Source organism: Hakea prostrata, chromosome 2, assembly GCF_041222555.1.
Source record: "Hakea prostrata isolate BN-2017 chromosome 2, UWA_Hpros_2, whole genome shotgun sequence".
Lineage (NCBI taxonomy): Eukaryota > Viridiplantae > Streptophyta > Magnoliopsida > Proteales > Proteaceae > Hakea > Hakea prostrata.
This window is the reverse complement of record NC_142601.1, coordinates 36,352,463-36,424,551: the sequence shown is the minus strand read 5'-3', so window position 1 is coordinate 36,424,551 and position 72,089 is coordinate 36,352,463. Positions and strand designations below refer to the sequence as shown.

The following is a 72,089-nucleotide window of genomic DNA, read 5'->3' as shown; positions in this document are numbered from 1 at the left end:
GATCACCCCTTTGTCGGACAAGCACTAATGCCTTTTCACCACACATATTGTGTGGACCCATGTGGGTCCCACCTCTAAATTATTTTATCATATTTTGACTTGCGGCCCACATTAAAAATTTAGATAAATTAATAAGAGGACTAAAATATATATAACACAATTATAAGTAGATTATTAAAAATATATTGAAATAATGCATAGGGGCTAACATTTTACGATTAGATTTGTTACCATTTAAACTTTAAAAATCATGAAAGAAATAAGGTAGGGAAGAAATATGGGATAAATTGTACGAAAAAGGATAGATTTGAAGTCTATTAACTAAATATGGGGAAAACAGTCAATTTCCATAAATTTAAGTAGAAAAAAAATTCAACAACTATGATTAGATTTGATAGAATCAAGAGAAATCAAACAACCAACAAAAAAAACAAAAATAAAATGCTCTTGGAGTAGGATCGAATTTTAAGAGAAAGTTTAGGGATTAAAAAAAAAAACTAAATGATTATGATTAGATGTGATAAATCAAAGGCTGAAACTCTAAACGTCCAACTAATAAAACTTGAGATTTAAAATGTTATAATAGGAATTGAAATTTAGAGCAAAGTCAGGGCATTCTTGGAATTGGGGGGGGGGAAAAAAAAATAAAACCATACAAAGAGAAAATCAAAGGAAAAATAAAAGGAATATGGATTTATTTTGAAATTTGAGGGGGGCCATGCCCCCCCCCCCCCTCAACCCCTTAATAGCTCCGCCTCTGCAACCAAAGGAGCCAAAGACAACTCAAATGCATCAAGAGTTTTTGTAAATTGCAATTGACTCAAAATTTGTTGATGCACTTCTATCTGAGAATTCCACAGACTTGGACCAAGTAATCTCCAAACTAGACTGTTATAAAAGGAATATGGGATTTTTTTAAAAAATTGAGTGGGGCCGTGACCCTCCCTCGGCCCCTTAATAGCTCTGCCTCTGCAACCAGAGGAGCCAAAGACAACTCGAATGCATCAAGAGATTTTGGGAAGATTCTATTGAGGTGTTTGTAAACTACAATTGACTCAGAATTTGTTGATGCACTTCTATCTGAGAATTCAACAAACTTGGATTAAGTAATCTCCAAACTTGACCACTATAAGAGCATTTTAGGAAGATATGATTTACATCACATATCTCATGACCACAAATTATGCATTGAATTGGTATGTTGCATCCCATTCTTCTCAACTGATCTAGTGTTGACAATCTTCGATGCAATAACTTCCATGTGAAGAAAGTAATCTTTAGAGCTAATTTTAAATGCTAAAGTTTGAGCCATATTTTATCTGAGATTTGATTTGGACTTACTCGATGCTTTCTATAAGTCGAAGCCATTGTGAATATGCCATTTGAGGTTGGAGTCCAGATGATTGAATCCTTTGTTTTTTGCAGGGTATTGGTAACGCTAAAATTTTGCTTACTAGGTTGTAAGGCCACCACTTCTAAACTTTTTCAACATCCCATGTTTAGGTCTGTCTTGATAAATTGTGCTACTATTGTTGGCACTTCGCTTGAAGAAGGGGGGGGGGTAGGTAAGGAATGGTACAAGCCAGGAATCCAAGGATCATTCCATGGGTTAATGGATTCTCTATCAGGTATCTAATAGAGCAAAAAGATTTCATGAAATCTCTTGCCATAATTAAAGATTTCCATCCCTTGAAGAGTTTTACTTTGCTGTGGCGTGAAGAAAGTTGTCTTCTTTGAAGTATTTTTGCTTCAAAATTCTTCCCCAAAGAGATTTAATGGGATTGAGGAGTTCCCATGCCTTCCGAAACAAAATAGCAAGATTCATTGTTTCCAATTTTCTGATATTTAGACCACCTTCACGTTGAGGCCTAGAAATTGTTGTCCAGTTCAATGTATGCACCAACTCACCTTCGCCACTAGATTAAAAGAACTTTCTCTTAGCTTTCTCTAACTCTCCAACAGTTAACTGTGGGAGCCTGAAGCAAGCCATATAGTGACTTGGCATTGTTGCACTAGAGGCTCGTATAAGAATTGTTCTCCCTGCCAACATTTAGATTTTTTGCTTTCTACCCTTGTAATTTCCTATTGACATTTTGAACTAGAGTTTCACAATGTTTCCTCTTCAATTTACCACTAATGAGTGATAGGCCAAGATATATATATATATCCAAATCAGAAGTAGGAGCGACATGGAAATGGGTGGAGAGTGATCTCTTCAAAGCATTGGTCGTACAAGGGCTGTAGTGAGATCTCATTTTGTTGATATTTAAGCGTTGTCCTAACCGAGGCTTTAAAATATTCATTTAATAGTTATTTGCAATGTTATAGCTTCTATGTGAGTGGTATCCAAACACTATAGAAAAACTAAATCACCGATAAGGAATTGTTTGTTTGCTAGATAAAAAGGAGTGGAACAAATAAACATTTAAGTCCCACATATAGTGGGGTAAGGGAGTAGAAAGGGAAAGAAGATGACTTTGTGGAGAAGTTGCAAACGTAGGGTCAGCTTTTATATATCCCTCACTTTCCCTCAATGTCCCATTAAATATGTGGGATTTTAAATGGGGTGGGGTGGAAAAGTAATATGTCATGCTAGCAAACAAGTTGTCTGCCCACTTTCCCACCCTATTGAACTAAACAAAACATGCTTTGGGATTTCATGAAAAATTTTATTTTTTTTCACCCCACTTGTTATTTAGCAAACAAATGATACCTAAGAAAAAGCTTCAAAATGAATTAAAATATGAAAAGCAAGTTTGCTTTAGGAACGGAATTGATGGGTAGAGATTCATCTAGCCTAAGCACTAAGATGTAAAAAGATAAATAGAAATATATAAGAAAGAGTAGAATATGAAAGGTGATTTGTCATTAACAAATGGTGGCTATACATGTGGTAGATGAGTTACATTATAGTAATGGTGGCTACAATGTTGCATTGGTGGCTAAACATGTGGTAGAATGAGTTAATACGAAACAATGGTGGCTATACGTGTGTTAGTCTTTGAAATCATATTTGTCACAATTTTAAATGTGGTAAATGTGTGAGTTAAATCAAGTCTTTAAAGATTATAAGGTTGTATGGTAACGCCCTGGCACACATGTTCTATGCCATTTGTCCATTTTGGCATAGAAGTTACCAAAATCTTGTATGGTAAATTGGATTATAAAATTTGTGTTGGTTCAACAAAAGTGTGTTGAACTGGGTGTTTTGCACACAATTTGGTTGTGCCCAAGAGGCTCCAATTTGGAGTTTCTTGGGCACGTGCACACTTCCATGTGAAAATGTGGGCACAAAGGAGCAGCTAATGGTGAATGGAGGTATCGATGTAATTTTATATTCTATTATCAAAATGCCTAATCTTGCTTCCTAAATCAATTTCGTCTCGCTTGACTCTCACTCTCCTCTACAACTGAAGCCGTAAGCCCTAAAGCAAATGACTCTCTCGTCTCTTTCCTTCACTGTCATTGTCTATCTCTCTGCAATCGAAGCCTTAAGCTCCCTCTTTCGTTGTGTATGAATTTGACAGAGAAGTATTTACCAATTTCAGGGTCGTTATCCACACTAAAGCCGTAAGCATCCTATTTCATCAAGTATGAATTTGACAGAGAAGTATTTACCAATTTCAAGTTCGTTATCCACTCGTTTGAGTTCCATTTTAATTTTCTTTGGGTGCTTGTTGGAGAAATTAGATCATGGACTTAAATCTGGTGAATATTTTTATGTTCTGGACTTGAATCGATTGTTTTTATTAACTGTGGTTTCCACTTCTTCATCTTCGTTTAGCTGCAACTTGAGGTATTTATCTCAGTATCCCATTTCTTAACTTGATGAATTGGCAGTTAATCTTGTGAAAATGATTCCTTTTTTTATTTTGAAACTCTTGTGGGTTTGTTCATTGATACTCTATCAAGACTAGGGGTTTTCAAATGATTGGTGGTTGATGGTATTGCTTAAATTAATCAGTTTGAAAATGCTTTACTTGTTTAGATTCTCCTTTTGGTATGGGTTATACTATTGAAACAAGAAAATAGAGACTGGTTTTGTATCTTCATGTCATGAAAAAACAGTTTGTTTGTTGTTTACATTTTTCGTAAAATCTCTTTCTTTTTGCAATCTTTACCAAGCTATGGTTGCAAGTTTTGGCATTGTTTACTAGTGTGAATTTATTATAGTGACATTAAGTGAAACACTTCTCTACTGACTTTGTCAAAAGCCATATGAAAAATGAAGTAGATAAGCCGACACTTCAGAATTCAGGTGGGAGAAAATGCTTTGCTATTTTTTTTTTGTTAAGGATATGGTGCAAGTAAATCTGGCCATGATTTGTGGTTGGGGTGTTATGGGGAGTTATTTGTAAAGGAAAATAACATAGAAGAGGGAGATTTGTGATTTTGATCTTATTGATAAGAAGAACAATGTTTTGAAGGTCTCCATCTTCAAAATTAAATCACTAAATATGTGGTGAAACTATAACATTTGGTAATTGAAATGAAAATTTTCTCTCAATTTTTTCTTATCCAAAGAAGAATTTTGTATGGGGGGAAGCTGCTAAGACTTTTCGTTCCATTTTTTTTTTTTTTTTTTTGCTTCCTTAAGAATCAAGTAAATTTAATTTCATCGATGACAATAGAATCCCAATCCATCCCCTTGGTTTGCCTTACTTCTACTACCTAGGTTTGCAATGTAGCTACAGGTTTCCCTTGGATGGATTGTTTAATCTGCATATCATAGATTGGTTTATATTGGTTGGATGATTTTCTTTGCTACATCGAGTAGTTCCCCTCCATTTTCTCATAGAAGCTACAATCCCCCCCCCCCCATATTCTCATAGAAGTTATGTTCTTGGTTTGAAGAGCTTTTGGAATTCTATTGTAAGTCTACTTCTCAGTTTCTAAATTTATGGAATTTGGTTTCTTATCATGTTCATTCTTAGACCAGATCATCATTGTCATTATTTTGAAAGTGTCTTACGTATAGGATCCTAGTAGTCTTCATTGTTCAGAATAATATTTCTTTGGGGAAGTTCATGCATTTGCAGGAGTCTACTTTAATAGTACCAAGAAGCAACTAAAAGCCACTATTAAAGTGGTTCCATCTATTGTCTTCTTTCATGGTTTTTATATAGTATTTGGCATCTCTGATGGTAGTTACTTCAGTTGATGAAAAGGTAAATGAATAAAAGGAGTGACATTTTTGACAAAATTTTTATTGTTAGTTGGACACACTAGGATACATGCAGCTCATTGAATCTTTAAATGATTGCTTCTTTGTTAGCCTACAACTAATGATCACAAATCTAGTGCACAAGCTCCAACTTATGTTTTTGTAAATCTTATTTCATTTTGTTTTATATTTGTAGGTATTTTTGTTTCCCCCAAATTTGTTTTCTTTTTTTATTGTCATGTATTTCTCTTGGGAAACTCTAAATTTATTTCCATAACTTGTTATGCTTGTAATTATTCAATTGAAATAGAATTGATTTATGAAGGAAAAGTCCATTGCATTTGAATGGCATTTCATTTTCCTATCTTGTGTATTTATAATTTCAACTTTTTGGAAGGACTGATTTCCTGCCTTTTACTAAATTAAACAATTTGCTACTCTCGTAATGCTAGACCATAAATCTACAAGATTGATTTTGCAAACCCACTTTATAATTTAAATATCCACTCTGCCCCTCCGTATTAGGATGTCAACATTCAATGTGAATGATGAGAAGTTCTTACTTGAAGAACTGCAGCACAATTTGCAACTATGGGAACTTGGCAGTAATTATCAGTGTTAGCCCAATATCCTAATATGTTATATCAAGGATGTGAGTTATTTTTAAGAGAATGTAGTTTCTTTCAATAGTGTGAACCAATAGAAGAAGTGACCAGACCCATTCCTTCATGTGAGATGGAACCAAGACAATAGGACCCACCAATTAAGGAAGTGTTGAAGTCCCAAAGAAAGGAAATGAAATGTAGAACTTGGCGAAAGATGTAGCATTAATTAAACATGTAGTGATAGATGTATTTGTATTATGTGGTGTAATTATGTTGGATAGGTCTTAGTTGTATTTTGCAATATTGTTATGGAATGTTAACTGATATCATAGATGCTTTCATTAATTACTTGAATGTTTTTGTTATTTGTGAGCACCTTTGTACTTGTATTTTTATTATTATATTGTTAGTAACTGATATGATACATCATCATTATTTGTATGAATTAGTAGTTTCCCAAAAATGTCTTCATCAAACACTCAAACTGCCACTTGGAACAAAAAGTGTACCAAAATCTTTGTGAAAATCATGGTTGAAGAAGTTAAGGCTATGAAAAGAACCATATCCACATTCAATAGGGTAGGGTGGAAGAACATTTTGAAGAAATTTAGAAGCAAATCAAAGATGAATTATGAAATGAAGCAATTGACAAACAAGTTCAACAAGCTAAGGCAGTAGTATGCTAGTTTCAAAAAATTACTTGAAAATTTTGCATTTGGGTGGAACAGTATCACCAAAGTTGCCACTGTTGACTGATGAGTCATTATGGGAAATTCATATCAAGGTAACTTCAACTCTTTTCTTTTTGTGTGTTGGTTGTGTATGTGTTTGTGTGTTAGTGATTTATTTGAAATAGCATAATATGGATCGTAGACTTATGTACTCATTTGTGCAATGTTTATAATAGGATAATCTAGGTTGGGCAAAGTTTAGGGGGCAAGGCCTTCCTAAGTGGGAAGATTTGTATAAAACTTTTGGAGGTACATATGCTACCGATGAAGAAGCAATGACTACGATACTGTAACTGCAGCCTATAGTGGACTTGAGTAGAGATAATGACAAGTCTGTGAGTGATTGTAGTTTAGATAGAGATGACATTAACATCATTTCTAATGTGGATCCTGAGGTGACCCCTACCACTCACATTCATACACCCAGTTGACCCGTCCTTCCTATTGAAAAGCATGACAAGACTCCAAATGTAAAGAGAAAGAAGAGAAAGAGCACAGACCCAAAGTTCAGTAATGCAAGTGCAATTCACTCCTTATCAAAAATGTGCTTAGCAAAACATGATAAACATTTAAAGGACACTGTTGATTCAAGTGACAACAATGACTTCAACATTGCCAAGGGTATAAATGTTCTTGCGACAATGTCATTGGATAGCCCCATGTTAAGTAAGGTAATCTTAAGTGTCAGGTCGGACCGAGCATAGAGAGAGGTGTTGATATCCCCCCCCCCCCCATATCAGGGAGGTTGCTCTTAATACAATGCTTGTAGTTGTCCAACCGCCTAGTTGAATTCTCGATTTGAACAACTTTCTTGATGATGGGTTTTTTTTCTTTCTTTTTTCCCCAAATGTATTCTATTTGCTTTGTGGATGATATTAACAACAAATGGAGTCGACTTTTTTTTATATATTAAAAAAAAAAAAACTTATGTTATGGATTGTATGGATGATATGTGCTTTCTTAAAACTTATGTTATGAATTATATGGATGATACTCATGTTATGTGTCTTATACCTTGTTTGTTAAGGTGAGCACGTTATCTCTTCTTTTTTTTATTTATTTTAATAGGGTATGTATATCTTTAGGGATTAGTGTCATAATATGGGATACATCTAGTGATTCAATTGAAGAGATTTTCATAGAATATGAATGTGCATAGAGTGGTACCAGTTGAGTGAAAAATATTACATCGTGGAAAAAAAGAATTACCGCATAGAATGTCATGTGTGCTTGTTCCTTCGACATGAATCACATTTGTCTATTCTCACTGGGAGGGTTCTACAAATGATTGTAGAATTTTTAGACAAGCAATTATGGACCTGGATTTAAATTTCATCTTCCTTCTCCTGGTAAATTTAATACAATGATCTCGTTAATTCTTTTTAACCCTTCATCGGATCTAAATTGATGGGACTGACTTGTACTATTTTCTATTGCCATAGATAAGTATTATATGGTTGATTTTGGATACCCGATTATGACTAGATTCATGATACAATTCAAGAGTACTAGGTATCATTTGCGAGATTTTAGGAGCGGTCAAAGGTTAAGGGCTACAATTGAACTTTTCAAACACATGCACTCTTCGATAAAGAACATTATAGAATTGTGTTTTGGGTGCATAAAGAGTAGGTTTTCAATTTTGTCTAAAATGCATCACAGGTTTATATAACGTATAAGCCAAAATTGACATTTCTTCGTGTGCTATTCATAACTACATCCGCAACAAGTAATTTGCTGACAAAATATTTCAAGAGTATAGAGACCCAAATTGGATATATGAAAAAGTCATATCAGATCCTTATGTTTCCTTTAAAAATATCAACACTCAAAATGAAGCAAGACAAATTAAGGAACAAAAGAAGGCAATTGCAAATTAGTTGGCAACAACAACAAGATTACCACTAATCACTTGAAGCATTATACCCCTAAGTTTATTGTGATCAATTATGTATTAATTACTTGTATTTACCTTTTTTTATATATTATTTTATTAAAAAAAAAGTGCCCATTTTGTAGATACCATATAAGATTTTGTCCCATTTGGCCAAAGAAATGTGCACATTTGTGCCCAACCATACAAGATTTCAGTACCTATTACATGCTGAATAAACCATGACCAAAAGTCTCTAAAACCATAAAAGTTCATTCTGTGCCAATTTGGCATAAAACCATTGACATACAACCCCTACTTGATCATAACAACTCATATGCCAAATGTGATACTTACTTTAGCTTCTGTATTTTTTTTTTTGGTTCAATAGCTTATGTGGTCGTCAATGTATCCTATAAATAGATTGTATAAATTGCTCATTCGTGAAAAGCATGAACAAGTGTAGTGAAGTTAGTATATAAGTTTGTGTGATGTAATGAAGTTTATCATCTTTCCCTTTAATCTCAAAATCTTTTGTTTTCAAAGTTAATCCATCAAATAAATTAACAAATATATTACTTGGTTACTACAAAGAAATTGATCAAAACAGGTAAAAATTCAAGTCTATCAATCTCATCGTGCTTTGAGAAAACAAAGTGTTGTATGGCAACATTCCTTTTATTTTTTGGTTTCTTATGTGGTTTCTTATTCTTTTGTATTTTGTATTTTCAAAATAAACAACAAAAATCATTTATGTTTAATTCCCTTGGTTTATCATGTTCTTTTGTTCTTTCATTTTTTTTAAAAGAACCGGTACTTTGGCACAATTTTGAGCCCACTTTGAGAGATTTTCTTAAAAAAATGGCTTCTCTTAAAAGGCAGAGGGATGTTCTTGTCTTCTTGTCATCAAATAAGCTCCTCTTTTGAAACCCTAAAAATACTCAAAAGTTTCTTTTCAATTTCATTCATTTAAAAAAATAATAATTTTATAAAAACATTTTTTTTTTGGCTAGCCAATTATACGTGATTAGCATCCAGAAATGGTGAGAAACAATGAAAACATAAAGAACATGAAAAATTGTTTCTTACCTAAAAACAAGGAAATGGAATGAAAATATGGCCATACAAACCCTTTCTTTGTCTCACAGTAGAACCTTTAATACGTTATTTGATTCTACACCATGTGAAAAAATTATTTCCATTTGTTGCTTGCACAATCTGTTCGTCCCTTTAGCCGGATGAACCTGCAAGAATGAGCTCGACCGTGGAGGTCGAGTTTTCACCTCTGACGATCTAGTTAGGAATTCGATTGAGGAAGACAAGAAAGTAATGAACAATAATAATTCGAATAGTGATAGTTCTATTCAGCGTACCTTTATCTTGTAAGCCCCTACCTTTATATAGGTTTTTTCAGTATGAGTTTGATTGGGATTCAAACATTAGTCAGTCTGCAATCTGAATCCTAGTAATTGAATCCTACTCAAGTATGAGTGGTTGAATCCCAACTGAATACTGTTTCTTCAGCTATTAGATTCATCTTGAATATTTTGCAGACCTTACTTTGATCGGTTCATCTTGGTCCATCCTGTTCGGTTTTTTCCGAACTGGTTCGGGTTGGTTTATTTCTCCTTCATCATAAGCCCCTCAGTCTCTGAAGTCCGAACTTCACATTGTTCGGAATTTAGAGATTTGATGATCGAACACATCTGTATTTCCGACCAGCATAACTTGAGATATTTTGGGAATTGATTTGGGAGGTGTTGTTGATGATGTCACCTGACAGGACAGTGCGCCGTAATAAGGGAAACAACGGCGCACGACTTTTGGCATGTTCTTCTTTATTGACACGTGTCTTCTCATTTATGGCATATCATAATTGGTTTTTGAATTTTGAAAGACACGAATACCAACCGTTCCTCTCTCTTCATCTCGTCCATTAGATTTGAATCTTTTAAAGACAAAGATTTTTCAGATCGTTGGATGAGAACTAGTCATGGAGACGTTGGATTGGGATTCTTTTCTAGAAGTTTGACAGCCTTCTTTTTTGGTCCTTTAGATTAGGATTTTCTGAAGAGCATAAGTACCCCTCCTCCTTTTCCCTCTTTCATTTCTGCTGTTTGAGCTTTTGTTCGTGAAGAAGGTGAACAGTGCTGCTTGCATTTTTTGCTCTTTCCATCTTCGTTGAAGCTTCTCTTGTTGATTCCTTTCACCAGTAAGTTTGTTTTTCCCTTCTGATGTTTTTTATGGTTTTCATTTTTGATTCCGTGCTGTATTCGAGGTTGCTTTGCATTTCTTTTTGTCTCTGCTTCTCTGTTTTCTGCAACTATCTCCTTAGCTGAATTTTTTGTCTGTGATGGATGTCAAGAAAATGGCCTCTAAGCCTTCTAGGGTTCCCTCTAGCCAACCCTCTTCTGAAAGCGAGATTGTTCATTCTGAGAACAGTGGGGCTTCTTCTTCTGGGTATAGTGACTCTGAGAGTGACACCTCTGTTAATCCGACCTTATCACCTGGTGCTTGTCCAAACATGTTTAATGATGAGGAGTTTAGGACTTTAAGTATTCGTGCTCGGTTTAGTACAAATAGGAGAAAATGGTTAAAAAGTCTTTCTCCATCCGAGCTTGCATTTGAGAGAAGTCGTCCTAGGACTTCCGAACACATAGACTTTTATTAGTGGCTTTAGGCTTCCTGTACACCCAGTCTTCATAGACAATTTTAATCATTTTTGGATGTGTCTGGGGATGTTAGCGCCAAATAGTTGGCGTAGCATAATTTGTTTTTGGGGCTTCTGTAAGCAAAATGAGGTCGGTGTAATTCTGACCTTAAATTTATTCCTTCAATTCTTCATGCACAAGAAGCAAGAGCAAAATCGTTGGTTTTACTTTTCCAAACAAACTGCTCTCCAATCTGGATGGGAGGGTAATTTCGTTGGAACGGGCACCCTTCCTTCAAATACCAAGGGTTGGAGATCCAAGTATTTCTTCATTCGTCCTTCCTCTCCTCCGTCCTTTCCGACTTCTTGGCCCAAAAATCCTAGGGAGGATTCAAATGCCATCCCTCCCCTTTCTCGTTCCGAACAGGAAACAAGGGATTGTATTCGGATGATCCCCATTGAAGATCGGAATTTGTTTGCTGTGAATGGATATTGTCCTAAATATCCGAATATTGATAAGCATGCATTTACCATTATTTATTTGATTTAATTTCCCATACTTATTTAATTAAAGAGAGCTAATTGAGTATTTTTGTGTATTTTTAGGAATAAGGTGATTTTGGATATTAGAGATAATATGGAGTAAAGTTGGCAAATATATTAGATATTGGTGGATTTTGAATCATGGCATTCAATCTTGCTGCTCAAGAAATCATGAAAAGTGAGATCTTAGTCAAATTGGAAACATGTGGAGGTCTAAGGAACAAAATTGGTAATAAACCTGAAAATCGGGTAAACAGACATACCTTCAGTATTTTGGGCATATCTCTCTCGTATGAGCTTGGATTTCGATGATTAAAGATGCTATGGAACGATATTGAAAATATCTACAACTTTCCAGTTTTGAGTTTTTCCAAATTCCGAAATAATAAAGGTCAAATCGATGGGTAAAGAGAGGGGATTCATTGTGTGCGGGAGACATAAAAGAGAAGCCAACCACAAAGAAAGAAGACGGCAAATGCGGCTCTGATTTCTCTCATTGCTGAAGAAGAAGACCACATCTCTCTCTCTCCCCCTATTTTTCATCTTTATTTTTCTTATGAACATTGTGATAATGAGTAGCTAGTTCCTTTTCTTTGGGATTTCGAATCCCTAATGCTTTTCCCTAACCGATATAACTCTACACTTCAAAACAAATTAGGGATGGTCTTCCTAGGTATGCCCTATTTTCGCAAGACTATCGTCCTTTGCGGAAGCTTGGCATGCTTAGTTCGCTGAGTTATAGAACATCGCACACCCCCGCGGACCCAGCACCCGAGAGGGACCACAACCCGAAGACGGACGAGTAATCAACCTCCCACATAAACAATAATATAATCCGGAACAATCATAATAAAAGTGCGGAAGATAAACCATAGATCCAATAAGGAAAGAATGAATCATAAATGAGTCAAATACTAAATAAAACGAGTGTCAGATAAGAAAGGAGGCAAAACCCACCACAACCGCGGAAAAGTAGCTCAAAGATAATAAACTAGACAAAATCTAATCCCGCAGACATTGGGAACAAATTGTTCTCCACTATAGACAACACCATAAGTGTAAACTCATAAATGGCACAAGGACGCCCACTCAAGGCGGACAAGCACGACGGAGCATAACCACCGCGGGATCTTAGAATTGTGGTAACCGCAATCACCTCCGGAGATATGCCTCTCGCCTGCGCTTCTTCATAGGAACCGCATAGTACCGACCAGGATAGTCTAACAAACATTGACAATAAAAGAATGAGTTTCAAAGAAACCAAAGGCGTAAATCCATAATATCATAAATGGCAGGATTTGAACAAACATAAATGCAATATGATATGAGACAAGCAATGAATGAATGAATCTAACTCATGTATGCTGGTCCTATGGCGGACATGCTTTAAGTCATAGCACCGACTCTAGGAAGGTCTCAATCACTCATCATCAGTTGGTAATGAGTCCGGCATCCCTCGGGACATCCATGGTGGGGTTAAGTCACCACTCTCTCACATCACCATTGGTCTAAGTACCGGCGCATGTCGGGTAAAACCTAGCCAAATGCAAGTCTTCTACTTAGTTACATCAAGTCAAATCCGAACGCCATTCCTCATCCCCGACGATCCTTTCCGGTATCCTTCACACAGAGTCCTCATAGTCCCGACTACGGACTCATCAACCCTATTGATCATCCACATATGGTAAACGGGAAGCTCTCACATCCTCTCACGGGTTGGCTACCGGCTTAAGCGCCCGTGAGCCCAAGTCTAACCACATGCAACCCTACCAATAAATGGCCCCCACAATGTGATTCCGCCTCTCACGGGTTGGTACCGGCTTGAGCGCCCATGAATCCCCATTGCTACCACGGGTCGTCGGTCTCAATACCCCTCCGATTAGGGTCGACATAACGGGACATCCTAGCCAAACACTACAGACAATCCTAGATATGTCATCCAACAATTTAGGAAGGTGTCCATAGGGCATCTCCGGAAACATCCCATAATATTCCCGTAGTAGTCCAAGGACGAAGTGTCAAAAGGACACCTCTCCTTTCCAAACCATACTTAAGCATACACATGCATCAATTCATATCATCACATATATGGTAACTTCATATATGGAAAGAAATCAATAATTACAATCACTTGTATATAATTGGTAAGTAAATCATACATGAATCAATTTAAGCAATGCTACGTAATCAAGGTTATGCAAGAGTAGTATATCATTGTAAGAATCTAATTTAGGAAACATATCAATGATATTCAAATATAGAAACTAGATTCATGCTATCTATGTAATTAAGGAAATAACCATCCTTACCTTTTATAACTCGCAAAGGAATCCTAAGAAATCAAGTAAGATCTTGGCAAACTTGAGAAGAAGGTCCTAAACAAGTGTATACAACATATTAGGAAAGATCCCTAACAGAAAAGATACCAAAACATCCAACACGGACCAATCGGAGTTCGACTCATTGGTCGAGTGGATTGGTCGACGGTCCAGTCGACCAATCATCGACCAATGCAGACGATAGCCTAAAAAACAGAGTTTTAAGATATGAAATCTGAATTTGGTGGTTCAAAAGGGTACTAATCAAGGGGTAAACACATCAGTAGTATTCTAACATATAGGGGACCTCAAAACACTAATCCAATCAAGACATCAAGATCCAAATTAGGAAACAAAAAGTTACCATAATTAGATCAACCATGGATCTTGATGAATTGAAATAGAAATCAAAGACAAGAACAATAGGAGGATGGATCATTGCTTCAGGTAAAGGTATCATGAAAACATACTTAGATCTTCAAGGAAATAGGCTTAAAAGCATAAATCTAAATAAGGAAACAAAACCTACCATATATGTAACACCATGATTCATGAAGAACACATAGTATGGTAGAAGAGAACAACAGAGATTGATAGATCATGGATCATGAAAAGAAAACACAGCCATTAACTACTAACATGATCAATATAGAAGATCCAAGGAGATCGAATTCAAATCGAAGTTTAACAAAGATTAGATCATCGTTGATCATGATTCCTTCAAAAGCTTGCAATGATCATGGTTAAGATAATTGTTCTAGCCTTTAATCCTTAGGATGATCATGAGAGACAAGTCCAGAGATGTTTGCAACGAGAGAATGCAGCATCTCCTCTCTGTCTCAACTCAAAAGGAAAGAAAATAAGAGATAGAGGAGAAGAAGAGAGTGTAGACATACCTTTTGAGCAAAAGGAAGAGAGAAGAGAAGAAAAACAAGGAGAAGAGAGAGAGGAGGGGCGAAAGAGGGAGGAGAAAAGAAGAGACGAGAGGACAAAAGAGCAAGAAAAAAAAAAAAACAGGGAGGGAGGAGAAAGAACCAAAAAGAAAAACACAAACCAACAAAGGGGTTTGACACAGAAGGACACCTAATAAGTAGAAAGCTAAACCAAAAGAGAGCCCAAGTCAAAAACCGATTCATAAGAGCATAAAGCCATAATTCAGGATCAAAGCGACAAGCCCCGGGATGGCCAAGGATCTATTACTGGTCGGACTACAAATAACAAGGTTTCCGGGTCAAGGTTAGGGCTGGGTTTCACAACATCTTTGGCCAAACTCAAACACAATCAACTAGAAGAGATAGAACAATCAAATTAATGAACTAAGCATGGTTCATCTACATCCCAAAGAAAAGGAACTAGATACTCATTATCACAAAGTTCATAAGAAAAATAAAGATGAAACATAGGGGGAGAAAGAGAGAGAGAGATGTGGTCTTCTTCTTCAGCAATGAGAGAGATCAGAGCCGCATTCGCCGTCTTCTTTCTCTGTGGTTGACTTCTCTTTTATGTCTCCCGCACACAATGAATCCCCTCTCTTTACCCGTCGATTTGACCTTTATTCTTTCGGAATTTTGAAAAACTCAAAACTGGAAAGTTGTCCTTCATCATTGGGGGTTCTTGACTGGTAAGATGTGTGCCTTTTCTTTTGTCCCATCCATTTTTGTTTTTATTTTTTATTATTATTATTTTTTTGCCAAGTCATCTTACTCGGAATATGGTGCAGTGTTGCTCGGTGAGGAGGATTTTGAAGATGTTGCTTCCACTATATTGCAAGTAGAGGAAAAACATCCGACCAAGCCAGATAAAGCACTGGCTGGTATAGTCTCCTCTTCGAAGGGGAAAGCCTCTCGTGTTAGGAAGGAGAAACCTTCCGAATTACCACCCCGACCATTGAAGAAGGTGGCCAGTTTGGGTGTTAGCTCAGAGAGGGCTTCACATTCTGAACCTCATCTTTCTTTAGGTGAGGAAATTTCTTTTAAAGACACCCTGGACTTAGAAGAGAGGGTTCCAAGGTTGACCAACATTCTCCGACCAGATTGGTCGCTGGATGCTAGTTTGTCGGTGTTCAGGGGCGAACCTCGCTCTATGTTTAGAGTTGCCAATGAATGGTTGGGTGGAGCTATTCTTCCATCCGACTTAACATACCTTGAAAGGGTTTGGTCGTTTGCAAGCTCATAACATTACTGTGAGGTATGTATTTGCTTCCTTCTTTTCTTTTTTTAATTTTTTTCCTGAAGTTTATTTTTCTTTACTTCATTTGTAAACCCTTTATTTCTTGGTTTACAGGATGGCTTGTGCTTTGGTCCAATATCTAGGTCAAAGCATTAATTCTGCTAGGCAAGATTTCTTTTCCCTTCAACAGGTTGAGCAACGCAACAAGGAATTAAAGACTGAGTTGTCAACTCTAAAGTCAAATAATACATCTTTAGTTGCTCGGGAGACCGACCTTCTTAGTGAGTTGGCTGCTGTGAAGGGGGCCAACGAGGCACTGATGCAAGAAAAGTCTTCTCTTTAATCTAGTTTGGAAGAGGCTGAAGGCTCCTTGGTCGGCAAGGATGCTAAGATTTCTAGCCTTCTAGCAAAGTTGGAGAGCTCGGATAGTGCCGTTGCTTGTCTGACCAAGCTGCTCAAGGAGAAAGCTCCTTGTGTTTTTGAAGATCTTTCTAACGAGCTCCGCCATGAAGTTATCAAGAGATGGGTCAAGACAACTGGATGTAGAAAGTTCATGGCTAAGGTCGTTGCTCCTAGCTATCTCTATGATAGGATTCAATCCGCATCCCTTCCCATATATGATCTCCACCAAATATACCCGCTTCATGCACATCCCGCTCAACCTACATGTAAGATTGGTAATTTCAAGTCATTTTATGTAACAAAGAAGGTGAGTCAGATATATATTCCACCATTTTTTTTGTCCAAAAAAAAATGACAAATATATTAAATGAAAGAGTTTAGTTCATAGGACCTATACAAATGAGAGGAATCCACAATAAACAAAGGTGGTATACCCACCAGGATCTATCTAGAGATAAACCTGCAAGCACCCTTAGCAAGGAAATCAGCAAAGCCATTGCCAACTCTAGGAATACAACTAAAAGAAACCCTAGGAAAGAAAGAACAACACTTCAAAATATCTACAACTAAACTGAGACACATCCAATCTAAAGATGATTGGAGACCTTGGAGAGCACAGTCCGAAGTTGGAGAGCACTAATAACAGGTAAACAGTCCGAATGAATATGCAAATCTACAGCTCCTAAAGAAGAGCCCAGAATAATGCCATCTCTAATGGCTTCAAGTTCAACTAAGGTTGCTGAAGCACTATGTCCACATCTGCTTTGAGCCGCTACAAAACCACCATTATAATCCCACATGGTGCACCCTCTACCTCCTTTGTTTGAAGTACTATCCCAAGATCCATCAACAAATATTTGAAAAAGAGCAAGTTCTTCAGAAATGTTATGACTAGGCCTTGGAAAAGGTTCCCCATGAGCCCTTTGGAATTCCATAATATGAGATTGTATATCTACACATATAAAAGAGAAAATAGTCATTGTATGCATAATAGAGGCATCAATCCCTCTAAAGAGTGCTGCATTCCTAGTATTCCACCATTAATGTTAAGTGAAGGTAACTCACAAATCTTTCAAGGATGTTGCATCCTATGTGGTGCTGCACCTGCTGCCCATTGTTTGGATTACACCAGCTGGCAGTCAACAATCTTGGCTGTTAAAATAAGCATGTGTAGATTGACTTCATTTAAAGTGAAAAGAACCATGCTTAACTCGAGTTGGACGGAACCAATCCGGTACCATTCTTGAGCCAAAACACAAAATGTACAAAACCAATCTTCACCCTTTACTCATTCATTTTGTAGGGAAAAAAAAATGAGAATGGAAGAATGAAACAATCTCCTCCAAACCTCATCTGTTGCAACTCTTCATCATTGTTGAACCTGCAAGGAGCCATAAAACCCCTGCAACTCCATCAACTTGAACCCTAGCTGCTGCAACTCTTCAACATTGCAGGTTATCTCCTTTTCATTTTCAAGTTTCTAATTTAATCTACCTTTTTTTTGTTCTTTTCCCCAAGTCTATGGCCATTGATCTTTAAATCCTGCTACAACTAGGTTTCTTTAATCATGGGGTTTCTTTCTCTATTGTCTACATTAAATTGATTTTTCTTCAACCTTATCAATTAGATTTTCTTGAAGATCAGAGTAGGGTCTACAAAAGGAAGACAAAATTAATCTTAGATTCTCGATATCCAAAAGTTGTCAAAGACATGTGAAAGTAGCTCTTTTCATGGTCCCCTGAGAAGCTAAAGGACAATACTCTTAGGCCCCTTCTTTTATTATTACTGATGAACACATTTATGTGTGAAATCTTAGGGCATAAAGCATGTATTTTATACACTTTAAGTGGAGCTACCTTGGGTTTTATGTTGTTTTTGCAGATTTTATGAATTTTAGGGGACTTGAGCTAATATTTGGAGTTTTGGGTATTAAACATGTGATTTTACACGTCAAGAGGTCCATTCAAATTCTCAAATGCGAAAATGGGCCTGACTTGGAGCATGATGGGCCAGAGATGTGATTATGGGCCAACTCCAAAGTATTTTAGAGATAAAGAAGCAAATTTTGATCTACAGCTGAGATTAGAAATTATTAATCAAATCTACAGAAATATTATTGAGAGAGTCCTAATGGAGAAAAAGAGTCCTTGCACACCTCAATATCTTATTTCCTATTTGGGACTTGGTCAAAGAAAGAAAAAGAGGAAAAAGAATTATATTCAAAAAGAATAAGAGGAAAAATCCCATTTTTGAATGTCTCTGTCCAGTTTCGATCAAGCCCTTCATCGAACGGTAATTCGGTGTCCGATCAAGCTGATTTTTGGAGGAGAGCTTTACGACTTCTTAACCCTTCCAACGGTGGAATTATGTATTTGATATCTCTAAGTCCGTCCGATTGGTACGCCAAAAACCCTAATTGGTTGAGTTAGATAATAACTTTGAGTTTTATTCAAATTCAATCGTGCCTCATATCTCATGTAAACTCTATAAAAGGAGAGCATACTCCATCAAGGGAGAACGTGTTCTAGAGCTTAGGAGAAGCACATTTTCTTTTCTCTTTGGTTTATTTAGGCTTTCTTTAGTTTTCTTTGCTTGCATTTGTGAGATTTTAATTTCTAGATTGAATGTTTAGGTTTAATTTTTTTTTTTTTATGTAATGCAATTCAAGTTCAAGTTTCAAGTTTTTAGATTCGTTTTTCTCTGGGTCTAGCAATTGCAGATTTAGATCATTCTAGATCTGGATCAGGTTGTTAGGGTTGGTTGAGATTCGAATTGTTTGTTCAATTCACAAATAAGTAACCTTCTTTATTAATCTTCTCTCCTCCCTCCATTCCCGCTTCTATCTACCCCTCCATATTCTTAATTTAGGATTTACTTTCAGCATTTATTTATTGTTCTCCCTTCCCCTGGATTCTTGATCAGATATGCCTACAGTCGTGCCTCTCTTTGGTTAAGGTTTCCATTTTACTTTCTGCAATTTACTTTTTGTTATTTACTTTCAGCATTTATTTATTGTTCTCCCTTCCCTGGGTCCTTAATCAGAGATGCCTACAGTCATGCCTCTCTTTGGTTAAGGTTTCCCTTTCCTTTTATTGCTTTGATTATTTATTTTCTGCAATTTCTTTTTCTCTAATATCCATTCCCCCGATCGGTGGACTGTAAACTACGGCAAAGGGTTCATAATCAAAGTCATTATTATTATACTCCCCTTCCCTCGATCCAGAGCTGACACTAGGATCACTTCCCTTTTCCTTTTATTTTTATTGTTCGCATTTTTTTCCTGTCTATGCATTGATTGTGTTTGCTTTATTTTTCATTTCAATTCGATTGCATTAGATGTATGGATTAGGATCGTTTAGTTTAGTTAATTAGTTTAACAAAAATTGAATCATTCCACTCTCGCATTACTATTAAGAAGTTGAATTCTAAGTGGCATATCTCCCTGAGATCGACCCGTTAGCTACACGATACTGTGCGCTTGCGGTTACTTTTAAATTTCATAAACAATTACTTGCTACCGTCTTCCCTCTTGATTATCTCTATATAACCCCACTCACATAACAAGCACCTTCTTTGATTCTATAGGCATTTGAGAACATTCATTCTAATGCTTCTATGATGGTATAAATAGGTAAAGGAATCTCTACTGTAGTGATGAATTAGAATCCAAGGTATGTGAACCCCAAAAAACATTTTATAGTAATTCTTCAAACAAAGTCATTAAAAGTGGTAACTTCATTAATCCATCAAAGTTATTGGTCCGATTTGATTAGGGTTTTTCAATTCTTACCCAATAGAACTAGTCTATTATTTGTTTAAAATAAGGCAAGCATAGCCTATGTCATCCCTTGTCACACTTCACCTGATAGTATTGGGCCAACCCGACCACCTATGGTGTGATCCACAGACACAAGATTGCTAGTCCAAAATCATAATGTTGAATGCAACAAATTAATCAAAAGCAAAAGGACTGAAGGCATTAGTAAAATAGATACTAATGAATCTCAAAGAAATATGGAAGAAAAGTCAAAATTTTAATTACATCCTTTAATAGTTCAATAATTAAATACCAGTCCCAAAACAAGTGTCTCAATCCTAAAAAGAAATAATAATCCTATATATGATCATAGGCTCCATAGGCACAATCATGGCACATGCAGGATCCGTTATGCGGCTGCTCATAGGACTCTGTGGTCCCCACATCATACGCCTCAGCCTGAGGATATGACTCCATCTCAACAAGTCCATCATAACCTGCATAATCATATGAAGAGAGGTTCCCAAAGAGAAGTGAGTTCCAATCCACTAAACTCATTAGGGAACAACGTGAATATAAATATGCAGGATGTAATGAGGTCCTAGGGTACATACCAGTATGTTTACCATGCTGGTCTTTCTATCTAGGTAAACATGCTTTAAGACTCACTAGCTATCCTCTAGGTAGGTCCACATTATATCCACCCCACCTTTATTCCAGCAAACAAACGCAGCCTTATGCAACTTATGGAAATGCATGATATATTGCTTTGTGAATAGAATAGAAATGCATGGGAGCGATAACAGCTTAAGAACTTGATTGAAATCCTTGAATTGAAATGAAATGCTGATAGTATTCTTGAAGTGTTAAATTATGAAGTTGAAATGATGCTTATGTTTGTTAAATTTAGAATTTTCTTATTTTCTTATTTTAATGATTGGATTGTATGAATTGTGTAAAGTCTTATTCAAATAAGGCTAAGAGATCATTGAAATGCAAGAGATACATTGAAATGGACAGGGTATAGTAATGCAATACTGAAATTGAATATAAAGAAAGAAATAAAATGCTAATCGCTTTTGTAAGTCTTGGCACTTAGTGTACCCAAATGGGAGGGCATGAAGCAAGACTGAAAAGTGGAAAGAAAAGGGAGGAAATAATAAGAATAAATAAAGAAATAAAATGTTGATGGCTTCTATAAGTCCTGGTATTCAGTGTACCCAAATGGGAGGGCATGAAGCAAGACTAGAAAGTGGAAAGATAGACTAGACCGATGATGGCCTCCTGTGGAGAACACCTAGCCTTGTGCCAAAATACTGAAAAGAGAATCTATTAATGAGAACCTCTAAGACTGAGACTGATGCCACTTGTGTGGTTTAGACTGAAGATATCCTCTCTACAGGTAGCGCTTGGGTCTAGTTTAATAAAGGAAAAAAAATGAAAAGAAAATTGGAATGCATAATGCTATATGACGTTGATGTGAAAATGTATGCATGATGAATTGCCTGACTTACTTACATGGTTGTCTATATTGTTTACTGGGCCGCAAAACTCACTATTGTACATGTTGACAGATCCTTAAATATATGACAAGGGCAAGGGTGCTGCCACCCAACAACGCCTTTAAAATTGAAGATGGAAACTCTTTTTCTTTTTGTTGCAACTGATGTTTGTTTAACTGGACTGTTGATGTATATATTTCCTCTGAGACTATATGTACTTAACTAGGTACTGTTGAAAGTCTGAATGAAAACATAAAAGGACTTTGGATTGTATACATATGTTTATGAGTTAAACAGGTTATCTGTTTTAGTCCTTAGAAATGTTCAATTTAGTATTTTTTTTTTTTAGTGGTTATAAACAAGTTGATTCTACGAGGAACTATCACGTGCCCTAGTTGGAAGTCTGAAATGTGGGCCCCACCAAGCCTGTGAAAACTGGGGTCATGACAGAGGTGGTATTAGAGCAATATATTCTGTAGACTAGAATGACCGATGATATTAGAAATTGAGAGGAAAGCTTAAACTGGAGAAAGTTAATTTTGATCCAGTGAATGGACTGACCTGAGAATCAATTGTTTGACTGGTAATATTTAGGATTTGACTAGTGAGAAAAGATGAAAAACCAGTGAAAGGATTGATTATGTTATGTCATAGATTGTGATGGCTAAGTTGAAAAGAATGATTATTTGTAATTGTAGAATTGAGATACGATGATATTTTTGCAAATATCAAGCTGAATTATGTGAAATAAATTATGAATTGTGATTTATAAGAGTTTATGGAGCTTTGTTTGGTAACAGGACATGGCTTTAATAGTGGAAATGAAGGAACTAGCTAAGAGACAGGAGGAGAAGCTACGGTTCCTACCCCAAACCCAATAGTTGATGATCCAACCCCTGGTGGTGCAACCCAAATTGGAGAATTTTTGGGAGCACTTAGAAATTTAGCCAGTGCGGTACAAAGACAAACTGATCATGTAGATCAAGTTACTCAAGTAGCTGAGGGCGGAAGTAAAAGAAGAAAAAGGGAAACTGAGGAAGAATTCGAAGATGATTTAAGAGTTCTAAGGAATTTTAAGAAATTTTATGAGAAGGAATTTAAAGTAGATAGCATTGATCCTACTATTGCTACGCAGTGGATCAAGATATGGAAAAAGCTTGTGATGCCTTTAGGTGTACTGATTCTCAAAAGGTGTTGTGTGCCACATATATGCTTACTGGTGAAGCAAATGCATGGTGGCAGGCAACTAAACCTACCCTTTTGGTTGCACATGGAGAAATTACATGGATCATATTTAAAGAAGAATTCGATAGAAAGTATTTTCCTCCACATAGGAAGACCAAGAAGATGATGAATTCATAAATTTGAAGCAAGGCCCCATGTCAGTTATTGATTATGAATGGAAATTTGAGCAACTCTCTAAATATGCACCACATATGATAAGCACTGAAGAAATGAAGGCTCGACAGTTTGAGGATATACAGAGGTCTGTGGGTGTTCTTCAATTGAAGACATATACTGATGTGGTGCATCGATCTCAAATATATGAAAGTGATATGGAGAAAATATAATCGAACCGGGTTCATCCTTGGTTCGACCCTCGACCCCGGTCGAGACGAAAGGAATCGACTCGCTTCCGAGTGGGTCGGGTTCAAAAGGTAGCTTGCTGAGGAAGTAAACTGACTCGGTCAACAGGCACGCCCAAATCCGCTATAATCGGAATGGACTAATCATCAAGGAGATGGTTAGCAACATTTGCGGAAGATACCGATCGTTATCATATGGATAACTACCATATAACGATCATATTATCAAAGGAGTTATCTATTAGCCAAACCTCAAACGAATCTATTCGTTAAGATCTGACGGCTATCCGAAGAAGGCTCAAATACATCCAACGAAGGAGATTCGAAGGTACACACTATATAAGACATCACCTACCCACAAGGTAAGGAGAGGAGATAGAAACACATACAATCTGAATCATATTCTCATCATTTATTCTTTAGCTCTGTGCTTAAGCAGAGCCGTTTATGATTAGTTCATCAACTGACTTAGTCTTCGGAGGTGGACTCCCGAACCCAGCGGTCGGGCCACATCTGACGTTCTTTTTTGCAGGTCATCCACAGGAGATCTAAGGGCTGAGCAGATTTTGGACGCATCAGAAAGCATCAAGAAGGCGGAGGGGCAAGAGAAAGAGGAAAAGAAGTGGGATGATCGGAGGCCTTTTAAATTTGGAGGATTTAGAAAGAAATTTGTGACAGGTCAAGGGAAAAGGCCCTAAGGCAAGCAGCCACAAGAGAAGAAAACTTGTCTCAAGTGTGGAAGGAAGCATTGGGGGAGGTGCCTTTTTGGTACATTTGTTAGTTACAAGTGTGGGGAGGAAGGCCATTTAGTTAGAGATTTCCCCACTTTGGGAGAGTAGCCGAAACAATGACAAAAAGAAAATTTCGGGGTTTAGGGATCTAGAAAGGGAAAGGAAATTGAAGATTCCCAGAGGGTTACACACCCTGGACGGCTTTTTACTATGACCCAAAAAGAGGCTAAGGACTCTCAGATAGTAGTTGCAGGTATGATGTTTGTGCTATTAATTTAGTTAATAATGTTTATGTTTAATGAAATGAAATATTAAATGGATTAATAGCTGAAATGCTTGCTTTGTTGTTTTGATATTTATGTTGGTTTAATGTGATATCAAGAATGTTTATAATTGCTGATGAGATTGCATACAATCTCTTTGGTTTCGGTTCTACCCACTCACTTATATCATGTGATTTTGCTTTGAAATGGAGACTGAAGCTTCAACCAATGGATTATTTGTTATATGTAGCTACACCATTTGGTAGTGTGATGGAAGCAACTAAAATGGTTGAATTGTGTGAACTAGACTATGAGGGAAGAAAGTTGAGGGTTGATCTGATAGTTACAAATTTGAAGGATTTTGATGTGATTCTTGGAATGGATTGGCTAGTTGCAAATCATGCCAATGTTTTGTGTTATGAGAGGATGGTGATACTAAGACCTGTAGGGGAGCCTGAGATCCAATTTTCTGAATTGAAAATAAAGTCTACCCCAACAAGAATGATCTCAGCTATTCAAGCCAAGAGATTGCTCAAGCAGGGATGCCAACAGTATTAAGTTTATGTGCAATATTTAGAAGTAATTGGGGTGGCTTTACCTTAAGTACAAGTGGTAAAAGAATTTTCCGATGTCTTAAAGATCCTTGGATGAAAAATAGAGCTTTGCTCTGCAAAGTACCTTGGAGATTGTTCTCACAGTCAGAGGCACATTGGGCTAAATTTATTAAGAAGATTTACTTTCCTAATTCTTCTTTTCTCAAAACCAAGGTAGGGAACAATCCATCTTGGGCCTGGAGAAGTTTCATGGAAGGTAGAGTGGTGTTGAAACAAGGGCTGATTTGGAGGATAGGCATTGGAGACCACATTGATGTTGGAATGATCCATGGGGTACCCAGATTGAGGAACTTCAAAAGCTACTCTCAAAAGCATGATCATGTGGGATTTCCAAGGTGGCGGATCTGATACATCAAGATACAAGAACATGGAACAGCATTGAGGTTCTTAGATGGTTCACACTCATTGAAGTGAAGGCTATCCTAAGCATTCAATTGGCATTATTTCAGATGGAGGATTCTCTAGTGTGGGTAGGGAGCTCAAATAGTAAATTCTTAGTTAAAGATGCTTACAAAGTCTAGGTAAAGCAAAAAGAATGGCAAGAAGAAGCAAGCCCCTCATCATCAAGAAGCCATAGTTGGAAGAGATGGAGAAGGAACAATGGCTAGAGGTACGGAATTGCAACACATTGCCTAAAATTAAGAATTTTCAACGGAGAATATGTGCAATGAATCTCTTTCTACCGGGATGAATCTAAACTTGATGCGTCCAAAATCTGCTCAGCCCTTAGATCTCCTCGTGATGACTTGCAAAACGAAAGCATCAGATGTGGCCCGACTGCGGGGGTCGGAGTCCACCTCCGAAGGCTAAGTCAGTTGATGAACTTAATCACAAACGACTCTGCTAGAAGCACAGAGCTAAGGAATGAAGAACTGGGAAAGGTGATCTAGATCGTAAGCCTTTGATAGTTTACGTCTACCAGTGTGTATGTGAATTTGAATCCCCCTTACCTCGTAGGCAAGTAAGGTTTATATAGAATGTACCTTCGAATCTCCTTCGTTGGATGTATTCGAGCCTTCTTCGGGTAGTCGTTGGATCTTAACAGTTAGATCCATTGAGCGATAGACTTCTACTAATTTGGACTAGTAGAGTACTCCTGAGATAACCTCTAGGTTATGTGATGATTATCCCTTTGATAATGATAAGCAACAGCCGTCAATTTGTACCTGCCATCATTAGGGTAATTAACCTAATCCATAAGTTGGATTAGGGCGTGCTTGTAGCTGAATTAGTTTTCTTCCTCAGCAAGCTATCTTCTGGATCCGGTTTGCTCGGAAGCGAGTCGATTCCCTCTGTCTCGACTGGGGTCGAGGGTCGAACCGAGTATGAACCCGGTTTGATCATATTTTCTCCATATCAAAACTATAGAGGTATCAAGGTAGATCCCACTTGTGGTGAATGTGGACAGCAAGAATCAATTACTCATGTGTTATGTCATTGCCCATTTGCAAAAAGAGTATGGCTCGGGTATTCTCTATCATGGAGGATCTGAGAGATTAATTGCCCTTCTTTGAAACATTGGATTGATATGTGGAAGCAATTCAACAAGATGGGGATGAAGCTGAAAAAAATGAAAAGTTTATGCCGTTCCTTGTATGGAAACTGTTGAAGGCAAGGCATGATTTACTTGTGGGTGAAAAATCTTGGAAGTCGGAAGAAGTAATTGAGGCAACATTCCTGACGGCATCAGAATTTTGGACAAATCAACGGCAAGAGAAATTATCAACCATTCCCATCGCCTTGTTGGAGGAAGAACAACATCGCCATTGGAAACCTCCACCGCTTGTCATGGTGAAGGTGAATACGGACGCTTCCTGGAAGGAGGATTCAAAACAAAGGGAAGTTGGAGTTATCATCTGCAACCATGATGGGAAACCACTGTTAGCTATATCTTTCCCTGGAACCTATGGTTTGGCAAAAGAAGCAGAGATAGTGGCGTTCAGAATTGGACTTTTGGAGGCTCTACAAAATGGGTTTGAATCAAATTGAGAGAGACTGCAACAATCTGATCAATTATATAAAAGACAAGCTTAAACCTTCACCTATCTTGGAGCCTTCGATCCAGGATATCTATTTACTTCTTGAAAATTTTGTTTCTTGTAATCCTTCTCATGTTCCTAGGAGTTCCAACAGTGTTGTGAACCTCCTAGTCAAGAAGGCCCTTTCGGTTTGGGGTCCAATAAAAAGGCCGCTTCCAATTGAGTGGTTGATGGGGTTTGACCCATCTACCCCTCCCATCCATTTTGCTTTTCAATAGAATTCTGGATTACCAAAAAAAAATAAAATCCCAGTTGTATATGGAGGACCCTCATGTACCATTGATGATTGATGTTTACTAGTGTTGTTATTATAATTATTATAAGGGATAATTACTATTGCCCCCTTATACTTTGGTTTTATTACTAATCAAACCCCCTTCTTTGTGAAATTACTATTGCCCCCTCACTTCTAAAGGTGTTAAATGGCTGTTAACATCAAATATGAAATGTCTATTTTGCCCTTAAAATTAAGAAGTAAAAAATATGGCATTACTCTCATTTATAGATACTATATTGCATGTCAATTATATCCTTAAAATCTTATATTTTAGAATTAGTTTTGAATTTGGTGGGACCACATACTTATGATTGTTGAAATTTCACATTCCACTTAAATTTTTCATAATTACCATGATTGAAGTTTTACAAACAAATTAGCATATAAGATATAATTGATAGAAAATTTGGTAGCATACATAATGGTTAGCATATATTAGGAGATTTTCAATTTTCGGCTTTGAATTAAATTTGATTTCTTAATATTTTTGTTTCTATTTAATTACATCTTTCCTTTATTTGGTGATTTATTTTTAAAGAAAAAAAATCACATCTTTCCTTTATTTGGTGGTTTCTTTTTAAAAAAGAAAAGTAAAATTAAAGTTAATTTTTTTCCTATTAAGGGTAGTATTATAACTTGAAAAAAGAGCAAATAAGTAAAAAGATAATTGCAGGGTTATTTTTGGGATTTTGAGAAAATATATAGATGCCACATCATCAGTAAACTAACGGAACTTAATGGTAGGGACATTAGTAATTGTTGACAAAATTAAAGGTTGAAATAGTAATTTTAAAAAGTACCGGGATAAAGTAGTAATAAAATCAAAGTACAAGAGGCAACAGTAATTATCTCTTATTATAATAATAATTATTATTTTAATATTTTACTTTTTTTTTTTTTTGTCAACATTAAACAAGTATTTTACTTTATTACCAGAGAAAAAAGGAGTAAGAGTAAGCTTTGGCATTTTGGTTAAACGGTTACTTCATCGTCGAAATAGGACCGGTTCACCAACTTCCGTTATCCCTTCGCGTCCCTCTACCAGGGGGAAGTCCGCCGAGCTGTAACAATTTGAGCCCGTTATTACCTAAAAACCCCCCAATAAGTACAAAAAACGAAAAAAAATAAAAAACAGGTTTGGCCCGTAGCTGTAATGTTCTAGAGTCTTCGAAATACACCAAATTACACCAAACACAAAGGGGTACTGATTTAACGGTCCATATTCGTCGGAAGCTTCAAGAAGGAACACGATTGCTTCGTTAAATCCAATATACACTCCCATATTGCGGTCTCTGCGCACTGTTCCCGTATATCAATCGTCTCCCTCTGGTTGCTTCACTTGCTTATCCTGTAAAAACAGATAAACCCTATTTCCTCGCAGCGGCGATTTCCAAGTAAGCTTCCTTCTCTTAACTCTGATGATGTTCTTAATTGTTGAGCTGGCTTGCATTGATTAGAACTTGCATTGATGTCTGAATTAAGCACCAGTGTTTGAAGTATTCTGTGAAAATTGATGTTAAATCTGACAGGTTTGGTATAGAAAATGGTATCGACGTTCACAGCTATGTCTTCAATCAGCTCCCTGGCAGCACCTTGCAGTGGTGCAAGGGATAGGAAGCTTTCCTCATTTGCTTCCATATGTTCACCTTCACTTGTAAGGAGACAAAATGTTATACTTCAGAGAAACTGTCCCCCAAAGATAAGGGCAATGGCCAAGGAATTGCACTTCAACCAGGATGGTTCAGCCATCAAGAAGCTGCAGGTGAATGCGAGTTGAATGTACTTCCTTTTATAGCATTTTGTTGTCGTGCAACTGTTTAACTATCCTCTTTTTCATCAATTTCAGGCTGGTGTTAACAAGCTTGCGGACCTAGTTGGGGTTACTCTTGGTCCGAAAGGAAGGAATGTCGTGTTGGAGAGCAAGTACGGTTCCCCCAAGATTGTTAATGATGGTGTCACAGTGGCCAAGGAGGTATATTAACCGTTAATGCTGCCTAATTTTCATTTGCTGATATGGGAAAAATGAAGGCCAGTGCTAATTTATAGAACCTTGTAGGTTTACCTTGTCCCCTTACTGCGGTCTTGGCTTTTCCTAGTTTGTTAGTATCACTTATGTTACTCCCAGGGTTGTATCTTGATAGTTTCCAGTACGAAGCAGTAAGCTAGTTTCTATTGAAGGAACTAAAAGAGCGAGGTGCAGTAAAATAACATTTAGAGAAGTGCTGACAAATGACATACATGGCTTTAGCCTTGTAATGGGCATGACCTCAAATAGGGCATTGGAAGGCAAAGATTATGCAGCTGACCCTATTTAGTTTGGATAAGGCAGAGCTGCTGTTGTTGATATTTTGATGAATGATAAATTCATGTTATGGTTTTAGGCTCTCCTTTGGTATAATTTATATTTTAATTTCTTATTGATTGCTTGAAATACGTCAACAATTAGCAATTCTGGTGGAGAAATTGAAACTGTATGTTGAATCAATGAAAGTAATTCCTAGCAAGGTTTAAAAGCCAGTTTTGACCTTTGTTGAAATTTAAATATTTCATTTTAGTACCAAAACTTGGTTGAAATACTACTTGCTTCATTGAATAATTTTGTTGAACCAATTTGATAGTTAAATTGTCATATTTTGAGTGGAAACTCGAAAACCATGATGAAATATCCCTAAACATATCATCTGTTGTTGAAGAACACACTCAGAATGTTCATTTAGTCTTGTATCCAAATTTGGCAGCTGTCATCTTACCTTGCTTGTATATTTCTCAAATACAGAGATTCAACCACTAAGTGAATGTTTGGTAATGGTTTTGCCCCTTGTTTTTGGCCTTTTTCAGCGCTAGTTAAACATTTTTTTTTTTGGGGGGGGGGGGAATGCTAGTCTGTTTATATGCGACAATGAAACAAACCTGCCCTTGTTTGTGTCCAAATCAAGGTACTGGGAACACCTTTCCAAAACTTGTTTCGTTAATTTTCAAAACTTCTTTTTTCTCATTAAATTAAAAAGCTGACTCTAAACAAAACACCTTTCTCAGAAATTTCCATTTTAGGCTTCAACAAAGAAGAGAGAAGTGCAAACACTTGCCACTCTATCATTTCATGCCTTTGCTTATGTTGATCTTTGAAAAAAATTTGAATTAGGTTTACCAAACATCATTTTGTGGCTCTAAATGTCTTTTTAGCACAATGACAACAAAAAGAAGCAGCCTTGTCCCAACTAAAAGGGGTTGGCTACATGGATTCTTGCCTTCCAATCATCTCTGTTTGATGACATACTAGATATTAGTACTAAGCTATGCATATTTTTTCTCACCACTTCCCTTAAGTTGTTCTCCGTGATTCTAACTTGGTATTATCCCTACTTGTGTTTTATCTATCGAAATTACATTGTTAGCAAAAAGCATATACCAAGGAACCTCATCTTGAATATCTTTGGTTTGTTCATCCATTACAAGTGCAAACAAATATGGGATGAAGGTTGATCCTTGATGTAGTCCATTTGTAATTGGGAATTCACCACTTTGTCCCCTCACCATTCTTACCCGTGTCATTGAACTCTCATACTTATCTTTAACTATGTTCACATATTTATTTGTAGCAGTTCTATTCTCTAGTACTTGTCAAATTAACACTCTAGAGACCCTAGCATGACCTTTTTCTAAGTTAATAAAAACCATATGAAGATCTTTCGGTGAGAACATGTGTTTTAGATTGGAAACATTACCAAACAGGCTCCAAGTACTAATCCCTTTCTTAAAAGGTTTGTTGGAAGGAAATCAAACCCAATTTGAAAATGGGACAGTAGAATATTAAGTCCAACTTGGTGAAGTCATGGATAAGCTTATTCCATTTTATATACAATTTTTTAAGCCTTGGCATTTGATATTTTCTCTAATTTTTTGGCAACAAATTATTTTAGGGAAAAACGATACTTGATGCAAATGCTTAGATTCCCATTGACCAAACCAGCCATGGGTTGGGGTCAGTCTGATTGGGCTGGGAGTTGCTGGTTGTTTTGGTAAACTTTTATTTGCTGATATAGTCCAAAACACTGTTCATATATTTGTTCATGTGAATAGTGTTATAGCCCATATTTTTTCCCAAGTGGGGTATCCCTAGAAGGTCCCTAGTGGAACTATGTGGGTACCAACTTCAGCTTTGGGGAATGAAGATTTTAATTAGTTTCCTAATTTTTTTTTTAAAAATTTGTGCTGAGAAAATAACCCATATTTTTCAGTGAAGTAATTTCAAAATTTAATTTAGAAAATCCTATTTTAACTCCCACGGTAACTGCTGAGAAGATTAGCTATATTCCTTAGCAAGAGTTAGTTTCTATCTTGTGAGCAAGCCCAGGAGCCCCTTTTTATATAGCCTCCCCACAATTTTATGGAGTTAATGAAGAAATTTTGCTTTGCTGCTAGCTTCTCTTGTTCATGTTTGAGTATAAGAAGGGCCGAGGCCATCTCGAGAAGGCCAAACACCTATGGCTGAAAGGGTCTTTCTGTAGAGGGCTATATTTAGCTGTTCTTTGTTTCTCAAATTTCTCTTCCTCCGCTTTTTCGAACCATATGTTGGAAGAGGAAGTCAAATTGGTTTTGACTGATGACATCAAGAGTCCAGTAATTGTATTGATGTTGCTATGCTTCTTCCATTTGATTCAGCTGCTGTTGCTGTAGCCTTTTAATTTTGTACCCCTTTCTTCTACTCATAAGGCCTGTTGGGTTTCTAAAAGTTCCATTCCAAATTCCTCCTCTTCAACCCTCCATCAATCCATTCATTCTATTGAGGAAACACATTCAACTTTCTAAAATTTTTTTCTGATGTATCCTGGGTTGGGCTTTCCCAAAAATTGGGCCAAAAAACTAGACCCAACAGACATTCAAAGCTGATTGTATATCCCAGGGGTATTTTGATAATTTTTCAAGCCCCCTTTTAAGGCTGAATATGGGTCTTGATAGAATCCCCTCGATCCAAGGGTTAGGGATCTATCTTAATTTTTGTGTTTGAGTCAGTAGTCAGTCCATTTTAGTTAGGGTTGAGTTGTTAGGATACGGTTCCTTAATTTTAGGAATCTTATCTTAAAATAGGTTTATTTAGTTGGGTCCATGTTTGTTTAATTTAGCAAGAATTTAATTTAAGTAAGAGTTGGTAGTATCCTAAACTAAAAAGGAGACCCACCCTGAGTCCAATTCCCTATTGGTTTGAATCCAAGTTCAGTAGTTAGTCATCAGTCGGATCCTTATCACTTAAGGAATCCTAATTTGAGTCAAAGAGTCTTGTATTCAGGCTACAAATAGTCTTAATTCTGAATAAAGTAGATTGGTTGATTTGAGTTAAACAAAGGCTTGGGCCATGGGGAAGGAAATCCTTACAACCTGGGCTGGAGAGTAAATCTCAAGTTTAGAAATTCTAGTAGTAACCTCATCTTCTTCAAAACATTCCAGCAGCATTAGTTCAAGTAATCAAGAATCTTCAACCTTACATTGGCAGAATCCCAGCGAAGCACCCACTCACAAGTAAGTCCAAGACATCCCCAACCCCCTGCAAGCATCTCCAGCCCTTTTTCTCTAACCTAGAAGCTGACCTCATTTCCTTCTTCCCATGTTTTCAGATCCCACCCCAACTAGGACTCCCTCATTCTACCCCCCAAAACACCCCATTTTGCCCTCTTTAAGATTGCCCAAGCCTGTTGAACCAAGATCTAACCTATGTTAGTCCAAGCATGCCTTCTTTCTTGAGTTTTGAAATTGAAATTTTCTGCACTTCATCTTCTTCCTTGAGAAGTTACAGAATTTTTAAACTCCAGAAAATTCTCAAACCTTCATCCTCAGCCCCTACCTCCTCTAAACAGTCCCTAAACTACAAAACAGAGATGCTACCAGCTCTAAACTGCAGGATACCCCCCACACGCCAAACCCTAACCCTAGCTGATGTTTGGTTCACCTAGGATTTGAGTTTCTAATCTGAAATTTGAAGTCTTATACAATTTTATTAGATATGAAATAACAATCCCAGCTGCATTATTGGCCTCTAAAACCCTTGGCCAAAACACCTAAATCCCTTAATTGTGAGCTGGTTCGAACTTTTAAGATCCTGAAATCAAACTCTAAACCCTAGGTTACATCAATGGTATTAGTGCTACAAGAACCAGCAGTAAGCAGCAACATGGATGACTTCTATTGTAGCCCTCCCTCAATATCCTTTTAGTACTAGAAAAGAAGAAGAAGATTGGAGGAGTTGCCCCTTTTACACTAGAGTCCAATTAGGTGAGCTCAAAGCTTTGGTAACTGTTGATGGTGGTAGTAGCTTTGATGTGGTGTTTGGAGAATTTGTAAATAGACTTATTTTAAGACTGAAAGGCATTCCCAACCCCATAAAGTTTCCCTTGTAGACAGTGAAGAGTTAGAAGTCATTCATAGGTGTCTAGTTCCCATCAGGTTTCATTCTTACTCAGAGGAGATATGATGTGATGATGTAGTACCCATGGGATTGATTGACATTATTTTAGGGAGGCCCTGGTTGTGTGAAATTTAGGTACAAAGGTCAGAAGATTGTACTATTACCCTTGAACCTACCAACAGAGATCAAGAAGAAGAGGACATTCAGAAGGATTCCAGTATCGAAATGTGGCACTTGGTGGATCCTAAACCTGAAGTACCTCGTCAAGAGCTCAACCTAGACACCACCAGCAAATCTAAAGCCCCACAACCAGATGATGAACTGTCTTCACCAATCCAACAGTTTCTTACGGAGGAGGTGATAGAACAGATTGACAAGACTACTCTAGGGAAAGAAGATTCCATTGATGAGGTATCCACTACACCAGAGGGTTCTATACTGCTGCCAGACAACAGAGCCATACCAGCATCAAGTCCATGCAAAGCTGACCCTCCTTCAGTCCCATTTTCGTTCTTAAGGAGGATACTGGAGAACTCTTACGGGCCATAGCAATAGTCAAAATAAAGATACTGATAGAGAAGGACTCCAAAAGCTTCATTAGTCACCTCCCCATGTTCTCTTGGTTCGTTGAAGAAGACACTCCTAGGCTTCAAGACTACGTCTCCCAAGTCATCATCCTTTTAGAGTTCTGTCTAGGAGCAGTGCTTGTGGCCCTGTACTACTACCTCCTCGTCACTACAAGATGAGAGGTCGAGTCCACTTGAAAGCCCTCCAAAGAGTTGACCCAGAGACACATGACAAGCACATTCATCAAGTGATGAATGTTTTAAAGATGGGGAGGGCTGATGTATCCTGGGTTGGGATCCCCAAAAATTGGGCCCATAAACTAGACCCAACAAGGCATTCAAAGCTAACCGAATATCCTAGGGGTATTTTGGTAATTTTAAGCCCCCTTCTAGGTTGAATATGGGTCTTGATAGAATCCTCTTGATCCAAGGGTCAGAGATCTATCTTTATTTTTCTGTTTTAGTCAGTCATTTAAGAGTTACAGTCATTTTTAGTTAGGGTTGACTTGTTAGGATAGGGTTCCTTAATTTTAAGAACCTTGTCTTAAAGTAGTTCTATTTTAGTTGAGTCCATGTTTGTTTAAATTAGCAAGAGTATAATTGAAGTAAGAGTCCGTGTATGGTGGTAGTATCCTAAACTATAAAGGAGACCCACCCTAAGTCCAATTCCCTATTAGTTAGAATCCAAGTTGAATAGTTAGTCAACAGTGGGATCCTTATCACTTAAGGAACCCTAAGTTGAGTCAAAGAGTCTTATATTCAGGCTATAAATAGCCTTTTAATTCTGAATAAAGTAAATTAGTTGATTTGAGTCAAACAAAGGATTGGGCCGTGGGGAAGGAAACCTTTACGGCCTGGGCTGGAGAGTAAATCTCAAGTTTAGAAATTCTAGTAGTAATCTCACCTTCTGCAAAGAATTCCAGCAGTGTTAATTCAAGTAATCAAGCATCTTCAAGCTTACATCGGCAGAATTCCAGCAAAGTACCCACTCACAAGTAAGTCCAAGACATCCCCACCCCTTCAAGCATCTCCAGCCCTTTTCCCCAAACCCTAGAAGCCAATCCCCATCTCCTTCTTCTTCCCACGTTTTCGGATCCCACCCCAACTTGGACTCCTTCATTCTAGCCCCAAAACACCTCATTATACCCGGTTTTGGATCGCTTAAGCCTGTTGAACCAAGATCGATCCCCTGTGGGTCCAAACCTGCCTTCTTTCTTGAGTTTTGAAATTGAAAATTTCTGCACTTCATTTTCTTCCTTGAGAAGTTGCAGAATTTTCAATTCCGGAGAATTCTCAAACCTTCATACCTCAGCCCCTACCTCCTATAAACAGTCCCTAAACTACTGAACATAGATATTACCAGCTCTGAACTGCAGGTTCCCCCCACCCCAAACCCTAAACCTAACCCTAGCTGAAGCCTAGTTCACCTAGGCTTTGAGTTTCAAATCTGAAATTTGAAATTCTACATGAATTCAGATCTGAAATAACAATCCCAACAGCATTATTGTCCTCTAAAACCCTTGGCCGAAAGACCTGAAGCCCTTAATTGTGAGATGGTTCTATCTTGGAAGATCCTGAAAATCTAACCCTAAACCTTGGGTTACATCATTTTCTTTTAGTAACATCATCATAATAGTTCTGGCTATCAGAATTTATGACAATTTCCAGCATCAGATCATGTCATCCATTTCACCGTCAAGTGCGAGTTTTTTACATACTCAGTTTTTTAAGAAATCCCAACTTCTAGTTGTGTACTTAGTTTCTAATTTGTTATATGTTTTGGGGTCCATTTACTCTTAACTGTACTTCAGTATTCTTCAAATTGTGAATCTTTAAGAAATCAACCTTGAATCTGCCAAATTCTAGCTTAAGAAGACTTATTCAAACTTCCAACAGGTTGTTTTACTAAGAATTGCAAGTGGAATGGCCAAAATCATGCACAAATACAAGCTTGGTGTACACTTTAGACAAGACTAGTTGTCACCAACTGAGATGAATTGGAATGGTGAGCTGTTTGGATAAGTTGTATTCATATCTAGCATCTGTTGTATTTCAGAGTTTTGAATGCAGTTGCTGAAATGGGGCAAAATTTTAACCTAAACATCTTTCTTATGGCTGAAACTTGGAGTACGTGCTAAGTTAAAGTCTTTTTTGCCCCAACCTAGGTCAAATTTGAAATATTTTGGTCTATCTCGACCAACTCTACTGAAATTTCGAACCATGATTTCAAGGACAGAAATAAAAAAAATAAAAAAAATGTTTGGTAGTCCATCCACCTTGAGAACGGGAGTCTCTCTTGATGATCCTTCTACCTGGGATCATGTGCAATTTATATTTTGGAGATAGGCAAGAGGAGTGCTCTTCCCATAACCTTTAGCTTGTGTAGGATCTTTTCTTATTTCTGTTGTTAAACCAAAACAGTTTCATGGCCTGAGATAAGAGTAACAGATCTGACAAGTCCTGGGTAAAAGGCAATTTCATTCTTCAACTATTGAAGGAAAATTAGCACTGATGGGAGGTCAGCCATCTTAACATGCAGAGGTAAAAAATTATTATTATAGAAAATCACAAGATAAATGATCTTGACTCCTAAGAACCACAAATGCATCAATGTGATTCGAGAGGAAGAAATATTCCACTTATCAAAAGATGCAGTTAAAGTGCAAGTAGCAGAGCTTGTGACATTGTCATTCATCCATTGCTGGCCACACGGAATCAGGGGTTAAGCCAAGAAGAAAAAAGGAAAAAAGGAAAAAAGAAAAGGCTAGATCACCATTTTGCACCCCCTCTGTATCCAAAGCTATCCATTTCACAGACAAACGTTTGCATGCTCATGTCTTCAGTCATCAATTGATGTTTAATGGTTGGTTTGAGCAAACTAAGGTGTCAACTCCTCCTGGTGGCGCCATTGCGTAGACCCTAGAAGAGTTTAATTATTGGTGCTTTGGAAGAATTTGCAAAGCCGCCTTAAAGATTATTAGCTAGAATCCTTGAAGAGTTGCCCCCACACTTGTCTTTATCTTCTTCCAAATTATCCAGCTTCAAATGATGGTTCAAATTCGAGGATGGATTCTTTTCAACTTGGGGAGAATGATGCAATCTTGCATTGACCTTATCCAAGCTTGGAAAGGAAAGCAAGTTGATTAGGAAAGCCTATTTAAATTATTAGTATATTTAGTATTCTTCCATTTAGTTCAGACAAGGCTTATTGTTGTTGTTGTTGTTGTTGTTGTAGTATTCTTCCATTTAAGTAACTAATGTACAGTATATTTACTAGTCTTCTATTAAAATAATTAGCATGTCTGCTGTCTCCCTATGTAAATAATTGGCATATTTGCTCCCAATCTACGAGTTGATTAGAAGGCCTTCGACAAGTATGACTGTTGGAAAATGCCATGTTAGCATTTTGCCACATGGCCTCCATTGGTTTTGATGATAACAAACATGAAACTTGAATTCACCATGTTTTGATGATAACAAACATGAATTAGAATTCACCATGGAAAAACATGAAAATAACATGCATATGAATGAGTGTTTATTTGCTATTAATTATCATTCATATTTTCCAATCATTTATGTGTTTATCATCATCAATTGTTGGGAAATGCCATGTCAGCATTTGCCACATCAGCCTCTATTGGTTTTGATGATAATAAGCATGAATTACTAATGGCTATATTGAGTTATGATGTTTTAGTTCAAGATGAGAACAAGTGGACCAACTCCAAGTCAAAGCCATATGCAAGTCAAAGCCAAGATCATGCCAAGACAGACATGAAGATGGACATGAAGTCTAAGTCAAGATGACCATGTCAAGATGGACATGAAGACCGTTGCACAAAATCAAGTCGAAGATCAAGACTTAGGTTGAATTAGGGCTTAGGACACCTTTGCATACACACACATGTAAATACATCCATAATATGTAATCCATGTTACTAGAGTGACCTAGGACGTGTTAGTAAGGTGTACAGCGCTTAGGATTGTCAAAACGATCTAAAAACCCAAGCCATGTCCCAGCCCCAACTTAAGTCAGCAAAATAGAGTTCAGACGGACAGCCGTCTGAGCAGACGGATGTCCGTCTGAGCAGACGGATGTCCGTCTGTATTGATAACTCTGTTTCTCAGAAAACAACAGAAGGCCAGACGGATGTCCGTCTGAGCCAGTCCAGGCCAGACGGATGTCCGTCTGAGCCAGTCCCGGCCAGACGGATGTCCGTCTGGGCAGACGGACGTCCGTCTGGCCCAGATTTGACTATAACGGCTAGTTTAAAGAGAATATCCTCTATAGCTGTTTGCAATGGATACTTTTGAGACGGATGACCGTCTGACCAGACGGACGTCCGTCTGGGCTGAAAAACAGGACAAAAATGTGTCCGTTTTCTATCCGTTGGGGATTGGGTTTTGGCACTCAAAGGTGCTCTATATAAACCCAATTCACCTCATTTGAGAGTAACAACACTCACACTTGATCACCCACTCCCCAAGTGATCCTAAAGCTCTCAAATTGCAAGAAAGCCTTGTGCTTTGCCTTTCACCTTCTCCCAACCTTGAAGAAATATACCAAGGTGTTTCTAAGCTTGTGGAAGCCAAGCTTGAGGTGATTGAAGGCGTCGGTGGTGCATACATTTCCATTTGAGCATACAACTCACATTGCATCACATTCACACAAGAGGTAAAGTGTCACACCTCTTAAGGTAACATCCTTCCTTTGTAACTGTTTCAATTCTAGTCTAGGTTGGTAGATTAGAATTGGTCATTGGGTGCTCTTGCCCGTGAACAAAGATTGCTTGGGTGCTCTTGCCCGTAAACAAAGATTGTTAAGGGGTGCTCTTGCCCTGCTTGTTAAACAAAGATTGTAAAGGGTTCTCTTGCCCCGCAACAAAGATTATTATAAGGGTTTGATCTCTACCCATTGTATTGAAAGAGAATCAATAGTGGAATACTCTCTTGAGGCCAAGAGAGGAGTGGACGTAGACTTGTATAGTCGAACCACTATAAATCTCGTGTTGTGGTTGCTTGTATTGTTTAGTTTCATTTGAATTTTCAATTTACCGTGTATTTCCGCACAAACCGAAGAATTGGGACAATCCACTAGTTGCAACCTAATAACCCCCCCTCTAGGTTGCACCAACAATGACGATTCCTACCTATTTAAATTATTAGTTCATTTAGTGTTCTTCCATTTAAGTAACTAGTGTACAGTATATTTACTATCCTTCTATTTAAATAATTAGCATGTTTGCTCTCTCCCTATGTAAATAATTAGCATATTTGCTACCAATCTAATTAAGTAATTATATTCTTTTTAGTTAAAATTAACTCACGTATGGGTTGTTTTATTGTGTTACCTAAAATGTAATTTTTCATTGCCTTCATATGTAAGCCCTTGGGGCCATGTATCAATGGAATGTGATGGAAGAATGATTTGAACTCATGTATGGGTTGATTTGGACCTTGAAGAGTCCTTTTTCTGTGGCCTTAAAGAGCTACTTGTCATCTTGAAGAATGACATCTGTATCCTAATGCTTTCTTTTCTATTTCGTTTATCCTCCAGGTTGATCCTGGCAACCCTGGGACTGCATGATTGATTCTAAGATTGCATCACAAAGAGTATCATAGAAGTTGAAAAATGCGGAGCTTTTGGAAAGAAAGTTAAAAAATGACCAACCTACCTCAACGTAGAAACTCATCTAAGTGAACATAGAATTATTTGTTGAGAAGAAAACCATCTCATATTTAGCACCACTGAGGAGTACATAAATTTATTCTGCTGATCATTTCAACCCACCCATTGTTTCATAGGACATCCGTTCAAAACCAAATTCAGAAATTTGAATTGCAGAAAGATAAGGCTTTCATTGGCATTGACAATCTCCCTTAGCAATTGCTTCCCATCTTTGGATAATGAGTGCCATATTTTGTAGAGCTGTTCTAGTGGTTGAAACCAACACTTCTTAGTGAAGAGGTCGTGGGTTCGACTCTTGCTGAGGCATATTATATCCCCATCCCCCGGCTTAATAAAGCCCCTTTGTGCCCCCCCAAAAAAAAAAAAAAAAAAGTCCTGACTTAGTAACAGTCTCTTCTTTTCTTTACTGGGGAAAAAAAAATTCCTCTGGTGCAAAAAATTCGACTAAGCTACCGGTCAAGATAAGCACAGGCAGGGAGAAGACAGTGGGCTGAGGGAATTCCAGCAACATCATTTTTTGGATTTTCTTAAATTTTATTTAATTATTTTTTTTGTGGGGGGGGGGGGGAGGTTGGTGGCGCTTTCAGCAACCTCATATGTGGGTGCACTATAGAGGATTGCATTTGCGAGAGCCGGTTTGGGTGAGAATAGAGGTTCCAAATGTTTTGTTTGTCTCACCAGCCCAAAACAGGGACCAAGGTTTTTGAAATTTTAAATGGAGTGACAATGACTATACTATGAGACATCGTGAACTCCTGCTTATTAAAGTGTGTAGTATGATATAGGTTGAAGCAATTTTCAGCCTTTTCTATTCAAACTCATTTCAATTGATCAGAGTTTGGTGCAAAAATAGAAAATAAAATTTTTTTAATATTTTGCTTGTTCAATCTTCAGGTTGAGTTGGAAGATCCTGTAGAGAACATTGGTGCTAAATTGGTAAGACAAGCTGCTTCAAAGACCAATGACTTGGCTGGTGACGGAACGACAACATCAGTTGTTCTTGCACAAGGTTTGATTGCAGAAGGTGTCAAGGTTTGTGAGTCATTCCTTCCCTCCGTGTGTATGTTCCCTGTGTGTATGTGTGTTTTAAGAAAAAGAAGGTTGAAGAGCATATGTTTCTGTATTACTAACCTGCAGTGATCCATCCAGGTAGTAGCAGCTGGTGCTAACCCTATTCAGATTACTCGAGGAATTGAGAAAGCCACAAAAGCTTTGGTTGCTGAGCTCAAGAAGATGTCCAAGGAGGTATATTTATATTGGATTTGTTTGATGTTAATTAATTTTAGGTATTTTTGGTGCTGTGTAGCAATTCAATGAAAACATGTATTTGTCTCTTTCTATGAGCTTTTCTTCTAGAACTTATTGTCAGATATTTGACTCTTCAAACTGTTACCTTGGATTTTGGTATTTCAATGTTAAATGTTAATATAGAACTGTATGGCAGGTTGAAGACAGTGAATTAGCAGATGTAGCTGCAGTTAGTGCTGGAAACAACTATGAAGTAGGAAATATGATAGCTGAAGCCATGAGTAAGGTGGGCAGAAAGGGTGTGGTGACTCTTGAAGAAGGAAAGAGTGCCGAGAATAACCTTTATGTTGTGGAGGGAATGCAATTTGACCGTGGTTACATCTCCCCCTACTTTGTGACAGACAGCGAAAAGATGGCGGTGGAATATGAAAACTGCAAGGTACAAAATTTATCCATGAGCCCTTTTCTCTAAAAGAAGATAGTGTTTGTGTATTTGCTTCCTAATGATGGATGTTCTTAATGCAGTTGCTTCTCGTCGATAAAAAGATCAATAATGCAAGGGACCTCATCAATGTTCTGGAAGATGCTATAAAAGGAGGATATCCAATTGTAATAGTTGCTGAAGACATTGAACAGGAAGCTCTGGCTACTCTTGTTGTAAATAAGCTCAGGGGAGCACTCAAGATTGCTGCACTTAAAGCTCCTGGGTTTGGGGAACGCAAAAGCCAATACCTTGATGACATTGCTATTCTGACTGGAGGTTGAATCCTCACATAGTAATTGTACTTCTGCTGTTAGCTTGATTATCTGTTTCTGCTAATTATCAACATATAGCGTGTGGAATTAGGGAGCCCATTATTCCCTTTTTTCTGTTTTTTTTTTTAATTTATTTTTGATCTGATTTTTGGGGTGGTTTCATTCTTGGTGCAGCTACTGTAATTAGGGAAGAAGTTGGGCTAACCCTTGACAAAGCTGAGAAGGATGTCTTGGGTCATGCGGCCAAGGTGGTACTCACCAAGGATACTACCACAATTGTAGGTGATGGCAGCACTCAAGAAGCTGTAAATAAGCGAGTTGCTCAAATTCGCAACCTCATTGAGGTGAAATTCTAGACTGAATTTTCTTCCTTACTCCAAGTGTGGCCCATCCATAATTTTTAATGCCTATTGGTGGTGAGCTTCTCTTGATGTAGTACATGTTGCTATGCAGGCTGCAGAGCAGGATTATGAGAGAGAGAAGCTTAATGAGCGAATTGCTAAACTTTCTGGTGGTGTTGCTGTGATTCAGGTAAACCATCTAGCATTTTGCAAACTGACATGCATATTCTTGATTGTTGAGAAGTTTCTATATGTAGTTGATGTATATTGTATAATATAATTATCTTATGTATATCGGTAGGTCGGGGCGCAAACAGAGACAGAGCTAAAAGAAAAGAAATTGAGGGTAGAGGATGCCCTTAATGCAACAAAGGTATGTTTGAATTAATTGTGTGTTATATTAGTTTAATGTTAAATTCTTGGTGTATTATTTCTTGTATATTCTTCTGAAAATTAATAAAATGTCTTCTATTTATGGTTTCCAGGCAGCAGTTGAGGAGGGTATAGTAGTTGGTGGTGGCTGTACCTTGTTGAGACTTGCTGCAAAGGTTGATGCCATTAAAGATGCACTTGAGAATGATGAGCAGAAGGTAATATGTCAATTGTTTTCTAGCTTTTGTGAATATATGTCCTGTTCATGGCCTACTTGTACCAATTCCTACACGCCCAAAAAGCTACAAAATACTCAGAAGCTTTGTACAGTGGCTGCTTCTCAGATCCAAGCTCTTGCTTCCCTCCCACTCTTCTTTGAACTGGTAGTGGTACTATTTATGCTTTTGTAGTTTTCTAGTATTCTAACATTGATCATGTTTAAATTTGGGCAGGTTGGGGCTGACATTGTTAAAAGGGCTTTGGGCTATCCTCTCAAGTTAATTGCCAAAAATGCAGGTGTCAATGGAAGCGTAGTTATTGAGAAGGTATGTGATTGTGTCTATCAATTTTCAGTCATTAGGTTGTTTGTGAAACTATGAGCCTGATGTCCTTTCTCATTCAAGCCAATGTAGTTGAATTCTGATGTTCTGGCATTGTTTCAGGTGTTGTCAAGTGACAATCCAAAGTTTGGCTACAATGCTGCAACGGGTAATTATGAGGATTTGATGGCTGCTGGAATAATTGATCCAACAAAGGTATGTTGCTTCACTGTGTGTTAGTAACATGAACTTGACATTAGCTGGGTAGGTCAAGTTTCTAAGAGTACAAAAATGCAGAAATAAAATAGACATAAAGTACAGAGTAGATTGTGAAGGTTGAGGATATGGTCTCTAGATTTAATACTCTCTGAAAAGCTGTCAGTTTGCAAATGTGAAGTCGAGGGTCTTGGGGGAATTTCAATTTTGCAGCTGATCTTATGAATTACTGATGAGTAGTAACCTATGTTTAAGTTTCTGCTATTTTGCCTTGGTTAGTGGTTTAAATACTTGCTAGGTCTCATAAATGAAGAGGGAATATGGGAATCTTCAACCTTGGGTTCTACTGGGTGCATGTTCAATCTGCAAGATTCTTGCTAATGCTTGTGTTCTCTGAATCCAGGTTGTTAGATGCTGTCTGGAGCATGCAGCTTCAGTAGCAAGGACCTTCCTCACATCAGATGCCGTGGTTGTGGACATTAAGGAGCCTGAACCAGTTGCTGCTGGAAACCCAATGGACAATTCAGGTTTGTTTCCTTGCTTTCTGTCATGCTGTACAATGCCGAAATGTCATAGACTGATTAACCTGATGATGATTTCTCTTTCTCCAGGTTACGGGTATTGAGTTAGTCACTGATCCAATGGATAAGTTGTGGATAAAAAATTTATCTTCGGAATGACATCCTGGAATCACAATCAGTGACATACACCACTGTAATTCTATTGTGAGGTGAGGGAAATGGTTGCATCCATCCAATTTTGTCCATCAATAGGAAGAGGTTGCTGAAACTCTTTGATTGCAAGGGTTTGTCTTTACCCATTTCTCCCTAATTGTTTTGATTATGAGTCATACACTAGTTAGGGCAGATGAAATTCATGCGAGGCTAGTTTCTGGTTTTTCCCGGTTTGTATTGTCTTTTGGCAGAAACAGTTAAAAGGAGTATGATGGATATTTTTGGTAGTAAATGCAGATTGAGCTTCTCTACGGGCGCCTCATCTTCTATTTTTGGTAGCCATTAATGTTTATGCCCAAAAGAAATACGAATTTACTACTGCGAACACCTGTATTTCTAGTTTTATTGAGGGGATGACCAATATATTTGAAATTATGGATTGGTAATTTTGGAAAGATGAAAGCTGAAAGCGTAATATCATCTTTGTAACAAAAAAAAAAACACTGCGAATCCGATGCAAAGGCTTTTGTAGAGGGTGGTGGTGGTTGTTGGAAGAGCGGGTCTCTTAAGCCATCAATTAAAATTATTGGGGTCAGACTTAGAAAAAACTGCCACCACCCCTAAAAATCAGTGAGGGTTGCAATTGTTGGGTTTGGGCGTTTTGTATTATGTGAGTCCATGTAATTATGTTTTTGGTTGTATTTGTAAGTGAAACAGGATTTGAGTAAATTATTAATATTGGGGCAAAACTGTAATTATATTGCGATTAGAGTTATAGGTTTTATTATAAATAGTCTTTGTGGGATAATTTATAGGAATCAATCCTTATAGGAATTGGGGGAAGGAACTCATTCTGAGATAAAGATTGGAGGCAAGCAAATGGTAGTATTTTGTGGGTGTAAGAGTGGTGTGTGGTTTTCTGAAAATAGTGAAATTTTTTTTTTCTCTGGTGAACGTAGGCATGATTTTGTCGAACCACGTTAAAATTTACCTAAGAGGCGAGGTTCGGTGGATGGTCATCACACAGGTTCGGTGGATAGTCATCGGAGCTGTGCGATGATCTAGAAAGGAGATGATAGGTGTCAAGAAAACGGAGAAGGTTTAGAAAGGGAGAGGATATGTGTCAAGAAAACGGAGAAGGTTTAGAAAGGAAATGATAGGTGCCAAGGGCCAAGAGAACGGAGAGGAGAAGGTTTTAACGGATTGATCGAATGTACGTTTTCTATCTTTTTTTTCTTTGTAGTTTGATTGGATTAGATCTCTTAAGAAAATAAAAAAGAAAAGAGGGCGGTCCCGACTTTGAATCGTAGGCGGGTGGAGGTATTAAGTTTTTTTTATTATTGTTATATAACAACAATGCAATGGTTGCATTGTTTTTGAAAAAAGAAAAAGGTTGAAAAGTGACTGAAATGTGGGAGAAGAACCGTAAAGGGAGAAAGAAAAAGGAAAAAGAAAAAAAAAAAAAGAGATTCAGTGGAAAAAAAAATGGAAAAAAGAAAAAGGAGTTTTTTTGTATTATCGGATCGTATCGTACAGATTGTTTCCACATGATTTTACGTGAAGGATTTTTGTACGAAGTTAAATAATCCTAAGGTTTTTGGGCGTTCCGAACTCAGTGGAAATGACGGATCGAGGAGATTTTGCTCCGTTGGTATTGATTTTGTGAGTTTGTATGGAGGTTCTTTCAATTGATTGATGAGTACGAAAGCCACGGTAAATTGTAACGGCTTGCAGGTAGTGTTGAAACAGGTGGAGCTCCAGTTGACACTTTAGCAAGGGATACAGGTAGACAGAATTTGTTGTTTAGGTGCAAAACAATGGCAAATCTGAAAAGAAGCGAGTGACTTTCGCTTTGGATTTGGTGAATGACAATGATCTCTCGGAGCCACGTCACGTCGTATCGGGCGTCGTATAGCGGTGATGAGCTATAGGAGACACCCCAGTGGTGGTGTGTGCCATGCTGATTTAGTGATGGCGGTAACAAAAACATTCTTGGAAGGGATGTGGGTCATGCGTGTATAGCAGCGTACGGGACACCCCAGGTGGGGGTGTGCGCCATGTTGGTTTAGTTTTGGCTGTAACAGGGATGTGGGCCATACGGTAAAGTGTGGTGGATACACAAAGACGGGTGATTGCAGAGAGATATCATCAACGATTTTCTTCAAGGTGGTTTGCAGATTACATCGGAATTAAAGTTTTAGGTTTCCTTATAAATAGTCTCTGTAAGATAACCTATAGGAATGAATTAAAGTTTTAGATTTCCTTATAAATAGTCTCTGTGGGATAACCTATAGGAATGAATTAAAGTTTTAGGTTTCCTTATAAATAGTCTCTGTGGATAACCTATAGGAATAAATTCCTATATGGGATTAGGGGCAAGCAAAGGGTAGTAACTTGTGGGTGTGAGAGTGGTGTGTGGTTTCTTAAAAATAATAAAACTTCTTTTCTATCTGGTGGACATAGGCAGAATTTTGCTGAACCATGTTAAAATTTCCCTTGTGTAATTTGCTTGTGTTCTTCTCTGTTCGTGGTTGTGCATCCGTTATCCCTAACAAACAATGTGAGAGTTGTATTATTCATGTTTGTGGTTGTGTAACTTGTGTAACCTAAGTATCTATTGGATCTCTGATTTTCCCAACGCCTAGTGGTGGAAGAATTCTAACTTTCTGAATTTGTACTATTTAGAGCAATTGAGTATCCATTCCTCGAGTTTGTAAGCTATTATTATATCTATATCTTTTATACTTTAAATATGTGAAGCACACCCCTATTCTTAGAACAATGGGATCTAGTGTCCATTTATTTTCAAATTTTTCGAAGTGTCTTTTTCAATGTTCAAATCCTTTCGATGGAGAAAAGCATAAGGAGGAAGAATGGGAGGGGAAGATTGTGCATCTTTTTGAAGGTTATCGTCAGGTAATAAGGATAAATAAATAAATAAATAAATAAATAAATAAATAAATAAATAAATAATATATATATAAATATATATATATATATATATATATATATATATATATATATATATATATATATATATATATATATATATATATTTTTTTTTTTTCTATTCTATAATAATAAGATAAATGGGAGATGTTTGTAATATATTAATAATTTACAAATTCAAAGGTGTATATGAAATTTTTATTTTATTTTTATTTTATTATTTTTTTAAAGGATTGTGTCACTTCCATGGTACTTAATGTCGGCGATATATCGCCATGTCGGACATGGGCGACACGACATTGGCCATCGAAACGAAAGTTACAACTTGTCGCCGGAAAATCGCAGGAAATCGATGCTTTTTCGTCGAACCTTTCGAAATGTCGACGAAATCAACTATTATGTCGCCGGCGGCATGAGTACAACCGCTGCTGGTGTGTTCTACCGCCGGAAGAGAGGAAGAAAATAGCTGATACAAGCCGCAACTCTTCCAAATTTTCGACGGACTGAATACTCCGGTCTTCTCTCCGTTCACCGGTAACAAAATTGATCGAAAACCCTCTCTGCTCTTTCTCTCTCCAACTCTTCTCCACGACTTCACCACCGCTGCAAGCCTGCAACTCTTCTCCCGCATGACCTGAGTCACCTGACTACCTACCTCTCTCTGCGATCTCTCTCTGCGATCCCTCTCTGCGATCTCTCTCTGCGATCTCTCTCTGCGATCCCTCTCTGCGATCTCTCTCTGCGATCCCTCTCTGCGATCTCTCTCTGCGATCCCTCTCTGCGATCCCTCTCTGCGATCCCTCTCTGCGATCCCTCTCTGCAATCTCTCTCTGCGATCTCTCCCTCTCCAACTCTTCTCCTCCACCGCTGCAAGCCTGAGCAGAACTGAACGGAATTGAAGCGGCATTCATGCATGCAACGACTTCATCTTCTATCAAGCAAAGAAGATCTTTTTCTCCCGAGGCCGTCGGAGTTCGTTCCAAAGCCCGGCGCTTGCCTAGATCACTGGCTCGATGTCATCACAACCCTTCTGTTGATCGATCAGAAGAGGAAAGTTGTTCGATCGCAGATGTAGATTCATTTGTTCCCAGAATTGGGCAGTGGAACCTTGTCTATTCTCCTTACCCGCGTAAAGTGAAGGCTGCAACCTCAGTCTGCGATCTCTCCCCCTCTCTCTCAGTGCAATTTCTTCTCTCCCTTAGTCTGATCTCTCTCTCCCGATCTGCGACGGTGCACTGTGCACAACCGTCTAAACTGAAGTTACTCTCACCCGCTAAATGTCGTCGACAAGTTCGCCGACTTTTCGGAGTTTCGGTGGTGTCGCCGGCCACCGACACGGTGATACCAACCGATACGTCGGACCTTGGTCACTTCAGATCTCTTATTTCGTCTTCCCTGTATGTTGGATGTGTATGTTTCTAGTTTACCAAAAAAAAAAATGCGCATTCTCTTCCCCACCCCACGCCAGCCTGGACAATACAGAGAAGCGAGCAAACACAAAAAAAGAAAGCGTCTCATGGCAAAAAATTTTTCCTACACAGGATGATCTTGTAAGAGTTGAGTGTCCTTATCTGCTTTTGATGGCATATGTAAACCAAATTAAACGCTATTTAGCCTGTTGGTAAGTTTTTTTTTTTTTTTTTTGGGGGTCAAAGCTCAACTGAGGTTAGGAGCTTGAATCTTCCAGTGGTCAGAAATCAAACTCCCTACCCTTTGCAAAGAAAAGCTGACAGTTTCCCCTAAAAAAAAAAAAAAAAAATAAATTTTAAACTGGATTGAAGTCTAAAATAATTGAATCGACCATAATGCTTTGAGAATCAATGGATAAAGTGGCTTTGGTTTACGTGATAACTTGGACTGGGACCACATGTGCTTTCTCCGGGTCTAGATCTTCTTTGCTCAACTGCTCATCTTCTCATTTTGCCACCTTCATACATGGGTTGTTAGTGTACCACAGGTGAGCTTGTGTCAGTCCAACTATGACGGTGAGAGGATGGGACGATAGTCCGCTGAGAGGATCTAAATCACTATTTCTCTCAGTTGATCAATGAGATTTGGACCTTACCTAGTTGGATGATGATGACTACTCCTCTTTTTACTTGGTAAAGGTGACAAATCCCTCGTTCTATTAACTTTTGGATTTGAATCCTTTGTAGCTAGAATGACATCATCGACTCATCAGCCTCTTAAGGAGAGTCAATCATTGTGAATATTGACTGATCTAATGGTGGAGCATGTCTCCTCAAAACAAGACAGTGATAAACATGCTCCACCACTAGATCCGTCGATATTCATGTGGTGGACTTTTCTCAAGGGGCTGTTGGAAGGGTTATGCCAATCTGGCTGCAGAGGATGTGGATCCTTAACTTTCTCAGGTGATGGTAATTTGTTGTTAAATATAAATGTTGAACTCCAATGAGATTGTGCTTATAAGAAGAGAGGTTGTGCATAACTCAAGAGAGATAATCAAGAGCAACAAGGAGTTAACGTGGTGGTTCGGTATTTCATCTAGTCCCTGGAGGTAAACCCCTATTTTCATGCTTTTTTTCGGGAAAATTTCATTCTCTTTAAATAGAGAATTACAAAGAGACGGATATGAGTTGGTACAATTACTTATAACATGATTATAGGCAATATTTCCTTTATTTTCTTGATCACCGTCAGTTCTTTTTCCTTGACTGGGTCCTTGGTAACTTATTGGCGTGATCTCTCCAATTCCTTGATTTTCTTGATCACAATCGAATCATTTTCCTTGACTCGATCCTTGCTTACTCATTGGCATGATCTCTTCAACACACACCCTCCAAGTTGGGGTGAAAATATCTTATGGGCTCAAGTTGGACAACATGCTACAAAACTTTTCTTTTGGTAAAGCCTTTGTGGATATGTCAGCAAGTTGATCTTCATTGCAAACATACGGAGTCTCATTGATTTTGTTTTGAACTTTTTCATGAACAACGTGACAATCTACCTCTACGTGTTTCGTTTGTCGTGGAATACGAGATTGGAAGCAATGTGTCGTAGCTTGACTATCACAAAATAATTTCATAAGTATTTGAGAAACTTCACAGCCCACTTCTTGTAACAATTTTTTTACCCAAACAAGCTCACTAGCAGTAGAAGCCATTGCCCTATACTTTGCTTTAACACTCGAGTGTGTTTGCTTTTCCTAGTTACAATATTTCCTCCCACAAAAAGTACAAAAACCTGTGGTGGATATTCTATCCTGCAAACGTCACAACCCAAATTTTGTGTGTCCATTTTTCTTCATCTTGATGCCTCTTCTTGGAGAAGATTTTAGATATTGCAATGTTCCATCCACTAAATCCATTTGGCCTTCCGTCAGCACATGCATGTAATGACTTACAAAGCTCACAACATATGTAATATCAGGCCTTGTAATCGTTAAATAAATTAATTTCCGAACAAGCCTCTAATAGAGTCCATAATCTTCCATTGGGGTTGTATCTTGAAGAAATTTTCTACCATAATCCATGGGGGTATTCGTCGGTTTAGCTCCAAGCTTTTCAGTCTCCTTTAATAAATCCAGAGTCGTGTTTTCATGGTGGAATAAACAACCCTTTGCTTGAGCTAGCTACTTCTACTCCAAGAAAATATCTTAACCTCCCAAGGTCTTTGACGTCAAATTTCTCTCTTAAGTAATCTTAAGAGAAACAATTTCAGCTTCATTATCACCAATTATGACGATATCATCAACATAAACTAAGATGACCATAATACGTTGAGTATTTTTCTTGATATACATTGAAGAATTTGATTCTCCCTTCTTGAAGCAAAAGTTAACTAGTGCAAAGCTCAATTTTCCATACCACTCACTTGATGAGTGCTTAAGACCATATAAGGCAACATACAACTCTAAGTTGATTTTATAGGATGCCCAAGTTGTAATTCTATAAATATTTCTTCTTCGAGGTCACCATGCAGAAACATGTTTTCAACGTCCACTATGATTAATGACTAGCTGTTGTTGACGGCAAATTGATAGTAAAAACTCTAACTTTATTCATTTTTACCACATGAGCAACGGTTTCCTTATAGTTCGTGCCATAGTATTGGGTATATCCTTTGGCGACAAGCTTAGCCTTATATCTTTCAACTGATCCATTACTGCTAAATTTTATTTTATATACCCAATGACATCCAATGACATCTTTCCTTCAGGTAGCTTAACTATATCCCAGGTATTATTTTTATTAAAGGCACTAATCTTATCCCTCATAGCCTTTAACCCACACCTTTGAATGACTAGCTTCAGAAAAGCTAGCTGCCTCTGTATGAGTACTAATGGCAAAGAAAAAAAAATTGTGCTCTAAGAGAAATATTATTCATAACACACACAAGCTTGTATAGGATGCATTGTACTATGATAAGTAACACAATCTTGAAGGTGAGTTGAGGGATAAGTTGCACGAATTGACTTCAGCGGAGGGAATAGTAGCTGTGTCTTTAGTCATTGATCCTAGTACTGCCTCTTCTAGTTCTATTGGAATGGGTTCAACCGATTGGGTATGGCCATCATTATTGTGCTGCTCAACAGCAGGTTGCTCATTATCAACGTTTCTTCCTTCAAGCAATTCTGGATCCCTAAGATCTCGAAGAGGAGTAGGGGGAAATCAATATTCAGATCACTTAAATCATATTCTTTGGTCTTCCCCTAATTTTAATTATTGTCAGGAAAACAGGTATGGGAATCATCAAATTGAACATCATGAGACACAAAATTTCTTTGATGTAAGCTTAAGGCATTTACATCCCTTCTTTGTTGGCGAATATTCTTGCAATTTTTAGCCTTAGGGTCCAACTTTCCACCATTCTGAGACTGTACATAACAACACCCCCAAAACTCACAAATGAGAAACGTTCATTGGTCTTCTTAGGAGAATTTCCATTAGAGATTCAGTTTTTTTAGAACTTTGTCAAACCCCAATCAACCGGTTTCAGATTTACTCGAATACCCATGATGATCCAATAAACCAAAAGATCTTGGTTTATGCCAATCCATATTCACACACACACACGATAGCATAATCAAAAAAGCAAGGATAAAAAGGTATTAGATATTACGTTGTTGCAAATATCCAAAGTTAAAGAGTCAGAGTCAAATGTCAGTCAACAGAAGTCTAAAAGAGTTATAAAATGAAAGGTTTAGAGTGTATTTAATCTAATTGTTCAATTTCCCAAATTAGAGTTATGCAATCCTAGTCAAATTCCATCATGTCTTTAAAAATGATTATATGGCAATCAAAAGGGTTGAACACTGTAAGAGCAATTCATGCATGGACACGAGTCACCATGGGCCTCCACATCCTCATCCTCATCCGTTGGGATGTCATATGGCTTTAACGGCGCCACATACTCTAGAATGATGAAGTCCTCGTAATCTATTAAAGAATCCAAAAAAAAATGTTTTCTTGAGGAATGAGTTCCGTCGAACTCAGTGAGATCAATAAAATTAAATATCACATATTTAACACAAGTGCCAAACATGAGATGTAAAGATAAACGAAATGAAGTAGTGCATATATGCAAGTATGTTCCTATAACTCCAACCAATGCTAGTCTCTATGGTAAACATGCATTAAGTTGTAACACCAGCCTCCTTTGAAAAGTCTCTCCATTCTGAACCCTCATGGACTAGTTACCCTTGTTGGGAACTTGGGATAAGGCCGATCGACCTCCCACTTGGGTGTGAACCTGGTTGGGTCACTCTCTTGCTCATTCTGTCACATCCACCTAGCCGGTACCCTACCTGGCATACCCGAGTGTGTGATCCACAACCCCGAAGAACAAGTATCGAGAAAACCAACCTCCCATATACATAATAATATAATCATGAACAAGATGTAATCAATGTAATACTATATAAACAATGAGATCAAGATAAGAAGAAGAGAGACAATATAATCATAGTGCGGAAAGAAATGATACCAATATATAATAATAAAAAATGTAGAGTGTGCGGAAAATCACTCCACAACTACAGCAGAAATGTAGCTCAAACAAAATGGAATATTACAACCGATTTCCAAAAGAAAGGAAAGAAAAGAAGTAATCAAACTAAACTATGGTCTCTTTGGTCTTATAGAGAATGTCTTCATAAACATAAACAAAAGAAACTAAACAGGGCCGCTTTCATTTCAAAGTAGGGCTAATCTTGGTATGCAGCATAATCACTTGAGGGATCTTCAATGTAATCTTCGTAACCGCTAGCACCTTGAGTGAAGTATGCTTCATGGGTTTGAGCCTCGTAGTACTGGCCTTCATATTCTTCAGTACCTACAGGATAATCTAACAAAGATATTTGCACAAAAAGGAGTGAGTTCAAAAGAACTCAGCAAGACAAGTTATTCCACAACAACATAAATAACATGATAGCAAAACATAACATGATACAATGATATGAGATAGACAATGCATGTATGAATCTAACTCTATGTATGCTGGTCTCTATAGGCAGACATGCTTTAAGTCATAGCACCATACTTCTTCGGGTAGGTCAAGTCACTCTCCCTCAACCATCTAGGTATCTTGGGCTCTGCCGGTGGTAGTTGGGTCCTGCATCCCTCGAGACATTCCATGGCTGGGGTTTAGGTCACCGCTCTCTCACATCACCATTGGTCTAAGTATTGGCGCATGTCAAGGTAAAGCCTAGCTAAATACAAATCATCTACTTGGTTAAATCAACTTAGATCCAGATATGTCCATTCCTCACCCCGGGCAATCCTTTCCAGTATCCTTCACACTAGAGTCATCATAGTCTCGGACGACGGACTCATCAACCCTATTGGCTATCCACAAATAATAGACGGGAAGCTCTCATGTCCTCTCACGGTTTGGCTACCGGTCTTGAGTGCCCATGAGCCCAAGTCTACTATTTGCAACCCTACCAATGAATGGCCTCTCACGAGTATCCACAATGTGATTCATGTCCTCTCACGGGTTGGTTGCCGATCTTGAGCGCCCACAAATCTCCATTGCTACCACGGGTTACTCGGTCTCAACACCCTTCCGAATCGGGTCTGATATAACAGGGACATCCTAGCCAAACACTACTAGACAAGCCCTAGATATGACAACCAATAATTCGGGAAAGCGTCAAAGGGCACCAATGGAAATATCCCATACTATCCCACTGATGTCCAAGGACAGAAATGTCAATAGGACATTCTCCAATCCCAAATCATACCTAATCAATCACATTCCCAATTCAGTCATAACATACACAATCGATATTCCATCTTATAGAAAGATACATAATAACATGGTCAACCGCATATGTAAATGACAAGAATAAGTATTCATAATAACAAAAGAATACATGAATATGGTACTATTGTACTTGAAGTACTTACAATAGTAATACAATACTAAGAAAATACAATAATGGTAGTGAATCTAAGAAATTTCCAAAATAGAAACTAAGATTCACGAAATCTATGTAATTATGGAAACAACTGTCCCTACCTTAAATAGATTTGAAGATATTCCGAAAGTCAAAGAAATCAATCCAAAGTTAGCAAATCAACCATAGACAAGCATAGATACAACATTAGGAGAAAAACCTTGAGATTGAAGAACAATAGATCTTGCAAGAGTTCTTCACAACCACCAAGGAGAGGCTTTGAGAGAGGCTTCACATGTTCTCAGAGAGTTCTAGCAAAAAAGGAGGTTAATAACCATGAAGTATACTTAAATAGAACCTTAAAAGACCTAAAAATCAAATATTCTCGGATCTTACAATCAGCTGGCTGATTGGCTGGTCGACTGGCCAGTCGACCAGGCAATCAACCAGGCTAGGAGAGCAAGCCTAGACAAGGATTTGATAGCCTAGATCAACTCAAAATCAAGCAGGCTTCTTCCTACTTCTCAATTGACTAGTCTAGGTCAGAGAATTACCTTCAATTCATGTCCGAGGGTGCATTAGGTCCATCAATTAATCTCTCCTTCTTCAAGGTGTAGTTTCTTATCAAACATTGCCAAAGCTTCCAAGTATAGAGCACAATCATCAATCTCCAAGGGTTCGGAGTCAAACACCATGTCTTCTATAGAGAGGGCCCATAGTTGTCTTCTTCCTTCACTTCGGGTCTTCAGACCTACAAACAACAGGGTTTTCGGGTCAAGGTTAGGGCTGGGCTGGATTTCACACATTCGAACTCCTAAAACACTTCAAAAACACCCAATAAAGTCCTCTAACATTCATTTCCATTAAAAGCTCCTATAGTTGCTTGTGAGATAGACTTGCATGTTTGATCATCATCTTTGAGACCAATCGCGTAATCTTTTTATATTTTTATTCGTTGATTACACCACATTCCTTTCTCTGCTCTGTTCTATGTATTCGTGCAAGCTAAAGAGAGAGCTTTGTGCCATCAGAATTGCTTCTAGATTTCATGAAATAAGGCAGAATTTAGAACAACACTTTCCTTTCATAGAAAATCAAAATTTAGGAGATGATGACTAAGCCGAAATTCTATTTTGAAGAGCAAGCCAGAGAAAAGAAGCAAATTTGTTAACAAAGAGCATACTAGCATCTTTAAGATGACATATCAAATACAAATGTGGAGAACAACACAAATTACCACTCAATTGGGGGGGGGGGGGGTTGGGAGACATGATGAATCATCAAACAACCAGTTTCTAACTACTCCAACAACAACCACCATCAATGCCATCTACCACCATAAATGCATTAACAAATTTAATGGAAAAGGAAGAATGAGGGTTCTCTTACCTCCACACACCTTCACATGAGCTTTGGCACGCCCATGTCAACAATTCCGCCAACTCCAATGCTCTCCAACTTCCTTAAGCTTTCAACCTCCACAAATGTAAAATAATTCATTTATGAGGCAAAAGAACAATAAAATAGGGTTTAAATAATAAAATCCTGAAATTGCCCTTTCCTGGGTGGGGGTGGTCAGTCAACCGGATCAATTGCCTCCTAGAGACCGCCCCTATAACTTTGTCATCTGAAAGGTCAAGTGTGAAATCCCTCACAAGCCTAACCCAAAAATCTATATTGTAGGCCCGAAGACCCGAAGTCAAGGAAGAAGACAACTATGGGCCATATCATTTGAACCCATTGAGTTTGACCTAGAACCAATGGATGTTGATGATGAAGATCCTATTTTGGAAACCTTGACTGACTTTGGAAGAAGATGCAACTTGAATGATGATGGACTTTGAAGATGGACTATGAGTGCAGTGTTAACACTAGAGGAAGGTCCTATAGAACCAGGTAAGACTCTTTCATAAGTTGGAAAATGACCCAAGAGGAGCTTGTGGCTTTCGGAGACCAAAAACCAATTTTTGACCAAAAGGGTACTGGTTGTTCAATTGCCTCGGTCGCCCCAAGGGCGACCAAAGCTTCCCTAAGACAGATTTGGTTTTTTGGAAATTAGGTTTCCAAAGCCCTATATATTCAAATTTCGATCTAATTTGAGCCACTTTGCCTCTAAGCTTGTGGAGAACATGAGAAAAACCCTAGAGCTCTCTTTCCAAGGCTAAGGAAGATTCTCAAGCATCCGTGAGAGTTTCCTCCATTAAATCTTCTTCTTCAAGGTTAGTAATCGCTCTCATTCTCTCTAGATCTATTCTCTCTTCTGTTTCTACCCATTATTGTAATTGTGAGAAGGGTCTTATGTTAATGTAATGACCCATTCTTCTATCCTCACAGTCTTAGAGTGAATCTCCATTCACTCTATCCTTTCTGTGGACAACATAATAAGATTTTGGTAAAAGCCTAGTGTGATCTTCATGATCATATACTTGTTTGAGTTATTTGATTTCTAATCCATGCTAGATCTATTCCTAGGTTATTTTCTGATCATGATCTAATATTTTCTTATTCCTAGAGTGAATGGGAATTCACTCTAGTCTATCCGTGAAATCTATGGATTAAACCTATTATGTGATTTGTTAGATCTTCATTCCGATGACCATGTTTGATGCTTAGATCTTGATAGATAGTCTCTTTATACTATTTCATAATTTTTCCAATTAATTTTGGAGTGTTTGGAACACAAACGATGAGTTTCCGATCAAAGTTGTGTTTTTTTGTCCGTCTTGAGAATGCTTGGTCGACTGCCTTGGTTGCCCCAAGCAATGATGCCAAGTGACCAAGGGGTCCTGTGATAGCAAGGTTGCTCAGGTTGATCCCTCAGTTCCATTTTTCATATGATCTCCTCTTATAGATAGGACTAACAAACTCCAACAGAGTTCTTTTTATATCACTTCGCCCCTTTCGTTTTGGTTTATTTTTTCTTAATTTTCTTATTTCTAAGCTATAATTTCTTTATTATTTCAATTTTAAATTGAAGTTTCAATAAGAAAGATAATTATTAGAATTAGGTACCAGGTTTCATATCAATTCCGAAATACCTCTTTTTTGTTGCAACACTTCCTAAAAGAAGAAAAAAGGGGGGTTCCACTAGACTAAGGGCAGGAAGACGAGTGGATCCGGTAAATCGTCATCCTCACAAATAAGACCCTCCCATGGGGTATTATCTCAACGAATAAGTGATTGTAGGAGTGAAATCTTGATCTAATTGGAAAAGGGGAAAGCGGCAAGTCCAAGGCAATAAAAAAAGTTTTTTTATTTTCCATGCTAGGATTAAACAAAAGGATTCGCAAATAAAAGTGCTAACGCCACGATCAGTCCATAAATTGTTAAAGCTTCCATAAAAGCCAGACTAAGCAATAAAGTACCTAGTATTTTACCCTCCACCTCTGGTTGTCTCGTGATACCTTCTACAGCTTGACCCACGGCAGTACCTTGACCAACTTCCGGTCCAATAGAAGCAAGCCCTATGGCCAATCCGAAGTAATAACGGAAGCGGCAGAAATTAGTGGGTTCATGGTAAGCTCCTCGCACCAAAATAAAGAAATGGTTAATGATACTATCAACCAATGAATTATGATTAATATTTTATTCCATCACTCAAACTCATTCAGTCGAATTAACTAAGAACACCAAATTGAAGTAATGATATTGATTATTGAATCATGAGAACTACTTCGATGTCTCGTTTTTAGTTGCTATCCATTCCATGAGGTCTTTGTCAATCCATACAACTCTCTTTTTTTGGATTTCTTTGTTCCGAGCTGAACTATTTTAAAATTTTTCGCTCTTTGGATTGGAATAACCATCTATATTTACAGTGTGGTGGAAAATATATAAATAGCTCATATATAACTAGTCAATATCTAATATCACATATACATGTCTTTCTTCCATAATGTAAACCAATCATTCGTGTCTTCTATTCAATCAGATTCTACAATAATTCTTCGAAACATCAACATGAGTTGGCTTATAACCATTACAATATCTAGTTTCAACTTCCTAATCTTACCTTATTATGAATCTTCTTTGTAGACTCTTCTCTTATTTTTCTTTATCATTATCTCCCCAAATGAACGGATTAACTTGAATCATTACATATCCATATTAGGATTTTATTGATCTAATTGCATGCAATTAATTCTAATTTTTGATAATTTTTATCAATTGAATTAAATAATTCAAATGAAATGGAAATAAGAGAATTTAGAGCAAAACGTCTTTTTCTGTTTAAGCACACATCGGAAAGAGATAGGATCCAAATTATTATTCCAATTAAAAAGCGTAATCGTAATATTATCACAATTGTATTGTAATTGACTGAACAAAACAAATAGTGTTGGTAATACTCCAAATATATCAATTCTATTTAATTGACAGGGAAAGATTCCTTACCTGGATTCGCTTTCCCTTTTTGTGAAGTATTCGCAGCTGAAGTAAATCTGGATCCACGTTCTCGTTCCACCACCAAATCTTTACCGGGATGATTCCACAATCACAAGGAAAGGGAAGTTTTTCCACAACCCAAATGCCGTGTGGAAAGGATGGGATAGTGATCTAAAGCAAATTTAGTAAACCTCCAATGGGTTTCTCCTTCCTGCGTTTCTTGGAGAGAGGGAGAGAGAGATTGGAAAACGTCGTTTCTAGAAAACTTATGTAATGTTAAACCCACTCACTTATGCGGTGGTAACCAAAATATATAACCCTATTTTGTAACCGCCCTAATAGTGAGTTTCCAAATTTGCCCTTGGGCATTTAATTTATTAATTATATTAATAAATTCCAACAGCTCCCACTTGCAAAAGGGCAAATGATAATCTTTCAATGTATCCCAGACACACATGTATATCCTAGATACCAGATATGCACATTCAATCTCTCAGCTATGTATCCCAGATACATAGACCTCTTGTGTCCCAGACACACATGTATATCCCAAATATACATATTCAATCTCTCTGCTATGTAACCCAGATACATAGACCTTTTGTGTCCCAGACACACATGTATATCCCAGATATACATATATATTGATCTCTTCACTATGTATCCCAGATACATAGACCACCTGTGTCCCAGACACTAATATCCACAAGTCATACTGGCAAAATGGGTTGTGCGACCGGTGATATACCTGCACACGTGAGCCCCAAACTAGAAACCTTCCCAAGAAGGCCGAATGGCACATCACTCAAAGAAACATATCAAATAAGCATTAGTATAACACAGTGTCCTAGGTTTATTCAAACTCACCAGGCTGAAGGTATCTCGATCCCTCTGAGAGATCACCTTCTTGTCCTTAAAATGTTCACTACTGTAACACATACAGTTGGCGCCAACAAACACTTTTAGGGTGCAGTTGAATCAAACCTTTCCTTTCGCCCCAAACCATCACTACACTTAGGGTTGACTCCTTTCCCGGTAGTGCCCCTTTAGGTCGAATCTATCATGACCATAGGTAACACCCCAAAGTAGCCACATCAACCCTTCGTTTCATGATGTCGTTGAAAGTCACTAAGAACACTAATGGACCATAAGGTCCAGGACTCACACAATGAGAGGAGCAAGGATCCATCCTCTCATTTCCAATGATCGCTAAGCACACATAGTATGATATACGTACTATGGTGGAGCATTTTATATACAATAGAACGTATGTCCATCTCAACACCATACAGGTCATGGTCTAGTCACAACCCTCTTGCGCCTAACCCGAGTTTCTTTATTGTCGTCACCCTGGCGCCACATAAAGTACTTGCACCTGGCTCCTATAGGCAACATGAATAGTGGGAACATTCATGTCGATTCTCTTCACTATAGAGAAACTCATCTTGATTCCAAATCAAGGCGACATCATGATTATGAATTGACCTACACAAAGTCATTCACAATCTGTCTCATCTTTGCTCGCCTCCAAGGCGCCAAAGGCGAATGCTCGTGTGAGTGACCCATTCTCTTGCCTATTGACATATCTTGTTTTATGCTATAAGAACATAATCACACAGAAAGTGAATAAAATAAATGCTGGAATGAACTCATATTACTCAATAATAAGAAAGTCTCAGTACAAAAGTAAGTCACAATCTACACAAGCCCAAGGATTTTACATGAGAAATAAAAACATCCTTGGCTATAGGTTTGGTAAGAGGGTCAGCTACCATCTGACTTAGTAGATATGTGCTTAAGTACAACTTTCTTCCTTGATGTAATGTCTCTAACAAAGTGACATCTCAACTGTATATGTTTGGTCTTCCCATGATACTTGGGGTCCTTGACATAGCTAAGAGCTGTTGTACTATCACAGTAGACAAGGGCATCCTCTTTGGATGTCATCACAATCCCAGTATGTCGAAGGAATCTCCTCAACAAAACAGCCTCTTGAACCATAGCTGAGCATGCCACATACTCTGCTTCCATGGTCGAGAGGGATATACAAGTCTGCTTCTTGCTACACCACGAAATGGCCCTGCCATTCAGCAAGAAAGCATATCCAGATGTTGATTTGCGCTCATCGATGTCTCTAGCCCAATCGGCATCACTATAGCCAATTAACCGCAAATTCGATCCTTGGTAACATAGCATGTAGTTACTCGTTCCTCTGAGATATCTCAATATCCTCTTGATTGCTTTCCAGTGCTCTATGCCTGGGTTTGATTGGTAGCGACTAACCAAACCCACTACGTAACAAATATTCGGCCTAGTACACATCATAGCGTACATAAGGCTACCCACTGCCCTGGAATATGAAACTCTTTCCATCTTAGTTTTCTCCTTTGGAGTCTTAGGACCCATATCAAGGCTCAAATGCAAACCCTTCTCCACTGGAGTATCAATTGGTTTGTAGTTGTGCATCTGGTATCTCGTCAAGATATTTTTAATATAGGTCTCTTGAGATAAACCCAGTAATCTCTTTTGCCTATTTTTGACAATCTTGACACCAAGCACATAGCTTGCTTCACCCATGTCCTTCATATCAAATACAGAGGACAACCATTTCTTAATGGTTTCCAATAGCTCCTTGCTATTGCTAGCCATAAGTATGTCATCTACGTACAATGTCAAAATGACATAATTATTATCAGATCTCTTGGTGTAAACACAGTGGTCTTCCTCAACCATGGAAAAACCATTTTCCATCATAGCTTGGTGGAAGCACACATTCCACTGTCTAAATGCTTGCTTTAAGCCATATATGAACCTCTTAAGCTTGCACACTTTGCGCTTAAGTCCATTAGTTTCAAAGCCTTGAGGTTGATCCATATAGATCTCTTCCTCAAGTTCTCCATTGAGAAAAACAGTTTTTACATCCATCTGATAAAGCTCCAAGTCCAACTGAGCAACAATGGCTAGTATAAGGCGAATTGAGGCAAAACTAACCACAGGGGAAAAAGTTTCCTCATAAACAACGCCCTCTCGTTGGGTGTAGCCCTTAGCCACTAAACGAGCCTTGTATCTCTCAATAGATCCATCCGCCTTTCTCTTGATCTTGAGAACCCACTTGATCCCAATTGCCTTTCGGCCAGGCGGCAAGTCAACCAAGTCCCAGACATGATTAACTTTCATCGACTCCAACTCTTCCTCTATTGCTTTCAACCATTCCTTTGAGCTTGACCCCACAAGAGCTTCTTGCACACTCTTCGGTTCATGCTCATCGACTGAAGTCATCTCATAGTCGATCTCTTTAGGAGTTACCATGTAGGCTTCATCCTCTATGTCGAAACGTCGACGAGGAACTTGCCCGCGCCCACTACGGCGCGAGTGCATGTCAGATTGCTCACCCTCAGAGGTAGCTATCACATCTGCACTCCCACTTCCACTAGGATCTTCTGGATGAACCCCAGGTTCATTATCCAGAATCTGAATCCCTAGAGTGAAAGGACCACTATCTTGTATTTCAAAGAATTCCGATGATTCTTTGTTAACTCCTGCAAGAGATGGAAAATCATTCTCCAAGAATGTTGCATCCCTAGACTCAAGTTCCGTTCTCCTCTCACTCTCATCTAGTCCAATGAAGACATGGCCCTTTGAGGGTTCAGAATATCTCACAAAGATACACTTTCTTCCTCTTGGTCCAAGCTTTCCATATTGGTGAGAAGTAGAGTGAACATATGCTGCACATTCCCATGCGCGCAAGTAACTCAAATATGGCTTCCTTTCGGTCCACAACTCATATGGTGTGGAAGGAACCGATTTGGTTGGAACTCTGTTGAGGATATAGGCCGCAGTCAGCAAAGCATCTCCCCAATAAGAGATGGGTAGATTTTCTTGCGCCATTATGGATCTCACCACGTCTAGCAAGGTTCTATTCCTCCTCTCAGCAACCCCATTTTGCTGTGGAGTCCCTGGAATAGTAAGTTGTCTAGATATCCCCTTTTCATCACATAACCCTTTGAACATATCGGAGAGATACTCTCTACCTCTATCCGTTCTAAGAGTTTTAATCCTTTTATCTAACTGATTCTCAACTAAGCTCATGAATTTCTTAAAACATTCCAAAGCTTCTGACTTATGAGAAATTAGATAAATGTGACCATACCGTGTATAGTCATCTATGAATGTGATGATATAAGACTGTCCTTTTCTAGTATGCACATTCATGGGTCCACACACATCTGAATGGATAAGTTCTAAAGGAAGAGAGGCTCTCAAAGCCTTTTTAAATGGTTTTCTAGTTGCTTTTCCTGCTAGACATGACTCACAGGTTGGCAAATCAGATAGTGAACCTTGGCCTAAGAGACCTTCTCTTGCCAACCTGTTCATCCTATCTAAGCCAATATGTCCTAGTCTAGCATGCCACAAATTAGAATCAATACACACAGTATTTTGGCAAACAAAAGCACTACTAGAATTAAATGAATAATCAATTGTATCCAATACAATGAAACCATTATTAAGAAAACCATAACCATAAACTGTATCACCCAGATACAAAACCAAAGAATTGTTTTCAAATACAACTCTAAAACCATGTCTTAAAAGATAAATAACAGAAACAAGATTTCGCTGAATGTCTAGAGCATACAGCACATCATGGAGAAACAACGTTTGGCCCCCTCGCAAAACTAATTTGCATGTGCCTATGTCATGAACCTCCACGCTTGAGCTGTTCCCCATCGTTATTCTTCTGCTTCCTCTTGGAATACGACGGTATTCCACGAAGCTCGAGCGTTCCCTTGTTATGTGTTTTGTTGCATCTGAATCAACAATCCACAAAGGATTTAGTTCAGCAAGCATAGTAGAACTTGTTACATAACAAGATGAGGTATAACACACAGTACATACCTCTTGCTCAGTGCAATCACGAGCAAAATGACCAGGCTTTCGGCACTTGAAGCAAATCAAAGATGATTTCTTCTTGCCAGCACTAGTCGCCCTTGACGCTTGGGGCCACTCTTGTTTTTGTTCCCACCCTAGTTACTTTGCTTGGACCGTTGAGGTTGAGCTTTCTCTCTCTTGTGCTTGAAGCCTGCACCCTTACTAGTGCTAGCTTTAGCAGCAAATACATCAGTTTGAGGGACATCGGCCAACATCCGATCCTCATCAAGCTCAAGGTGCTTGGCAGCTTGAACAAAAGTCTTGACCTCATCAGCATGAGTCAAGAAGATCTTCATATGCTCCCAAGTCTTTGGCAATGACCTGATGAATGCGGAGACTTGCTCCTCATCAGTCTTCTGGCGCCCACATGCGCTCAACTCACTAGTCATGTTAGACATGATGGTTATATGTTGCCTCATGGTGTGACCCTGGCGCATCTTATAACCGTCAAAGGTGAGTCCGAGCTGGCGGCCTCTTGTGGTGGAAGTCCCTCCGTACTGGAACTTCACAACCTCCCACAAAGACTTTGCAGTCCTATGCTTCTCATAACGAAGCATCAGATCATCCCTCATGGAGCTCAGGATTGTAATCCTGGCTACCCGATTTTTCCTCTTCCAAGCATTGTATGTATCAAGGTCCCTGCGATGCTATGCAGTGGTACCTTCCTCAGGTGGGTTCATGGTCTAGTTTATGGTCTCCAGCATATCCTGCTCTTCCAGGAGATATTGCACCTTTCGGTGCCAGAGGTCATAATTCCTCTCATTCAGATTATCTCCTTTAGTGAGGTTAGCAACTATGCTCTTTGTAGCAGCCATGTATTCTAGAGATATTACATACAAGAATGAGTTCAATAAATCTAGCATAAAACACAACTCATGCAACAATAAATCACACTAGCATAGTCAACCTATGGGATAAGCACTTAAACCAAAAGAGATGCTAACAAACATTCAATCAAATTCTCATGCAAACCCACATAGACTTATACACTAGTTTCATTCTGTGCAAGAAACATGATTGATAGACCCATAAATAAAAAACAGTTTTATTAAAATGAAACATGCAATCATGTTAATGCTATGAGGTGGTTCACATAGAACTCTTCTACCTCATTAGCTCCCACTAGGCCCTCAATGCTCAAACATCACATAGATTGTGAGCCATTGATGTCCAGTAAATAGAAACACATTCAAAACTGGACAAAAAAACAACGTTTTTAGTGATTTTTTCATGAACGAATTTTTTTCTCCAAAAAACGGTAAAACACCTTTTTTTTTTCACCTACAAAAAAATCATCCAAAAACACAAAAACAATCCAACAATAAATTTTAAACAAAATTAATTATCATGGACAATCAATTCATGCAAAAATTTACAAGGGAAATTCTCAAGGATCCTCCCATTCGGATCCGAACCCAAAATATAAGGGTTTCCAAAAACCCTATCAATTCTCCCATGGGTTTCGTATGAAATCCTGGATTATTAATTCATGCAAAAAATCATAAGGGAAATTTACAAAGATCCTCCCATTGGATCCATACAATGAAATTAAACAATGGGGAGGAACAAAGAACCGTGGGAACCAATGGCTATGATACCAATGTTGGTAATACTCCAAATAAATCAATTCTATTTAATTGATGGAGAAAGATTCCTTACCTGGATTCCCTTTCCTTTTTGTGAAGTATTCGCAGCGGAAGAAAATCTGGATCCATGTTCTCGTTCCACCACCAAATCTCTACCCGGATGATTCCACAATCACAAGGAAAGGAAGTTTTTCCACAACCCAAATGTCGTGTGGAAATGATGAGATAGTGATCTAAAGCAAAGGAAGTAAACCTCCAATGGGTTTCTCCTTCCTGTGTTTCTTGGAGAGAGGGAGAGAGAGATTGGGAAATGCCATTTCTGGAAAACTTACGTAATGTTAAACCCACTCACTTATGCGGTGGTTACCAAAATATATAACCCTATTTTGTAACCGCCCTAATAGTGAGTTTCTAAATTTGCCCTTGGGCATTTAATTTATTAATTATATTAATAAATTCCAACAAATAGAATATTTATTGGAAATTGGAAGAGGTATGTCATAAATGGGCCAAAGGGAAATCTTAGGAAAAAGATCTTTTAGATCATTTTTCTTTTTTACAATTCCCTGATCCTATCTTAATATCATATCGTAATTTTTTTGTCACTACTTCTAGATCGTATATACTGTATTTGTATATTATCAAAATACATTATCTTGATCTTGAACCATGCGTGTTGGTATAAGTTAAAAGTAAAAAAAAAAAAAACTATTTTGAAAACGAGTCAATGATGACCTTCCATAGATTCGCCTATATAAGCCGTGGCTAAAGTTGCAAAAATAAGGGCTTGAATACCACTTGTATATAGTCCAAGGAGCATAACAGGTATAGGAACCACCGAAGGTACTAAAGAAACAAGAACAACAACTACTAACTCATCTGCCAATATATTCCCGAAAAGTCGAAAACTAAAGTGATAAAGGTTTTGGGAAATCTTCTAGGATGTTAATTGGTTAAAGGATTGGGGTTGGTTGAATGTATTTACCGAAATAACCCAATCCTTTTTTGGTAAGACCTGTGTAGAAATATGCCACTGATGTGAGTAAAGCTAAAGCAACTATAGTATTTATATCATTTGTAGGTGCGGCTAACTCCCCATGAGGTAATTGTATGATTTTCCAAGGCAAAAGACCCTGGCTAGTTCGAAACAAAAATAAATAGGAAACTAGTTCCAATAAAGTGAACCCAAGGACCATATTCTTCTCCAATTTGAGTTTTGCTCAAGTCTTGAATGAATTCAAGGACATATTCAAATAAATTCTGACCGTCGGACGGAATGGTTTTTGGATTCCGAACAGCTATAACGGCTGAACATAATAAGATAGCAATTACGACCCAAGAAGTAATAAGTACCTGGGCATGAACTTGGAAACTCCTGTCAGGCTATCTTGCTTCTTCATCCTCATTCGAAGATGCAAGGAAAGTTTGGAAACATTATTAATGACATTCATAAAAAATTCATATCAAATGGACAATGTCCGTTTCACCCACATTAGACGGGAAAGAAACCAAGTAGCCAATTGGTGTTTAAGGATGTTCTGTGAATAAATGGAATTTCTGAAAATCCTACAAAAGCCTCTTCTGAAATTATAGGAACTTCTTCAAGCTGATATGTTGGTTGCGTCAAATTAGTTTTTTCGTTGTTTTATTTTATGTTAGGTCCTCCATTCTTTCTACCAAAAAAAAATTAAAAATTGGGTAAATATCAGTTACCTTCCCTCTTAGCTGGATAAATAGCATTTACACCCATTCTTAGTTGGATAATATCACTTACCTCCCATTTTACCTTGCAAATATATCAAATACATCTCCTTTGTTAATTTTCTTAGTTAAATTTAACTTTTACCGTTAAATAATTTTCTAAAACCCCAAACTACCCTTAGCTATTTTTTTAAAATCCTAAATTACCGTAATCACCCTAGCAGTTAAAATATTAAATTACCCTCAATTAAAATAATTGTTAAAAACCAAAACACCATAATTAAAACCCAAATTATATTTAATTATTAAAAGCCCAACATACTTTTTTTAAAAACAAATAATCAAACAATTAAAAAAGCCCAAAATAGTGGTACGTCCCTTTTTTTTTTTTTTTAATTGCATTTTTAATTTTACTTGATAGTAGTATATGTTATTTTAATTGTTTGATAAAATTAAAAAAAAAGGGTATGTTGGGCTTTTAATAATTAAAGATAATTTGGATTTTAACTATGGTGTTTTGGTTTTTAATAATTATTTTAATTAAGGGTAATTTAGTATTTTAACTGTTAGGGTGACTACGGTAATTTAGGGTTTAAAATAAAAAATATTTTAGCCAAGGGTAGTTTGGGGTTTTAGAAAAATATTTAACGGTAAAAGTTAAATTTAATCGAAAAAGTTAACATAGGGAGGTTTTTGATATCAAGGTTTAAAGTATCGAGATCGAGTATTGTATCGGTCAGGTGATTTTAAAAGTATTTTAGAGTAATTCAATAGAGAGATGTATTGAGATGTATTGTATCGGTTGAGTCAAATATGGATACGTATCGATTAGTATCGTATGGTATCGTGAGATACATTAAACCTTGTTTGATATATTTGCTAGGTAAGAGGGGAGGTAAGTGATATTATCCAACTAAGAGGGGGTGTAAGTACTATTTGTCCAACTAAAAGGGGAAGTAAGTGATACATACCCTTAAAAATTTTACAAATGTACATTTTTAAAAGTTTAAAGTGAAAAGAAATTTTTCGATAAATTAAACACCAAAAACTAAAAATAAAAAAAGTACTTAAATTTGGAGAATTAGGTTAAAAGCTAATGAAATTAGAAAATTAATTTTGGAACCAAATTTCAAAAGAAATGAATTAAAAATCAGATAAAATTAATGAAGGAAAAGTAATTCAAAAAACTAAAAATAAATTAGACCTATGTGGAAGCGTTGGTCTTTTGCCAACTGAGCCACCCCTTGGAGTTAAAAGAGGCTTGAAAACTAATGTCATGGGAGCTCTTTTTTTTTTGCCAACCCCGGTTTCCAAGGCTTTGCCCTGACTAATCCGGTGTTTGACCCGAGTTGCACACCTGGCTGTGGTAGGTGAGTCTCCCAGTGGGAATTTAATGTAGTTTCATTTACTGCCATTTGGGTATCTCTTGTGCGACCTTCAAATGGTGACTTGTGACATTTTTGTGGTTCAACAATTGTGATCTTCCAAACCTTTATAATCACAATCATTAGATTTTCTATAACATCATGTGTTGCTTGGCAACAAACAAAGGTTGATTTCAAAGGCGAATCACGAGATCGAAAGAGTGTGTAAGACGAAAGCAAATGAAGATTTGTTTTAGTAATTTCTCCAAAGGCGCTTTTTATATATAGGGAAATTGGGGTTGGGATAATTACATATGCCGCCGGTAAGGATTGAACCCACAATCTCTCCACTGAGAGGTAATTTCTCCACCTTTTGTCGAAGCTGCAAGCACCCAACCATTCTCCATATGACAGCGTGTGTTTGACAAAATGACTAAAAGAAGCCGTGTTTAGCACCATTCTCTTGGATTTTTTTTTCTCTTTTCCGAATAGAAAGACAGCAAATTACAGTTAGCTAGTCTCAATTAATTGACATAATGTGATGGGGCATCTGAAACTTGAAATTGCTACCACAGCAGCTACCTTCATAGGGTATATTTATATTGAGTAAATCTATGTTGATGTGTTGACTCTATAAACAATCAAGAAGACATGGTTGTTCAACGATGCCTTTCGAAGAGCTCTTAATTTGTCACAAATCAATGAAACAACACAATTATATTATAATTACTGAATCCTTTGATAAAGAATACTAAACGATCATGGGTTGAACCATAGAGGTGGATCGACTAGACCGTATTGATATCAATCAAGGCCTATACTCATACTTCGCTGATCTTAGATCGAGAATCAATATCAGATCAAAGGTGATGTTATCGGAAAAACTTTTTTTTTTTTTTTTTTTTGGTATGTGAGGTTCATTCGGGCTAACTTGCGCACACCTCAATTACATCATTTGTTGATGTTAAGAGAGAGAAAGTATAACTACAAGGTATTTTGTGTAATAATAGAGTTCGTCTATTCCACATAATTAGTCATTAAAAAAAAAGCAAGGTATGCAGAAAATAATTATTAATTTCATGTAAAGCTGAAGGGGTTGGCTATAGTTTTGAATAATGCTCTCTAATTCATGTCGCGTGTTGGCTATGTCTACATAATTAAATCCGAACGTATTAAATTGGGTGAATTATGATCTAAACCCATGTGTGTTCTTCATAATCTATTATTCCCCATAAATAATCTTAATTATCATCGTTGACGGCCAAGTTTGACCCGGCTCAGTTCAGTGTTTAGACATATAAAATTAAGGAATTCAAAATTTTTAATTTTTATTTTGAAACAGGTTTTGTGCAATCTCTCACAACCCTAACTCGGGAATCTATGTTATAGATCCAAAAATCCGGAGTGCTGGAAGAAGGTAATTGTGGGTCATCCGAATTGAACCCTTTGGATTTGACTTAGAACCAATAGAAGTAGATGAAGATTATGCTAAGATAGAAACCTTGGTGGATTTTGAAAGAAGAGCTAATCTGAATGATGATAGATTTAGTAGATGGACCAAGAGTACTGTAATGACACAAGTGGAAGGTCCCATAAAATCAGGTAAGACCCTTCTATAACTTGGAAAATGACCCAAGAGAAAGTTAGAGTTTTTGAAGTATCAAAAATGCATTTTTACCAAAAAAATGATAGTTGGTAGCCTGCCTTGGTCGACCCAAGCGACCAACTAGTCCTGCCAGAGAATTGTCACTTTTGGGAAACTAGGTTTCCAAAGCCCTATTTAAGTTTTTTTTTTTTTTTTTTTTCATTCTAAATTGTGTTATTATGTCATAAGGCCGTCAGTGAACGTCAGAGACACTCTACAGAACCCTTTCCAAGGTGAAGGAAGGATATCAAGCATCCGTGAAGTTTTCCATTCGACGATTCTTCTTCTACAAGGTTAGTAATCACTCTCGTCTCTCTAGTTCTACTTGCTCTATTGTTTCTACCTACTATAGAGACTTTGAAAAAGATCTAAATCTACTGGAATGATCTATCCTTCCATTCTTTAGTTCTAGAGTGAATCTCCATTCACTTTAGCTCTTCTGTGAACTTCACGGTGTAATTTCGGTAAAGACCTAGCATGAATCTATATGATTGTTACTCTAGTCTATCAGTGAATCTACTACGGTTTGATTTCGAATGAAACATAATATAAGACTCGTCAGGTTTTCATTCCTTTGACCATGATTAATGCCTAAATCATACTAGATAGTGTCCTATTATTTTAGAGTTTTCTAATTAGTTTCAAAATGATTTGGAACCCAAACAATGAGTTTCCAACCAATTCTAGGTTTTACTGTCCATACATAGTAGCCTTGGTTGATAGGCTTGGTAGCCTCAGGCGACCAAAGGGTATAGTGACAGCAAAATGCCTTGATTTGCCTTATTTTCATCTTCAAACCTTTAGGGTTTGTTCTTGTTGGCATTTATTAATATGCCCAAGGGAAAAAGTGAAAGTTCACTTATTAGGTGGTTTCAAAATATAGGGTGTATTTTGGAAACCGCCGCATTACTTTATGCACAATTTGCATACGACAATTCAATTTTTGGAAACGGCTCTAGCACTCTCTCTCTCTCTCTCTCTCTCTCTCTCTCTCTCTCTCTCTCTCTCTCTCTCTCTCTCTCCAAGAAACGCATGAATAGAAGGAAAGCTCTGTGAAAGATTTTCCTCTCCTTGGTTTTTATCTCGTTTTTCATCCATCCACAACAACATTTGGGTTGTGGAGTTTCTTTCCTTTCCTTGAGATTGTGGAGGATTTGCCGGTGACAATTTCGTGGAGGAACGAGGACGTGGATTCAAGTTTTCTTCCGTAGCAAATCTATCTAATTTGGGATAAGCGACTCCAAGCGAGGATCTATCTCCCATCTATTTATATAATAGAAAGATAACCGACATTGGCATCAAAGCCAGGTTCCACGGTTCTTTGTTCCTCTCGAGTTCATTTGTTTGTTTTCTTGGATTTGATCCAATGGGAGGATCAAGGGTTTAATACAAACCCAATGATTAAATTTTTTTATAAGGATTCAAATGGGAGGATCCTTGTGATTTCCCTTTTATAAAAACATGCATGAATTGATAATCCATAAGAATAAGTTTTCTTTTATGTTTTTTGGATTTTTTCTGAATTTTTCGTGATCTTTTTTTGGAAGAAAAAAAACGGATCTTCTCCGTCCATACGGAGACCGATTCATACAAGATGTACAGAATGTTGTGGACTAGATGGACATCCGTCTAATCACAGTGGACCAAACGGAAATATCCTTTGGTTAGATGGACATTCGTCTAGTCACAGAGAACCAGAAGGAATTTTCGTCTGGTGAGACGAAAGTCTGTCTGGGCAGACGGACTCCTAGACAACAATCTGTCTCAGAATTCGTCTCAGACGAATTGTCAGACGGCCATCCGTCTCAGAATCTCCTCTAATTTAGAAGCACTAGTAGCCCAACACTTTGAGTGATGTATGAGTATTAAGAGCCTAATGGGGCTAAGTGGAAGCTACTGGGGTAGAAGCGTTCTGTGTGAACTACCTCATAGCATGAGCCTGATTCAGTGTTTTACTTTTGTAAGTAGTAAAACAATTTTGATTTGGGTTATTTAATCATACTTCTAATGCAAAATGAAACTGGTATATAAGTTAGATGTGGATTTGCATGAGGATTTGATTGTATGTTTCTTAGCATTTCTTTTGGTTCAAATGCTTATCTATAAGTTGACCATGCTAGTGTGAATTTGTTGCTACA

General features: G+C 37.7%; 2 protein-coding genes across 2 annotated transcripts; both read left to right on the top strand.

Annotated features, from left to right (window-relative positions):
• Positions 1-26,489: 26,489 nt before the first annotated feature.
• On the top strand, positions 26,490-26,897 carry LOC149024271 (uncharacterized). The gene has a single exon (XM_089143446.1). It carries the CDS (start codon positions 26,490-26,492, stop codon positions 26,895-26,897), a length of 408 nt encoding a protein of 135 aa, XP_088999572.1.
• Positions 26,898-28,444: 1,547 nt separating this feature from the next.
• On the top strand, positions 28,445-44,544 carry LOC149024270 (ruBisCO large subunit-binding protein subunit beta, chloroplastic-like). The gene is made up of 15 exons (XM_089144583.1): positions 28,445-28,618; positions 28,754-28,986; positions 29,071-29,196; positions 40,777-40,914; positions 41,032-41,127; positions 41,327-41,569; positions 41,656-41,890; positions 42,061-42,230; positions 42,340-42,417; positions 42,529-42,600; positions 42,713-42,817; positions 43,052-43,144; positions 43,262-43,354; positions 43,758-43,881; positions 43,966-44,544. Exons 2-15 carry the CDS (start codon positions 28,768-28,770, stop codon positions 43,977-43,979), a joined length of 1,806 nt encoding a protein of 601 aa, XP_089000709.1. The 5' UTR covers positions 28,445-28,618; positions 28,754-28,767; the 3' UTR covers positions 43,980-44,544.
• Positions 44,545-72,089: the final 27,545 nt, after the last annotated feature.

Bases quoted from the DNA above. Each gene is read 5' to 3' on its own strand.
- LOC149024271 (XM_089143446.1), top strand. From the start codon at position 26,490: ATGCCGTTCCTTGTATGGAAACTGTTGAAGGCAAGGCATGATTTACTT.
- LOC149024270 (XM_089144583.1), top strand. From the start codon at position 28,768: ATGGTATCGACGTTCACAGCTATGTCTTCAATCAGCTCCCTGGCAGCA. The intron at 41,128-41,326 runs GTATATTTATAT...ACTGTATGGCAG, and splicing joins TCAAGAAGATGTCCAAGGAG to GTTGAAGACAGTGAATTAGC. The intron at 42,418-42,528 runs GTAAACCATCTA...GTATATCGGTAG, and splicing joins GTGGTGTTGCTGTGATTCAG to GTCGGGGCGCAAACAGAGAC.